This window comes from Vitis vinifera, chromosome 4 (genome assembly GCF_030704535.1).
Source record: "Vitis vinifera cultivar Pinot Noir 40024 chromosome 4, ASM3070453v1".
Taxonomy (NCBI): domain Eukaryota; kingdom Viridiplantae; phylum Streptophyta; class Magnoliopsida; order Vitales; family Vitaceae; genus Vitis; species Vitis vinifera.
Genome location: NC_081808.1, coordinates 8,904,971 through 8,966,935, shown reverse-complemented (window position 1 = coordinate 8,966,935; position 61,965 = coordinate 8,904,971). Strand labels below are relative to the sequence as shown.

At 32.0% G+C, this 61,965-nt stretch overlaps 5 protein-coding genes across 10 annotated transcripts; 3 read left to right on the top strand and 2 right to left on the bottom strand.

Moving 5' to 3' along the window:
- Positions 1 to 7,638: 7,638 nt before the first annotated feature.
- On the bottom strand, positions 7,639 to 10,726 carry LOC100253745 (trifunctional UDP-glucose 4,6-dehydratase/UDP-4-keto-6-deoxy-D-glucose 3,5-epimerase/UDP-4-keto-L-rhamnose-reductase RHM1). Of its 3 annotated transcripts, none has more exons than XM_002271934.4 (3): positions 10,495 to 10,726; positions 8,533 to 10,083; positions 7,639 to 8,371 (listed from the first exon to the last, which is right to left on the bottom strand). In XM_002271934.4, the coding sequence occupies exons 2-3, from the start codon at positions 10,060 to 10,062 to the stop codon at positions 7,928 to 7,930; spliced, it is 1,974 nt and encodes a 657-aa protein (XP_002271970.1). In that variant the 5' UTR covers positions 10,063 to 10,083; positions 10,495 to 10,726; the 3' UTR covers positions 7,639 to 7,927. The 3 variants fall into 3 exon arrangements, with proteins under 3 accessions (XP_002271970.1, XP_010648843.1, XP_019074800.1); XM_010650541.2 differs by lacking the exon at positions 10,495 to 10,726 and adding an exon at positions 10,304 to 10,480; XM_019219255.1 differs by lacking the exon at positions 10,495 to 10,726 and having other exon boundaries at positions 8,533 to 10,480.
- An 18,488-nt stretch (positions 10,727 to 29,214) lies between these two features.
- Positions 29,215 to 29,860, bottom strand: LOC100264064 (EG45-like domain containing protein). Its single transcript, XM_002271868.1, has 3 exons — positions 29,731 to 29,860; positions 29,354 to 29,640; positions 29,215 to 29,253 (listed from the first exon to the last, which is right to left on the bottom strand). The coding sequence occupies exons 1-3, from the start codon at positions 29,858 to 29,860 to the stop codon at positions 29,215 to 29,217; spliced, it is 456 nt and encodes a 151-aa protein (XP_002271904.1).
- Positions 29,861 to 36,360: 6,500 nt separating this feature from the next.
- Positions 36,361 to 37,048, top strand: LOC100241781 (EG45-like domain containing protein). Its single transcript, XM_002271834.1, has 3 exons — positions 36,361 to 36,487; positions 36,575 to 36,861; positions 36,947 to 37,048. The coding sequence occupies exons 1-3, from the start codon at positions 36,361 to 36,363 to the stop codon at positions 37,046 to 37,048; spliced, it is 516 nt and encodes a 171-aa protein (XP_002271870.1).
- A 1,128-nt stretch (positions 37,049 to 38,176) lies between these two features.
- LOC100262399 (serine/arginine-rich splicing factor RSZ22) lies at positions 38,177 to 43,673 on the top strand. 4 transcript variants are annotated; one of them, XM_010650539.3, is made up of 7 exons: positions 38,200 to 38,345; positions 38,643 to 38,716; positions 39,280 to 39,382; positions 40,928 to 41,016; positions 42,116 to 42,332; positions 42,716 to 42,829; positions 43,342 to 43,673. In XM_010650539.3, exons 3-7 carry the CDS (start codon positions 39,294 to 39,296, stop codon positions 43,376 to 43,378), a joined length of 546 nt encoding a protein of 181 aa, XP_010648841.1. In that variant the 5' UTR covers positions 38,200 to 38,345; positions 38,643 to 38,716; positions 39,280 to 39,293; the 3' UTR covers positions 43,379 to 43,673. The 4 variants fall into 4 exon arrangements, with proteins under 4 accessions (XP_002272657.2, XP_010648841.1, XP_010648839.1 ...); XM_010650537.3 differs by having other exon boundaries at positions 42,713 to 42,829; XM_002272621.5 differs by lacking the exon at positions 38,643 to 38,716 and having other exon boundaries at positions 38,177 to 38,345.
- An 8,531-nt stretch (positions 43,674 to 52,204) lies between these two features.
- LOC100267557 (probable cyclic nucleotide-gated ion channel 14) lies at positions 52,205 to 59,650 on the top strand. Its single transcript, XM_010650536.3, has 8 exons — positions 52,205 to 52,625; positions 52,737 to 52,883; positions 52,967 to 53,528; positions 53,935 to 54,147; positions 54,283 to 54,584; positions 55,394 to 55,505; positions 57,738 to 57,974; positions 58,626 to 59,650. Exons 2-8 carry the CDS (start codon positions 52,837 to 52,839, stop codon positions 59,364 to 59,366), a joined length of 2,214 nt encoding a protein of 737 aa, XP_010648838.1. The 5' UTR covers positions 52,205 to 52,625; positions 52,737 to 52,836; the 3' UTR covers positions 59,367 to 59,650.
- The last annotated feature ends 2,315 nt before the right edge of the window (positions 59,651 to 61,965 follow it).

Genomic DNA, 61,965 nt, shown 5'->3' with positions numbered 1-61,965 from the left:
AAGAAGTATTACATTTGAGACCATGGTCGCAAGATGGGTGGCCATCATTTCGGTTAGCCTTACACTTTATCACCTCTATCTATATATTATACCATTGCTAGCCCATTGAGTCTCACGTGGTACGTTAAAGCCTTTTTTCTTTCTTATAGCCTTGATTACCATTTCTACACTTGGGTTAGGGCCCTTTGATATATATGCATGCTTTGCCAGGAAAGTCTCATGAGCTTTAGACTTATAGGTCTATCTTCTCATTCTTATTACCTTTTCCTTATCAACTCATTTGTTCTACTTTACTATCATCACATTTTCATTTTTTTTCTTGCTTTTATCATTATTTACTTCATCTTATCTATTATCTTCCTTGGGTTGATGATTCTTCACATCTTGGTGCAAAGAGGGCAGTCATATCACTCCATTCATCCTATCATTTGGCATCGATTCGAAGATTTTAGTTTGAGAGGTTGTCTCATGGGATGGAGTTCATATATTCATCAGTGATTTAAGAGAGTTTGTTCATTCCTTATATTTTTCCCATTGAAGTTCGATTTATTGATGATCAAAGCATGCGCATGCAAAAACAAAAACAAAAAGACAAAATAAAGAAAAAAAAAACACAATGATATGTTTGTGTATGGTACTTTGCTCCATTGGGCACTTATGTCACCTTTTGAGGTCTATTTATTGGGTATATTTGTCATTGTAGATTCTTGTGAGATTTTTATATGAGTTTTCACTCCTTGAGCCACTCTTGTTATGCACTTGGAGTGTTGGGGCTTCATGTGAGAGGTTTGTGACCCCATTACTACAAGAATTTATGGATCCATCCGTGTGTTATGTCCCTAATGGCTATTCATCATATTATTATGGAGGTTATGATGGAACTACAAATGAATGGGAAGACTATTCCAGATATATGAATCTAGAGGGAGTTGAGATACCTGTCGGAGTTTATGGGGATAATGGATCATTCATGTACCACCATGGATATGGATATGCACCTTATGGCCCATATCCACCAATCAATTCCCCAATTCCAATTGTTGGACGTGATGGTCAGCTTTATGGGCCTTAGAACTACCAGTGTCCAATCCCATCCTTTCCAACAAAACCTACCACTTTGCACCCGCGCCCACACTTTGCATGGCCACCTTGACATGCAATCTCACTATCACATATCATCCTTTTTAATTTTTCATATTTTGATATCAAAGTTTAATTTTCCAAAATTCCAATTCTCAAATTTAATTTTCAAAACTCTCATTCTCAAATAATTTTTCAAAATTCTAATTTCCAAATTTAATTTTCGAAACTTTCATTTTCAAATAATTTTCCAAAATTCCAATTTTCAAATTTAAATTCTCAAATAATTCTTAAAAATTCCAATTTTCAAATATAATTATCAATAGTTTCATTTTCAAATAATTTTCCAAAATTTCAATCTTCAAATTTAATTTTTTTGAAAAATTCCATTCTCAAACAATTATTCAAAATTCCAATTTTCAAAACTTCCATTTTCAAATAATTTTCCAAAATCCCAATTTTAAATTTTAATTTTTAAGAAATTCAATTCTCAAATAATTTTTAAAAATTCCATTCTCAAACAATTCTTCAAAATTCCGATTTTCAAAACTTCCATTTTCATATAATTTTCCAAAATTCCTATTTTCAAATTTAATTCTTAAGAAATTCGATTCTCAAATAATTGTTTAAAAATTCCATTCTCAAACAATTCTTCAAAATTCCAATTTTCAAAACTTCCATTTTCAAATAATTTTTCAAAATTCTAATTTTCAAATTTAATTTTTAAGAAATTCAAGTCTCAAATAAATTTTTAAAAATTCCATTCTCAAATAATTCTTCAAAATTCCAATTTTCAAATAATTTTCCAAATTTCCAAATTCCAAATATAATTTTTAAGAAATTCAATTCTCAAATAATTTTTAAAAATTCCATTCTCAAACAATTCTTCAAAATTCTAATTTTCTAAACTTCCATTTTCAAATAATTTTTCAAAACTTCCATTTTCAAATACTTTTCCAAAATTCCAATTTTCAAAACTCTCGTTTTCAAATAATTTTTCAAAATTCCAATTTTTAAATTTAATTTTCAAAACTCTCATTTTCAATTTTTTTTTTCTTTTAAAATTCTTTTTTTTTTAATTTAATTTTTAAGATTCAATTTTCAAATAATTTTCAAAACTCTAGTTTTCTTTCAAATAATTTTAGATTCACTCCAATTTTCAAACACTTTTAATTCTACAACTTTTCATCCTTTAATAGGGTTTTAGGTAAAAAAAATCTCGTTTTTAATAAACTTGCTATCTTTCCCTTCAAGTAAACACGTTCACAAATTTTCTTTGATTTTCAAATAATCTTTTGTTTTTCTTGATTTTTAAATAAGCATGAATATGATTTTCATAATTCCAAACAATGGAATTTGTGGGATTAATTTATGCAAAATCAATCGGCCTTTGGTGAGGGCCCTACATATGAGATTTCTTTTTTTATTGTCAATTGTTATGCTTAATGAATATTACTTGATCTTTATCTTGCTCTTTGATATGCATATGATATATTTTGTATTCATTATTTTCCACTAACTTTGTTTCTTGATAATGCTTTATTACCTGCTACCAAGGTACTCTCTCACTTTCATTTGTTTATTTATTTGTTATCATGACTTGCTTTTGATCTATGATCATTTTGGTATCCATTGATCTCCGAGTTAATTGTCATGTTTGCTTCACCTTATTTAGTAGAAACCCATTATAGGGCTTAAAGGGGTGCTACGGCTCACCATCGTACCTTCCCAATAGGTAACTTAACCCTCAGACTTGACTCAGTTTTTCAAAAACCTGTTTTTGCAAATAAGGAGTCACACTAAGGGTTTTTTTTTTTTCTTATTTTGTTTTCCCTTAAAAAAAAAAAAAATAAGTGGTAACTCCAAGTCTTTTCTAAAATCATAGTTTCACCAAATAAATAAAAAGCAAGTTGCGTCATCAAGTGAGAACGCATCGAGTGAAAATGAAGGATCCACAAAGAGTAAATATATTAATTTGATAACTTAAAATAAATTTTAAGTTAATTTTACTAAATATCCTTAATACTTAAAATAAAAAATAAGTAATAAGTTTTAAGTTCATAACCTAAAAACAATTTAACTTAAAATTAGCTTATGTCATTAAATAATAAGTATTAAGTTTTATCAAACACTCACTTAAGAATAATTTAACTTAAATTCAACTTAAGTCATTGAGTAATAAGTATTGAGTTTTATGAAACGTCCACTAAATCTTGTACAAGTTTATACGATTACCTTCTAATATGACATAATCTAAATTGACATATTTATGACTTAATTGACCTATTTATTCAAAATAAAATTTTAAATGAATTAAATATCGGTTAGGTCATAACTATAATAAAGTTAATCAACACCATTAAATAGATTAATTCAGATCAAATTCATATTATTTAAGTTAACTTATTTATTAAACAAGATATGTAGATGAATACGAATTTAACCCAAATATGATTATACTCAATCCATATGAAAATGTATTAAATTCATGTTAAGAAAAGGCAAATACTTGTGATATTGGTTCACATTTATTTATTGTTATTATTATTTCTTTTTTTATCATATCAATACCCTTGTTAGGAATGAATTGGGTTTTAATTCTATACTTATGTTATGGGTCCCTTGATTTATTACTTAGGTATGAAATAATTAAACAGAATTATATTTATGTTATTAATTATTATTTTTACAAAACAAAAAGAGATAATAATTTTCGTATAAGCACAATTCACAGTTATTAAAAAAAAAAAAAAAAAAAATCAGTGGAAGGGAAAATATGGTTTTAATCTCTATGGATAAAGATGTATGGGGATGCTTTGCTTTGCGTTTTTTCAAATTTTATAATTTTTATTTGAAATTTGAAGAGAAAAAAAAAATTGAAATTTCAAAACTCAAAAAAGAAAGCCCCTACTTAATTTGGAATCTTGATAAAATACTAATCTTAAGTCATTCATCCCTTTTAACCAAATATTTCATCCATATCAAAATTATAAACCTAATTCATATGCTTGTAAAATTATATATATATATATATATAAATTTATAATAATATTCTTTCAAATTTTAAAATTATAGTACATATATTTTAAATAAATTTAAAAAAAAAATAGAGAAAGAACTTATTGGTTATTGTTTTTTTTATTAATTTTGAAATCTATTTGGTATATTAAATATTTTGTTATTATGCCTACAAAATAATTTGTGATTTTTTTAATAAAATATGTTTATCAGATTATCTATAATGTAATATATCATATTATTTTTAATAAAAATAAATAATTATTGAAATTGATTTGTAAATTTTTAAATTATAAGATTAATTTTAAGTCATTATCTCTCTCTTTAATCCAAAGAAAATAAATTTTAAAATTTTTTAAACTTTTTCTCTCTCTCTCTAATCTAAAAACAAATAATAAAAAATAAAAAAACTTACAAAAATAAAATAAAATAAAAAAACCAAGTGGCTATATAAGAAGCCATTATAGATATTTGTAGGATTGTTGAATTGTGATAAGTCAAACAAACTTTACTTCATTCATTTTAGGGAGAATTACCCTTTAAGGTAGGCTGGGGAAACATATGACCAAGAAGGGTGGGTATATATAATAATTCTTCTGAAGGATAAGGTGAAATTATGATAATTCTTTCAAAGACCTTATTTTGTTTAAATGCCAAGACTACCCTTAATAAGTGAAAAGCAATAGCAAAAAAAAAAAAAAAAAAAAAATCTTCTTTAACCCAATTGCAGCTTGTCCCCCACAAGGACTCATACCCATATGGGTTGTCAGAAACGTCGGAATGATGATCCCACCCAACGCTGTCGCAGTAGGCACGTTTTGGATGATCCCACCGACCACAACCCTCATCATGGGACCCTTAAACCAGCCACAACTCAACCCAGATGGCTAAAGCTCCTGTGCAGAAATTTGTAGACCGCATCTCTAAATCCTTTGTTCCTTTGGTAAACATTAAAATGCCTTCTAGTCTCATTGGTTTCCTTATGTCGGTATTGAAGAAGAAAAAGGGGAAAGAGGAAAAAACTCCAGCACTTCAAGTTATGATATGAAACCGTCTCCACAAAGCTTGTATTTTTATGTGAATCTAGCAAGAAATCCATTAAAGGTAAGATTTTTTTTCTTTAAATGACAAAAAAATAAAAATACGTCATTTATGCAAATAAATAAATAATTTAAAATTTGGATTGAAGGAACGAAATGTTAATAATTTTAACAATGTAGATCTAAAATATTAGATCTGAAATATTGAAGGAGGTTTTGAGAAAGAAATTACATTTTTTTTGTACAAAATGTTATTTGAATTTTTTTATATTATTTTGGTCATATTAAAGATGTGTTTTTATTTTTAATTTATTTTCCGGGCGGGTTGTTTGATATGATTATTATTGATTTCCATTGAAAAGGTTTGCACTTTAGTTTTGTTGTTGAGACTTGTTTGACATGGTAGAAGAAAAAAATTTCTCAATTGTTTCATGCTTGTTTGGAACCACTTTGTTTGGGTATTTAGGAACATATTTGGATTTTTATTGAAAACTGAAAATTATAATCAATTGAAACATATTTTATATAATAATGAACAATATTTGTTGTATATTAGACATGTATATGCCAAAAAACCCACAACTGCTCAGTTTTATAAGAAATTTGAAATTTTCAAAATTTTACCTTATCGTAATGTATCGTAATGTTATTATATTTATATTATAATTGTAGTGTATTTTTATTATACATTTATATTTTTATATAAAAAAAACCCACAACTACTCAATTTCATAATAAATTCGAAATTTTACCTTATCGTAATGTTATTGTATTTATATTGTAATTGTAGTGTATTTTTATTGTACATTTATATTTTTATATAAAAAAATTAATTTTATAGATTTTTTTTTTATACATCATTGGAGTACCATCAACAACTTCATGTATTGAAATTATAATAGTGTATTTTTGTTGTCTTTTTATAATTTTGGCTTTCAAGGATGCTTTATGGTAGGAATACAACATGATAGCCTAGAAATGCTAGTTCAGTAAAAAACGAATTCAATATTTTGTCATTTTGGTATATTGTAATGTATCGTAATGTTAATATTTTTTCATTATAACTATATTGCATTTGTATTGTACTTATACTTTATAATTGTCAAGAAAGAAAATGTATTTCTCAATTGGTAAATAGACTTAAGAAATTCAGAGTAAATTGGTCTAATAAAAATGTTAGGCCTTCATAAGAATTATCAAATCTACCCACCATTTTCAGTAATTTTTTTTTCCCAGCCTACCCTTAAAGGGTAATTCTCCCTTCATTTTAAAGTCATATTAAACTTTACTTCAACCTTTTCAATTTTTGGGTTTTGAGCATATCCTTTGAGTCCACTATAAGCTATTAGAAGCCCTAAAGAATCCTTCCCAAAAAAAATCATTTTTATCCAATGTTTTTTAGTGTGTGTTTTATAGTAATTTTTTAAAACATTTTTAATAATTTTAATTTGCAAAAAATATAAATATAAAGTATCTTTAATCTTTTTAATGTTTTTTACAAAATTCAAATGTTAAAAAGATTAAAAGACTAAATGTACTCTTAGTAGGCACAATCTTTTGTATATTTCTTCTTCCTTTTTTAACCTTTTTTTTTCCATTTCTTTTCTTTCATATTTCAATAATGTCAACTAAAAGCTTCATGGTTATGCTATGTTCTTATCAATGATTAAATTTTCTGATTTTTTTGGATAAATATCGTCAATATATCGAATATTGGTGATGCTTGACATTGAGCACTGGAAATTTTGGCAAAATATTAGTAATATCAACGAAATATTTCGGAGATATATCGCCAATGATATAATGAATATATCAAGGACAAATATGTCGGATATATCGGTGATTTATTGAGGAAATATCAAGGATTTTTTTGAATTTTTTTTTTAAATTTATCATTTATTTTTTATTTTAAATTTATATTATCTTTTTAATTTTAACTACTCTTTATATTTATCTCATTAATGTTATTTTAAAAAATTATTATCACTTCATTCTTAATTTTTTTATTTATCCGATTAATTTTATTTAATTTTAAATGTTTTTATTTTAAAATATTAAAAATATAATTTTACTCAAAAATTGCTACAATATAAAAAAAAATTAATGAAGTCCCAATATTTTATAAATTAAAATTAATTTGACGAAATAAATTATTAATAATTTTAATTATTTAAATAAATTAACGAAAAATTGTCACCATATATTTATAATAAATTTTCAAAAATCAAATCTCAAATACAATATTTTATATAAATCAATTTAATTTTTTTATTTAAAATGTAATAAAATATGTTTTAATAAAAGTATTTTTTATTTTTAAAATAAATGAATATAAATATATTAAAAGAATTTAAGTTAATTTTTTTATAAAAAAATAATAAATATTATCTATAATCGGATTTATATCAATTACACTTACAAAATAACTTTAATATATATTAAATGGGTCAAGACCAATACAAATTCCAGTAACAGATAAGCAATAAGATACATTTGGTCCTACAAAGAAAATGCATGCTTTCCATTAAAAATGAAAAAGGCAAGCTAAAAATATTACATGAACATTAATGGTTTCTGGGTTCCAACTACTTATGCTAAAACTTTCTGAATGAATTAGCAACACACAAGTAAAATGTAGTCGACATAAAATGAGTACAAGGGGCATAATATAAAATAATATTTAACTTAGAGAAACGTATTTTCTGATCAAACTACTCCTCCCAACAGTAGTTCCAGTTCTTTTCCTGCGCTTTTCCGAGTTAGAGCCAAGTCGAGCAAAGCATGAAGATTCAACTTTTCTTGTTGGGTTCGAAGACATACTTGATGATTGACTCTTTGATTGACAAGAGTTCAGGGAATTCTTTCTTTAGCTTGGAGGCATCCAACTCATTATTACTCCTTGGTGCAACTATAACCTTGGCTTGTTCTTCCAAGTTGAAGTTCACCCATTCGAATCCAGGGTCTATGTAATCCCTGTACATCTCTAGGATTTCATTGTGGCTCACTACCCCTGGGTTGGTGAAATTCCATATTCCTCGACAGTTCCTCTTGGCCATCTCGATCGATATAGGTAGGAGCTCATCTAGTACTGTCATGCTGTTGGGGATGTTAACCACTTTGTTGTATCGAGCGATCTTTGTTATGAAGTTCCTGGGGTTGCTGAGGTCTGATGATATTGGCATTCGGACTCTAAGAGTGCATACATTCTCATACTCTCTTAGGAGCTCTTCCACCTGCACTTTTGCCAAGTTTTGTAATGAATATTTCTGAATTTCAATTCATAATAAGTCTCATACAATGTGGGATATCAAGGACACAATATACTCTCATTTTGGGGAACTGGGCAAGGAGAAAAACGTAAACTTTGAGCAGGTTTAGATAAGTAAAATATTACCATGGCCTTGGTTTTGGAGTAGAAGGAACCTACGAAATTGGGCTTATCTTCTTCCTTGAATCCAACTCCTGACCCTTCTGGATGCTCCTCATCATACTCAAATATGCAGCCAGTTGCAAAATTCATCATCAAGAGACCCTGCTCCTTGCAGACATCTGCCAATGTTAAGGTACCCAACACATTAGTCCTTATGGTCTCAACCTTGTGAGATTCGCACCAGTCAACATTAGGCCTCCCAGTCACACCGGCAGCATTGAAAACATGGGTCGGCTGTACCCTCCTTATATCCTCCATGAGTGTTTTCCTATCTTGCAGTCTTCCTTTCCCGTACTCGAATTCGATTCCACCATCCTTGCAAAGTTTTCCCAACAGGCCCCCTATCCAACCAGTCCTCCCATATATCAAGAACTTCAAACCTGAACTTTTACTTGCAGGACTGCAGTCTTTGTCGCACCCATACTGCAAGAAACACTGGTCATCATTGGGAAAAGCTATCATAGAGATTCGAGGGTGGGGGTGAAGGGCTGCGCTAACATCACCCCACCAGCCAGGGTTTTTAGTATACCACTCCATTGTCCTCCTCAGCCCTTCCTCCCATGGAGTTCTTTCCTCCCATCCAAGCTTCTTGAGCTTTTGGTCATCCAAGAAGTATCTCTTGTCATTAAAAGGCCTGTCATGGACAAAATTTATAGCCTGTTTCGAATCCAACCGAAACAGCTTGCAAATGTCCTCAGCCACATCTAGAACACTCCTCTCCTTCTTGGTGCCGATATTGTACACATGCCCAATCACCCCTTTATGCAGCACTACTTCAAATGCCTCTGCAACATCTTCACAATACAGATAGCTTCTGACATTTGATCCATCTCCATGAATAGGCAACTGCTCCCCTTTCATGGCCAGAAGAATGAACTTGGGGATAAGTTTTTCTGGGAATTGGTTGGGGCCATAGACATTGTTCCCTCGTGTTGTGATTGTTGGGAGGCCATAAGAGCGGTGGTAGGCCATGACCAGCATTTCAGCTCCAGCCTTGGTAGCAGAATAAGGATTAGTCGGAAGGAGCTGAGAAGCCTCAGGGTTTCCAATGTCAGTATCCAAGTCAGTCTCCCCATAAACTTCATCAGTACTGACATGGATGAATCTCTTGATTCGCTTAGTGACCTTGCAGGCTTCAAGGAGCACATGGGTGCCATAGATATTATTATTAGTGAATTCAAACGAGTTCCCAAATGAATTATCCACATGGGTTTGGGCAGCAAAGTGCATTATAGTGTCAATATCCTCCGCAACCAAGAGATGGTTAACAAGATCAGCACACACAATATCGCCCTTAACAAACTTGAAGTTTGAGGATGAGCGCGAGGGTCCTAGATTCTTGACATTGGAGCAGTAATCAAGCTTGTCAAGGGCCACAATCCTGTAGTCTGGATGGTTCTTGACCAGACGATTAGTGACATGGGAAGCGATGAAACCAGCAGCGCCAGTTATAAGAATGTTTCTCGGAACATATGGAGCAGGTCCAGACGACATCCTTCTTTTTTGTCTTCCTTCCTTCAATATGGTCATGAAATTAGTGAAGGCAAACAAACAAGTATACAGTATACAAGACGATCTAAAGAAGAGGAAAAAAAAGAACAAGAGGACATCAAGGTATATCAATCTTCTACAATACATTGATTGTTTTTCATGTATACGATTACGAAATCAAATCAGACCATCACCTCATACAAATTAAACATGCAAGCAACGTCCTATCTTTAATTAATCATACCCTGAAATCCTGAAATGACAATATGGATGCAACTAAACAGATTCATATATTCCTAAGATTTTCCAAATCTCAGAAAATAACAGAAAAGATTGATTTCAAATTCTTCAAGAATTCCATGAGATGTTCGGAAAAACCCATACAGAAATTCTGAGAAAGTTAGAATACTGAGAGTGAGGGAGAAGTGATCTTACAGGATGTGGTGTTGCAGGAGTGCAAAACAGAAATTCCGAAAGGAACAGGTTGAAAACAGTAAGATGCTGAAAGTTCGTAGGTAGTTCCTAATTTGTAGGGGCTCTGACTCCTTTTTAGGCTAATGCATGCGTTAAGAATTAGTATTCCTGGGATGACGGGAACAAAAATTAAAATTAATTTGAATTAATCTTAATATTTAATTTTAAAAACGTTAGAAAATGTCTATTAAATGTTTATCTTCTTAATTTTTTTAATTATTAATTTGGAATTAAGATAATATTTTTTATGTGATAATTATGAATTATATCTTTTAAGGAAAAGTATTTGATGATGAGACAATTATATTCTAGGCTTATTCTATTGGCATAATAAGTGGAATATGAATTATATCTTTTAGGAAAAGGCAACGTATATGCATGGACAAGAATCTCTCTCTTCACGGTTAAAGTAATTGACCAAGAATATAAAATAATTCCCAAAATAATAAATAAATAAATAAAAAGAAATATTTATATTATCTCTTCACGGTTAAAGTAATTGACCAAGAATATAAAACTATTCCCAAAAAAAAAGGAAATATTTATATTAAAAAGTCTAGTTGTCGATTATTGTTGATGACATGATAAATAAAATGAGTATTTTAAAGAATAATGATATGATTAATTTAAAAAATATATGTATTTTAAATTATTTTTAAATAAATAAAGATAATATTAATTGTAAAAAATTATATTTTTTTTATATATTTATATATTAATGAGTCAAAATCCACTTTTTTTAAATGAAAAAAAAAGCATCGAAAGAAAGTTAAAAAATAAAAAATATCAATCACAAACTCAATACATACAAGGAACCACATTAAAGACATGTGATTAGATCATTGTAATTTGTTATCAATTAGAAGGGTAAATGTGTTAATGGTAGTTTTTAAGCCTACATTTGATGACAATGAACTTGAGAATTTCAGTCCCTATTTTTTTAGACAGTTTTCTGTTTTCATTCTCAAAGAGAATAAAAAATTTGGTCCAAAACATGTTTCCATGATATTTTTCCATTTTTTTTTATAAAAAAAAAAAACAATAATAAAAATTTGGGTCTAAAACATTTTATCATTATATTTTTCAATTTTTTGAAAATTAAAAATAGAAATTAGGTCCAAAACATGTTTCTATGATATTTTTCCATTTTTATTTTCTAAAAAACTTAGGATTACAAAATGAAAAAAAAAAAATAGGAAGACGTTGAACTTTCATGGGTGGTTCCTAATCAGAGGGTGTCTGACTTTTTTTAGATTAATGTATACACAACATGACATTTCTTCCCCTTTGAGTTAGTATCCTTAAAGATGACCAGGCCAAAACTCAAATTAATTTGAATTAAACTTTTCTAAAAAAACATTAGAAATGTCTATCTAGAAACTCTAGAAACTCTCTTATGTTCATTTTCTTAATTTTTTTAATTATCTCTTTTAGATAAATATAATATTTTCACTTAAAATTTTATATACTTTTTGCAACTGACTTATGGAAATTTTAAGCTAATCCAACCTATGTAATCATCCTAGAGGGGGGTGAATAGGGTGATGGTATCTTTTCGCAAATTTAAACAAGTGAATGCAAGAGACAATTATATGTAAGTATATAATAATCAATATATAAACAATTGCATATAAATTAAAGAGTATGAAAGAGAGAATGCAAACACAAGAGTTTATAGTGGTTCGACGCAACTCGGCCTACATCCACTCTCCTCTACCTTCAATCCCGAGCTTAAGGTTCCACTAATCCAAGGCTTCCAAACCAAGCCTTCAAGCAATACAATTGGATTATAATTCCAATTCACCCTCTTGGACTTTTGGTTCCAAGCACCCTTTACACTTCTTAGGAGATATCTCACTCTTGAACAACCCCTCAAATGATACCCCACACTTGAGAAACTTCCTCTCAAAGATCTACAAATGAATGATCTCTCAAAAATCCTAACTCAAGAACCTTAACCTCAAATGATATAAGAAAAACTAGAATTGAATGGTGCACTAAAGATATGCAAGTTTTGAAATAATGGTACACTCAAAAATACTCTTTCAAGGCTCAAATATAATCAAGAAAGATTTGTGAAGGTTAAGCATATGAAACAATGAAGATTGAAGCCTTTTTATAGAAGAAAAAAGTCAAACAAGCCATTGGAAGTTAGACCGGTTGACTAGCCGTTAACATTTAATGCTTGGCACGTGACCGTTGGGCCTCAACCGGTTGAGGTTCAACCTTGATCGGGAAGAGAAGGTCACTGGAAGAGAGAGAAACTTTTTGACCTCCCTCAACCGATCCTTGACCGAACGAGCACAACCGGTTGAACCAGTTGAGCCATTTTTTAGCTCAACACCCAACCTTTTTAACTTAAAATCTTTTAATACAAGTTTGAAAATCATTTAACACAAAGTTTTAGTTGAAAACATGAAATCATCCAATTCTTAAGATATTTAAAACAATATTACTCTTTGATAACTTTGGTACATAAATAAAGAATTCAATGTATGAAAATCCTAGTACACCAACAACTTTACAAAAAGATCTTATGAAGCTTTGGTATTGAAAAACTCTTCTCTTTGAAGTGGTCTTCTTCTTCATGATTTCTCCTTGGCTTGATTTGTCTTTGTGATTGCCACTTTGAAAATCGTTTTGCCTAATCACACTTGAAATATGATCATTAGTTCTAAACCTTATTTTGTTATCATCAAAATCAAGATTAACCAAACCTTGGTTTCACAGTCTATAATTAAATTCAACATTTATGTTTAATCTTCCTCCAATATCCTAATCACGAAATTAACTATACCTCTCAATTAAAATACAGTGGTTGAAATGACATATGTAAAATAGTGATATTATATTACAAGTTCATGTCAAAATTATTGTGAAATTGTTCATATAAAATGGATGAGGATTGCAACTACATTATAATTTTGAGGAATTTTTTATAAAAGTACTATGAATTTAAAGTAATTGACCAAGAATATAAAATAATTCCCAAAATAAATAAATAAAAGAAATATTTATATTATCTCTTCACGGTTAAAGTAATTGACCAAGAATAAAAAACATTTCCCAAAGAAAAAAGGAAATATTTATATTAAAGAATCTTTATTGTTGATGACATGATAAGTAAAATGAGTATTTTAAAGAATAATTATATGATTAATTAAAAAAAAATATGTATTTTAAATTATTTTTAAATAGATGAAGATAATATTAATTTTTAAAAATTATATTTTTTATATATATATTTATATATTAATGAGTCGAAATCCACTTTTTAAAAAAAATTGAAAGAAAGTTAAAAAATAAAAAATAAAAATTATTGATAACAAACTCAATACATACAAGGAACCACATCAAAGACATGTGGTTAGATTATTGTAATTTGTTATCAATTAGAAGGGCAAATGTGTTAATGGTGGTTTTTAAGCCTACATTACAATGAATTTTAGAATTTCTGTCCCTATTTCTTTGGACAGTTTTCTGTTTTCATTTTCAAAGAAAATAAAAATTTTGGTCCAAAACATGTTTCCATTATATTTTTCCTTTTTTTAAAAAAACAATAATAGAAATTAGGGTCTAAAACATTTTTTCATTATATTTTTCAATTTTTTGAAAATTTAAAATAGAAATTAGGTCCAAAACATGTTTCTATGATATTTTTCCACTTTTTTAGATTAATGTATACGCAACATGACATTTCTTCCCCTGACCAGACCAAAACTCAAATTAATTTGAATTAAATTTTCTAAAAATACATTGGAAATGTCTATCTAGAAACTCTCTGTTCATTTTCTTAATTTCTTTTAATTATCTCTTTCCATAATATTTTTAGCTTAAAATTTTACAGACTTTTTGCAAACTTATGTTTTCAAGGTGGAGCAAGAATTCAAATATTGAATTCTTTTTTTTTTCTTCTCTCCGTAAAAAGTCAATATGTTTTCAAACCGGAGTTTTAAACATTATTAATTTTTGTCTATAATTAAATTCAACATTTATGTTTAATCTTCCTCCAATATCCTAATAATGAAATTAACTCTAAATTCAACCTCTCAATTAAAATGCAATGGTTGAAATGACATATGTAAAATAGTGATATTATATTACAAGTTCATGTCAAAATTATTGTGAAATTGTTCATATAAATGGATGAGGATTGCAACTACATTATAATTTTGAGGAATTTTTTTATAAAATTACTATGAATTTAAAATTAATTTTTCAAAATATAACACGTTGAAAAATATTTTCAAATCTACAATACTTTTTCTTAGATCAAATGCGTTACCTTTCACAATTTTCATATAAATGACATGTTAAAAGATATTAAATTTATATTAAAGGTGCCTTTTTAAGAGAAATGTTTTACAATTTTAAAAAATTAAATTTATACTAAAAATATCTTTTTATGAGATGTTTTTTCAAAAAAAAAAAAATTATAATCATACACGTTAAAAAAAATGTAAACAAAAAAATATCACAATTAAAAAAAATCGAGTTTCATAATTTTCATATCAACTCCACAATGAATTTATATTATTTCATAATGTATTGCTACTATATAAAAATTAAGAACTTACTAATTAATAATTAAATAAATTTGAATTAATCTCTCATTCTTATTCCTTATTTCAGTATTTTAAATCTATGTAAGATGTTATCCCACAAAAGTTAAATTTCCGTAAAGTCTAGAAATGGGGATACCAAAAGTTTTCAAGTAATCATACCATTCAATTTCAAAATATCATTCATCATGCAAGACCTTCTTTCCATATGGATATCTTTATAAATGAAGAATAGGCCTAAAAACCCTAGAGATAATTGTGTCAAGGAGTCCTTGTGATGCTCTTATGTTTCCGTTTCCTTCGGTTAATTACTTCCCTTTATCAAGGGGAATAGAACCCCGATCTCTAGGGCTTGTTTGTCGATTATTCTCAAAAATAGTTTTCTATTTTTTAAAAACAAAAAACAATAAATTATATTTGGCAATCATAAAATAAAAAATAACTTTAAAAAAAAAATAGAAAATACAATGTGTTTTAAAAACATATTTTAATTGCTTTTATTTACATTTTAAGAATTATTTCAAAAAAAAAATAATAGAACAAATAAAAACAATAATGAAAAATAAAATGCTATATATATATATATATATAATTTTTTTTTCACAGATTCAAAACATAAAAAATAAATGAGAAAATTGGGTTTTAACTTACTAAATTGAAAAATATATATATAAAAAAAATAATTTTAATTTTTTTAAATCAATATTATTTTCATCGACTTAAAAATAATTTAAAATACATGTAATTTTTTATAAATCAAATAATTATTTTCTAAAATAAATTTTTTACTTTTCATGCCAACAATCCCAATTGACAAGTATAATCCATATCATGAGAACCTTTTTTTTTTTTTTTTTTTCAACATCCGTAGAAAAAGTTTTAACTTTCTTTTTTACTCCATTGACAAAAATCTCGTCTAGGCCATTTCCATTGCCACCATTACCAATACTATAATGATCCCCTTTATTATTAACACTGCTACATGTAGTGTATTAATCCCGTTACTGGAAGGATGGTTAGGTGTAACATTCTCCAACAAACGAAGCAATTCTAGATGACTAGAAAAGGTTTCTGTTGAGATATTAGGAATGTTTAGATATTAGGAAAGTTGAGATATTGAGAATATTGAGATATTGGGAATATTGAGACATTAGGAATATTGAGATATTAGGAAAGTTGAGATATTAGGATATTAGTTGTTATTTCCTTATATCATTCTTTCCTTGTATCATTCTTTCTCATTCTTAGAATGGTGATTACCCTCTATATATACTCTGTACACGAACGAATGAAAATATGAATAAAAAAAATATCATTTATCAATTTCAGCAGTTTCTCCTTTCTAAATTTCACTTACGCTACAATTCTGGATGACTAGAAAAGGTTCTCCATTTTAAATTTCACAGTCAGACTAACGTAAAAAAGAATATATGGATATCAAATGGAACAAGGCCTTTTTGATGATTTTGGAATTCTTTATCCTGGAGGAGCGGAGAAGACAGTAAAGATTGCTGCAAATGGAGAGCAGTTCTGTGTAGCAATAGAACAGGCCGAGTAGTCGTGCTTGATCTCAGTGTCCCTGTGTTTGGGGACAACCAACAGCATCTGAGAGGTGAGATTAGCCCTTCATTGCTTGAACTGCAACATTTGAATCATTTGGACCTCAGCGGCAATGATTTTGAAGGAAAGCGCATGCGGCCTAAATTCAATGGTTACCTCAGCAGACTGAAATACCTCAATGTCTCTTTTGCCTATTTGGGTGGACCTCTTCCCAGTGAACTAGGAAATCTTTCAAAATTGCATTCTCTTCATCTCCATTTCAATAGTGATTTGACTTCCCAAAACCTCGATTGGCTTTCTGGTCTTTCTTCTTTAAGATACCTCGACCTCTGTGAAGTTAACCTTAGTCATGGACTGGCCACAAGCCATTAACAAAAATTCATTCTCAGATTGAGTTGCGCTTGTCTTGGTGTCAGCTCCCATATGTCATTCAGGCACCCCCTTATTACATTAATCCGTCCACCTCTCTTGATGTCCATAGTATTACAAGAAGGGAATGGGAAAGAGAAAAAAACAGAGTCTCATTTCATTGTATTGAATTAATAGTCTGAAGGTACAAAAAATATATATATTGTAGAGTGCTTTGCCTTATATTACCAAACGAGGTTGTACAACTTAGCACTTACTCTAACAAGCTATATCTAGAATATCCTATACTAATATAGTTGTTAAAACAGAAAAAATAAATGCTAATATGCTAAAACTCCCCCTTAAGATGGAGAATAAAGATTATATATGAATTCCCATCTTGTCCAAAAGAACATGAAACCGTGAAGGATGGAGAGCCTTGGTAAATATGTCAGCAAGCTGATTGTGTGTTGTAACATGCAGGGTTTTTAAAAGCCTAACTTTTATCTTTTCTCGCACAATATGACAATCGATTTCGATATGCTTGGTGCACTCATGATAGATCGGGTTAGCTGCAATGTGAAGGGCAACTTGATTATCACAAAAAAAGAAGAGTTGGACCATGGTGAACAACCTGCAAATCCTTAAGCAATGAGAGAAGCTAAATGATCTCACAAGTAGTGTTGGCCATAGAAGGGTATTCAACTTCTACAGAGGAACGTGACGCAATTTGTTGCTTCTTAGACTTCCAAGAAATGGGTGAAGAACCAAAAAACACACAAAAACTAGAAATAGAGTGGCGAGTATCAAGACATGTTGCCCAATCAGAATCTGCAAATGCCTTGAGTTGAATTGTAGAATTGATGGAAAGAAAATACCTTGGCCTAGAGTTCTCTTGATGTATTGCAAGATTCAAAAAGTTGCCTAAAGATGTGGAGTACTGTGAGGAGTAGCCAAAAATTAACTAAGTCTGTTCATAGAGTAACTAAGATCAAGACGTGTAATGGTGAGATACGGTAGTTTACCAATCAGCCCCCTATAATTATGGGATCAACAACTAAATGATCATCATCTTGGGAGAGTTTCAGGTTATATTCCATTAGAATAGAGGTAGGTTTGTAGGCTAAATACCCTGTGTTAGAAAGCAATTCCAAAGCATATTTTCTTTGACAAATTGAAGAAATACTAGCAATGGATCTAGCAACCTCCAAATCGAGAAAGTACATTAGGGGCCCCAAATCTTTCATCTTGAATTGTTTACTGAGAGCAAATTTTAGAGTATCCATAGTTGTTTGATCATTTCTGGCAATGATAATATCATCAACGTACACTAAAAGAGCCATGAAAGAATTATCATGATATTTAGTGAATAATGAGTGGTCACTAGCAGATTGTGTAAACCTTTCTAATAGTAGAACACTTATGAGTTTATGAAGTCATTGGCGAGATACTTATTTCATGTCATATATAGACTTGTGCAACCTGCAAACAACATTAGAAGGCAGAGTCTCCCCCTTCCGACAAGTGTAACCAGGTGGAATAGTCATGTAAACTTCCTCAATAAGGTCACCATGAAGAAAAGCGTTACTAACATCAAGTTGAGTAAGAGACCAGCCATAAATAGCAACCAAAGAAAGCACAACTTTAACAAAAACAAGTTTTGCTATAGGAGAAAAAGTGTCCAAAAAGTCGATAACTTAGGCCCCCTGCCAATGATCTCACTTCTTCAATATTCCCATGGTTATTCAACTCTAATAGCAGCCTAGTTCATCTTGAGCTCTCCATCAATCAGCTACAAGGTTCAATCACAGATGCCTTTGGAAATATGGTTTCTCTTGCATATCTAGATCTCTCTTGGAATCACTTTCAAGGTGAGATTCCAAAATGCTTTAGTAGCAGCAGCCTGGTTTATATTGACCTCTCTCAGAATCAGCTTGAAGGGGAGATCCTAGAATCCTTGAGTAGCAGCCTTGTTCATCTCAACATCTCTTCAAATCAACTACAAGGTTCAATTACTGATGCCTTTGGAAATATGGTTTCTATTACATATCTATATCTCTCTTGGAATCACTTTCAAGGTGAGATTCCAAAATCCTTTAGCAGCATGCAGCAACCTGGTTTATATTGACCTCTCTCAGAATCAGCTTGAAGGGGAGATCCCAGAATCCTTGAGTAGCAGCCTTGTTCGTATTGACCTCTCACACGATCACTTACGAGGTTTTATTCCAGACACTTTCAGGAACATGATTTCACTTGGTTATCTCGATCACCCTGGGAATCGGCTTGAAGGTGAAACTCCAAAATCCTTCAGCAGAGGTCTTGTTCATCTTGACCTCCCTGGTAATCATTTATAGGGATTGATTCCGGACACTATTGGAAACATGACTTCCTTGGAAATTCTTGCTCTCTCTGGAAATAAGCTTGAAGGTGAGATTCCAAAATTCTTTATTAGCAATATTGTTCATCTTTACCTAAATTTTAATTGGTTACGAGATTCGATTCCAGACAGTTTTGGGAGCATGATTTCTCTTGCATAACTTGATCTCTCCGGGAATCAACTTGAAGGTGAGATTCCCAGGTTCTTCAATAGCAGCCTTGTTCATCTTGGCCTTGTAGGGAATTAAACTGAATTCCCAACCTATGAGAAACAAAAATGAGAGAAAACACATAAAAAAAAAAAAACAATCATACGCACAAGACAATATTTACGTGGTTCGGCAATTTGCCTACATCCACGGAGTTGCAGGGATATCACTATTATCAGGGAAGAATACAGAGTACAACCTCAGCAGTTACAATATTTTCTCTCCATATATAACACAGTAACCACACCACACTAAAAAACCCTAATTACAAAAGGTGGTTCCACAATGGGCTAAACGGGTCCAACAGGCCTCAATAAATCTCCCATTAAAAAGCCATGCAATATTATTCGGGTCGGATCGTCAAACCGGATCAAACAAAACTAGGCTCCACAAAGCCTAACAAATCTCCCACTTGGAGACTAGTTCAATCACCAACATCAAACCGCTATCCTCTAAGAAACAATCCCTCATCCCTACAACTCATCCTCCTGTCCTCAAGCTAGAAGACCAATTGAAGTTGTGCACAGCTTCAACTTCTCAATAGTGACACCCTTAGTCAACATGTCTGTCGGGTTCTTAGATCCACAAATCTTCTCAAGTATTACCAGTTTATCTTCAACAAGATAACGGATAAAGTGGTATTTTGTTTGAATATGCTTCGACTTTGAATGAAAAGCCAAATTTTTGGCAAGAAAAATTGCACTCTGACTGTCACTGTATAGAATGCCCATCTCCTGCTTCTTACCCAATTCATCTAAGAAACCATGTAGCCAAATCATCTCCTTTCCAGCTTCAGTTGCTGCAACATACTCAGCTTCTGTAGTAGACAAAGTAACAATCTTCTGTAGATTTGAAGCCCATAATATAGCTGTACCACCTAAAGTAAAAACAAACCCAGTAGTACTCTTTCTACTATCAATATCACCAGCAAAATCAGCATATACATAACCCTGCAATTTCAAACTTGCACCTGTGAAGCAAAGACATGTATCTAATGAACCCTTCAGATATCTTAGAATCCACTTGACTGCCTTCCAATGCTGCTTCCTAAGCCTACTCATGAATCTGCTCACAACTCCCACTGCATGTGCAATGTTTGGCCTTGTACACACCATAGCATACATCAAGCTGCCAATAGCTGAGGCATAGGGCACCTTGCTCATATGGTCCCTTTCTTCTTTTGTCTTCGGTGACTGTTCTTTACTTAGTTTGAAATGACTACCCAAGGGTGTGCTCACTGGTTTAACTTCATTCATGTTGAACCTGCTGAGAACTTTCTTCACATACTCTGACTATGAAAGCTTCAATGTACCATTAGCCTTGTCTCTAATGATTCTCATACCAAGGATTTGCTTTGCAGCTCCCAAATCCTTCATTGCAAACTATTTGGACAATTGTTTCTTCAGATTATTAATCTTCTCAATGTCAAACCTTGCAATAAGCATATCATCCACATACAACAGTAATATGATGTAAGAATTGTCAAAAGACTTAACATAACAACAGTGATCAACTTCACATCTCTTGAACCCAATTCTATGCATAAAACTGTCAAACTTCTTGTACCACTGTCTAGGAGCTTATTTAAGGTCATACAAGCTTTTTCTTAGTTTGCATACTAGATTCTCTTGTTCCTAAACAATGAACCTTTCTAGCTGAATCATGTAAAGGTCTTCCTCCAAGTCACCATGAAGGAATGCTGTCTTCACATCTAATTGCTCAAGATGTAAGTTTTCTGCAGCCACCATTCCCAGTACAAGTCTGATTGTTGACATCTTCACAACTGGAGAAAATATCTCTGTGTAGTCAATGCCCTCCTTCTTCTGGAACCCTTTAACAACTAATCTGGTCTTGTAACGTTTGCTACCATCATGCTCATTCTTTATTTTGTATACCCACTTGTTGTGCAAAGTCTTATTTCCTACTGGCAATTCAGTTAATTCCCATGTTTGATTCCCCAACAAGGAATCCATCTCATCCTTCATGGCTAACTCCCACTTGATTAAATTCTCATATTGCAAGGGTTCATCATAACACTCTGGCTCACCACTATTAGTCAACAGGAGATAATTTAAAACAGGTGAATAATGTTGCGGAGGTCTAATGTTCCTGGAAGATCTGCGAACTTCAACTACAGGTGTACTCAGATCTACCTGTGAATTTACATTCTCCTTATCTTCTTCACTCCCTTTTTGGACAATACTTTAGTTAATTCATCTAAGTTGACAAACTCAGATTTCTTTTGATCTATCTCTGTAACATCTAACACTACAGTTGACCTGTCCTTGTACATAACCTGTTCATTAAATATCACATTTCTACTTCTGATGATTTTCCTGTTTTGTTCATCCCATAGCCAAATTTCTCATCACCATAGCCAATGAAAAAACATATTTTTGACTTTGCATCAAGTTTACTACGAGCATCAGAATCAATATGAACATAAAAAACACAACCAAAAACTTTTAAATGTGAAAACTTCACCTCTTTACCGCTCCAAGCCTCCTTAGGAAGTCTGAACTCCATGGGAACTGATAGTCCTCGGTTTATCAGGTAAGCTGCAGTGCTAACAGCATCAGCCCAAAAAGTTTTTGGTAGTTCAGCATGCAACCTCATACTTCTAGCACGCTCATTGAGAGTTCTGTTCATGCGCTTAGCCACACCATTCTGTTGTATCCCAAGAATAGTCTTCTCCATCCTAATTCCCTGTGCAACACAATACTCACTGAATCTTCCATCTATGTACTCTCCTCCATTATCTGACTTCAAACATTTTACTTTCAAACGTGTTTTTATCTCAACCATGGCCTTCCACTTCTTAAAAGTTTCAAATACATCAGATTTATTTTTCAAAAAATAAACCCATACCTTTCTACTTAAGTCATCAATAAAAGTGATGTAGTACCTTGAACCACCAAGGGATGCAACCGGAGAAGGCCCCCACAAATCAGTGTATACTAGTTCCAATTTTTCAGCCTTGCTCACCTTTTTTTGCTTTCCTAAGATGCAATTTTCACACATGTCAAAATCAATGGACTTCAATTCTGGTAGTTTTCCTTTTGACAACAACATCTTCATCCCTTTCTCACTCATGTGACCAAGTCTACTATGCCATAGGCTTGTATCAGTACTTGCATCAGCAACTGCAATTGTGTCTCTTGGACATGAGGTCATATACAGAGTACCGGTCTTCTTTCCACGAGCCAATACCCTAGCTCCCTTTGTAACCTTCCAAGTACCACCAACAAATAGTATTGCATGTCCTTCATCATCAAGTTGTCCAACATAAATCAGATTTCTCCTCAGGTCAGGAATATGTCGAACCTTCTCTAATAACCAAACAGACCCATTGGGCAACGATATCCGGAAGTCTCCCAGACCCACAACATCCAAGGCTGAACCATCATCCAAATACACCTTACCAAAATCACCTGCAACATAATTCTGTATGATTTCTCAGTGTGGAGTGGTATGAAACGAAGCTCCTGAATCCAAAACCCAATCATCAAGTGGACTGTTTACTGTAAGAAGTAATGCATCTTGTACCTCTTATGTTACAACATTAGCAGAATCATCTTCATTCTTCTTCTTAGGGCTTTTGCATTGCCTTTTAAAGTGACCTATTTTCACACAGTTCCAGCATTGTACTTGTTAGCCTGATCTAAATTTGTTTCTGTTCCGATTAGAATTTCTGGATTTTAATCTACCCTAGTTTGAATTTCTGTCATTACCTCTACCTCTTGTCTTAAGGTTTAGGGCAGAACCAGATCCTAAGGTTTCGTCTGCATCTCTTCGGCGAATCTCCTTAGCCAGAATTAAATCTCGTATATCATTATACTTGAGCTTTTTCTTTCTTGTAGAATTGCTTACTGCCATCCTCATTGCCTCCCAACTGTTTGGCAAAAAAGCCAAGACGATCAAAGCACGAATCTTATCATCAAAATCAATTTCTACAGACGACAATTGATTTGTGATTGTATTAAATTCATTCAGATGTTGTGCTACAGATGCATTCTCTGCCATCTTCAAATTGAACAATTTCTTCATCAGATGCACCTTATTGTTTACGGACGGCTTTTCATACATACCGGACAAAGCCTTCATCAGATCTGTTGTGGTTTTCTCCTTTACAACATTGTGTGCAACAAACCTAGACAGAGTTAACCTAATAACTCCTAAAACCTGTCTGTCAAGAAGCACCCATTCCTCAGCCTTCATACTCTTAGGTTTTGTCCCCAAAAGAGGCAGATGCAATTTCCTCCCATAGAGATAATCTTCAATCTGCATCCTCCAATACGCAAAGTCTGTGCCATCGAACTTTTCTATTCTAGATGTCTTTCCTGCTTCCTCTGCCATTGCTCCCACTCAAACCTAACCCTAGGCTCTAATACCAGTTGTAGGGAATTAAACTGAATTCTCAACCTGTGAGAAACAAAAATGAGAGAAAACACACACCAAAGAAAAAAACAATCACACGCATAAGACAATATTTACATGGTTCGACAATTTGCCTACATCCACTGAGTTGCAGGGATATCACTATTATCAGGGAAGAATACAGAGTACAACCTCAGCAGTTACAATATTTTCTCTCTATATATAACACGGCAACCACACCACACTAAAAAACCCTAATTACAAAAGGTGGTTCCACAATGGGCTAAACGGGCCCAACAGGCCTCAATAAATCTCCCATTAAAAAGTCATGCAATATTATTCGAGTCGGGTCATCAAACCGGATCTAACAAAACTAGGCTCCACAAAGCTCAACAGGCCTCTCTAAGAATCAGCTACAAGGTTCAATTCCAGATGTTTCTGGGAACATGGTTTATCTTGAATATCTCGACCTTTCTTCAAATCAACTTGAAGGGGAGATTCCAAAATCCTTTGGCAGGGACCTTGGTATTCTTGATTTGTCTTTTAATCAATTACAAGGTTCGGTTCCAGATGCTTTTGGGAACATGACTTCTCTAGTCTATCTCTCTCTTCAAAGCACCTTGAAGGTGAGTGTCCTAAATCATTCAACAGCTTATGTAATTTAGGAGAATTAGATCTGAGCAGAAACAATCTCAATGGACTGTTTTTTGAGTTGGTTCATGACTTGACCTGCACAAATGTCACATTAGATTCCTTGGATTTATCTGAAAACCAATTTAGAGGGTCATTTCCTATTCTGACGGGATTTTGATCACTGCAAGAGTTGTTTGTAGGGAATAATCAATTACATGGAACTCTGCTATATGAAAAATAAGACTTTTGAGTTACCTTCTAAAATACCTAAGAATCTAGATTGTTTGTTTCACTATCAATTTTATAGCCTTAAGTCACGAATAGAAGTACTAATACGAGAACTATTCTTTTCTCACTATACAAGAACATTAATTTTCATTTTCATGAAGATAAAATAGGAAAAACTTCGAAAAATGATTTTTTGTTTTCTAAAAAAAATGTATTCTTTTTTATTTTAGAGAGAGGAGGAAAACATATTATCTCTCTTTCTAGTTTTCAAAGAGAGAGAGTTCTACTGAGAGAAATTAAAAAAAAAATTATTTTATTTTAATAGTGACGGTCCTAAATAGTATTAAAACTCCTAAAAATTATTCCTCTCATTTCTCCCATTTATTGAGTTGAGTTGTATGAACCCACTTGGACATCCAAACCCAGCTCCAACATAACACTCTCTGTAGTGGACAGCTAGCTCGACTTGAAGGTTGGCAAGTTGGGTCAAAAATTTCCTGCCTGGCTTCAAACTCAAAAGGATTTGTCCTTCCTTGACATCTCCAGCTCTGAAATTTCAGATTCCATCCCTGGTTGGTTTTGGAATTTCACTTCCACCTTCTATGAGCTAAATATCTCCAACAATCAGACACGGCCAAGGGGCACCTTGCCAAATCTACCATTAAACTCTGCAGAGTTCTGGAAAATAGATTTGAGTTCAAACCGATTCAAGGGTTCCATCCCGCTATTTCCTCCTAATACAACATGGTCGAATCTGTCCAACAATATGTTTTCAGGAACGGCTTCTTCATTATGTACTGCAGTCAGTGGTGGTTACTTGGCTTATCTTGATCTCTCAAACAACCTCTTATCAGGAGATCTTCCTAATTGTTTGGCATAGTGGAAGGAATATTTAGTAATTTTTAGTTTGGAAAACAATAACTTCTCCGGACATATTCCTGATTCTATTGGCTCCTTGCTGTCGATCCAAGTGTTACATCTGTGCAACTTCTTGATCTTGGAGAATTGCCTTTTACAATGAAGAATTGAACAAGTCTGAAACTTCTTGATCTGGAAAGAACCATGTTATCTGGAAAAGTACCAGAATGGCTGGGAAGTTCATCAAATTTGAAAATTCTAAATCTCCGTTCCAATATATTTGATGAAAGCATACCTCCAGAGCTATGTCAACTGAAGAAAATTCAAATATTAGACCTCTCCAACAATAATATGTCAGGTACAATACCAGGATGTCTCAACAATTTCACTGCTATGACTCAAAAGGGAAGTTTAGTTGTTGCTTATGACTATGAAATTCGTCTCTTTGGACTACATTACTGGCCCCAGCCCTATCTTGACAGTGCATTGATTCAATAGAAAGGAAGAGAAGCTGAGTACAAGAATACTCTTGGACTTGCCAAATGTATTGATCTTTCAAGCAACAAACTAACGGGGAAGATTCCAAGGGAAATAACTAATCTTTTGGAATTGGTTTCACTGATGAACTTATCAAGAAACTAATTTGAATGGTCCAATCCCTCCAACAATTGGTCAATTGAAATCATTAGATGTTCTTGATTTGTCTCAAAACCTGCTTTTTGGTGAAATTCCTACTAGTCTTTCTCAAATAAATCGTTTGAGTGCGTTGGACCCATCCAACAATAACTTGTTTGGTAAAATTCCATCAGACACTCATCTACAAAGTTTTAATGCTTCCACATACAAAAGAAATCCCAGGCTTTGTGGAGCACCCCTAGTGAAGAAGTAATCAAGAGATGAGGAGGAGATCCCACCATCACTTTCGAAGACGAAGTTCAAGAAGATGGAAATGATTTATGGTTTTATGTCAGCATTGCTCTTGGATTTATCGTAGGGTTTTGGGGAGTTTGTGGTACTTTACTGCTCAATAGATCATGCCGGTATATATGCGTTATTCCAGCTTTTGAGCAAAATAAAAGATTGGTTTTACATGACCACAACAATAAATATGGCTAGACTGCCCAGAAATCTCTGGAGCTAAATGGTAATAGTTCTTTCTCTTTTTTTAGTTTAGAGATGAGATATATTAACTTGTTTTTAGAGGTCAATGATCAAAAACTATAGCTAAGCACTTCATAATATTCTCCAAATCCGCATTTATTTGATTAACTAATATCCTTCTAGAAATTAATACAATGGCCATCTAAGAATCGCAAATGGAAAATCACATAATTAACAATATTAGATTAAATCTATTGCATAAAGTGTCATAGTAAAAGAACAGTATATTGGCTTGCATTTATTTTCCTTCATTAATGTTTAGCTTACTTTATTTCTCCCCAACTACCATACCAATATTTGAGGTCTCATTTTAAGCAACTTACTAAAGACTTCCTTGAAGAGATGTTTTCCAGTTGACAAATATTGTTTTAATTACCTTTGTATTGCAGGACTTCCGCTTGGTTTCCTTTCAATGATCAATAGCGAGTAGTTGGCATGTATTAAGCTTTGTCTAATAAGATTTTGTTCATATTATTAATATCATAGAAAGATATGATGGGGCATGTCAATAAGTGGCTTTTGAATCAGCTCATTCAAACAATTGGAAGGAATCATATATTTGAAAGACACTTGATATATTTGAGCTCACCTTTTATATGTCTAAGCGAACCATAAATTTATGCGGGCACATATGAGTAATGCAAAGTGCGAGTATACAAGGCTGTCCAAAGTGACACAAGTCCATTCAGGCAGACTTTGCAACACTTTGAGCAAACATACATAATTGAGTTGTGGACATGAATTAGCTTATTTTCTCAATTAGAGTTCATTGTAATTTGATGTTCAATTACAATAAAAATGTGTTGAAGAATCTCTTTAAGTATAAATAATTTGTTTTTTACTTATTGTTAGGTAGCAGTGATCCTAGAAAAGAGATCATTGTAAGAAAGAATCAAAACAAGAGAAGAAAGTCTTGAGCAAATGTGACGGCAATGTACTCTTATGTTTGAACATAGGGAAAGGGTGAGAAAGCCTTTTCTCTTATACAAAAAAGAGAGAGAAGAGGGGTGCATCTCATTGATTACTAGCAAAGCATTTCTGGATCCTTTTCTGGTGGATGTAACATCAAGCCCTATAAAATCTCTATGTTGTGAGTGTATTCTTTTCTTCTTGGTCATGTTTTTATGATTCTTATAGGTTTGTTTATTTGATCTTTCCGAGGTAAAATCCCCACAAAAATCCAACAAAGTTTGACATTAAAAATTTTACTAGGAAGAACGATTCTCAACGTCCAAAATGAACATATATATATATATATATATATATATATATATATATCACGCACGGCGATGCTAGCTCAACAAGGTGGTGCTTTGACGGGTGCATCAAAATCCTTGATAAAGTGCACGATGATATCACTTTAAATCTTGGTAATAAGGTATTGTGTGAAGTCCCATAGGAGACAATTGGAACTTTGATGTGGTTGAAATTGGAACATCTATACATGACAAAATCGTTGGAAAACATACTATATCTGAAGCAAAAACTTTACTCATTCAAGATATGGAGTTGTAAATCTATTGAAGACTACAATGACGACTTCAAGAAGATCATATTGCATCTTAAAAATGTTGAATTGAACATTGAAGATAAGGACTAAGAAATAATCCTCTTAAATTCACTATGTAAGTCATATAAGGACTTTGTGGATATCATGCAAGCTTACAGTACAGAGTATTATATATCTATCCATAGAAGAAGTGCAAGCAACTATAAATTCTAAGGAGTTGAAGAAGAAATAAGAGAACAGAGGAGGTGGCTTAGGTGAGGGGCTCACAAGGAGAAGGAAATTTTGTCAAAAAAATTCCAAGAAAACTTTGCTTGAGCTCGATGTCACATATCAAAAATTTTCTGGTTGACCCTTGTGAGTTTGTGCTTCCTCTAGTGCATGGGTCACCCCGTATATATATCTATTATACAAAGCTAAAATTGAAAATAGGCATCATGATTTGTTCATTGGATTTCTAGGTAAGCCGCCATTTTGAAGAACCTCTGATTCCAACACAGTTCTGAGATTTACTGTAACATGACAATTAATTTGGTTTGAAATGGGAATTCAAGCAGAATTGTTCAAATTGGACAAATTGGGTTCAGGCTACCTTTTTCAATGGCTATTTAATTAGCTAATTTTACTATTTTGTTCTTCAAATATGTATATGATGCTGATGTATTTTCGAAAAATAGGCATTCTAACAAGACGATCGCAAAATATTCTTCATTATGTTCTTGGTGACAGAACCATTGGATAAGTGAACCTTAAATTCTTATCAGGAAGAATATAAATGAATTTTTCTCTTCTGTGAGACAATTCATCTTAATAAAGAGTAGAACATCAGAGCCATTATCAATTCGGGATGCTTCCTCCAAAGCTATTTATTGTCTTCTCTTTTCCCTAATTCCTTCAGATCCTGCATATACCAATAAGAAATGTATTAACAGTAGGTAAAAGATATATAAACTAAGCCTCCAAAGGCCAAACAAATTGAGTATATATAATGACAAGAGTACACACTGTTGGTAAGAGATGTTGATAACTCCAGCATCAGTATCTGCAATAGATTCAAATGCCTCTTGTGACAAGTCAATGGTACCCCTACATGAGCCTGGGGGGCAATGGTCCACAATCTTCACCACCACTGAGCCACTTCCCAAGCATGGTTCTGGAGTTCCCTCGTTTGTTCCACTCAGGCAGGTCACTTGATACATCTGACCGCAAGCGCCACCATCGTTCCAAAACGTGTCACTGGCTGCTGCAATCATCACTCCGTCATCTTCAAACCCATAACAAGCAGAAGCTGCACATAGAGCCAAGAAAAGAATTAAGTACCTTGGAAGATAAAAAATAGGTTGTCATTTCACTTTCTTCTAGGCACAGTGAGGCTTACGTGTGTATGGAGGGGTGTAATATGTTGCAGTTCCTGAATCCTGAGCTGATGTCAGTGAATTAATGGAGCTCAAACTCAAGATGAATAATGCAGTGAGGGAGACAAAGGAGAAATGCAACTGCACTGCCATTGTTTGCAGGTTGTGTTGTTGGATGAGACGAAATAAAAGGGACCAAAAATGAAGATTATGTTTCTCTATAAGCACTTATAGCGGCTCTTTCACACGCAGTTATGCTTAAATAGCAAGAAGGGAATGGTTATTTATAGGAACTTGAGCAGCACTGCTTGGCAAATATTATATAGTACATATAGTTGAATACAATGTTAGTTGTGGCTCAATAGAGATATTCTTTGGAATATATTGACATGAATAATTCTTATATATGTATTTGCATGGGTCGGCCAAGCGACTGTATTTAGGAGGTTTACAATGTGAAGTAATTAGGAAGAGGGAGAGAGAGAGAGAGTGATCCTTCAACCAGATCTTTGAACAAATCCGGCCGGAGAGAGATATTTAATGCAGATCTTAGTTTAGCTATACGTTAAAGGTTGTACGACCTTAACAAGGTTAATTGGCCATATGCATTCGGCACATGGGATACAATATTACAATGCATGTCCTTATCAACTAAGCTAAAATCTCTCCTTTCGTGATGATTTTTAATTAATTGAGCTTCCAGGCTTACATGCAGCAGCTTATTATTGGCCAATTTTATGAGATTGATCTTTTAGGGTAAATATAATGCATTATTGATGGAGCAATAAAGAGATTAGGTGGCCGGAGAGGAGAGATATTACCCCCTAGATGTAGGGCAAAAGAGAAGGAAGAAAGCAGGAGGTGGAGTACGCAAGAAAAAAAGAACACGATTAGTGGACTTTTCATATTTGTTCTTAAAAGATAATAAGAGTTTGAAGAATAGGGTTATGGGATGACAATACTTTCAATTATTTGCATCGCCTTTAATTATCTTAAACCCCTAGAAGATTTAGTTGGAGCAAACCTAGAAAAGAATATTTAATACAAAAACATGCAATTTTCTAAAACACAGACTATGGTTTTATAGGTTTAAGCACAATTGGAAATCACAAACCGGTTAAAAAATGAGTGTCATGGTGAAAAGTAAATTAAGGAAATAAGTAAAATAAGAAAGTAATTATGGGAGAGAAAACATAAGTAATCAAGTAGTACCATCACTATAGTTGGTACCACTTGATTGTGCAGGTTGCACCAATTGAGAGACATCCCCAATTAAGAAATATCCCACTTCATATTCCTATTTCTTAGTTTGAATCAATAAATTAAGAAACACGGAATCATCTAATCCTAAACCAACATTGGGGAAGAAGTTCAATCAATGCTGATCATTATCAATTTAGTAGCATTACTCAAGGAATTGTGTAAGAAGGCTTCTTTAATATGGGTCATGTTGCATTAGTCCAATAGATCACCACTCTGGTTGTATTTGGTGCATGCATCAATGGGTATTGACATGTAAACCAACAAACACATCATATACTCTCTTTAGCTATGAAGTGTAAGCTGATTAATACCATAGGGGTTTGCTATGAAGTCTTATCGAGAGACTATAGTTAAAATATTGTAAAAGCAAATATCTAGCACTACACACCAAGGAGATTTCCCCTTGACAGTGTCAACTAGTGTAGTGCGCGGTCTAATCAATGTTGAATAGTACTATTCTCAGTATAGTTTTCCCAATTAATTCAATAAACCGATTCACATTAATCATCAAATCATATTAAAACACTACTACAAAAATAATATATGATGTCACTATTTATGGTGTCGTATTTAAAATAATGACACCATTGAACTTAAAATTTATAAAGGTGACGCATCATATAAAAAATCTTCAATTAGGATAGTTAGATGATGCTAATTTCAGATTTACGGTGTCATTTTTTGGAAGTGACACCATATGAAATAAAAAGTTTTAAATTTTATAACTTAATAGGCCCTTTTTAAAAATAGTGAGTAGGAACAATTTATGAAAAGTCCATTGTTTCCATATATACATTAACTAATATAAAAGATCTTATTGCTTAACTCTAACCATCGTTTTCTTCTCCTTCTTCTCACAACCATGGTCGGCACACCCATAATTGATATTCTTTGCTTCGTAAAATCCTTGGTAAGTCAAAATCTCTTATCTACCATCTTCATTTTTTTTATTAATGCAAAAAACTGTTAGTATAATTGTTTTATATCTCTTGATTTAATATATCTATGATGTGGGTTTTGTAAATGGTGTTTTTTATCGAGTTCCAGGGAAGTAAAAACTAGGTTTAACATTCTAACATATTTTTTTGTTTCATTGCTAATAAGCCCCAAAACAAATGAAAACAAGAAAAATGAATTATTTTTAAAAATTTTGTCTAATTGAGAATGAGAGATACACTAGTTTGTAGTAATTTTTCGCATGAAATAGTATTTTATTGAAGACTTGACTATATTTGATACTTTTTTCCACCGTGCTAGGAGCTTTTTGGTGAAGTCTAACAATAGAGATTGACATCTACTACAAGATGATACTCAATTAATCCAAAAGCACTTAAGTTATTTAGGGTTTTCTTCGGTTAACCTAAGAAAACATTCCCACTTTCTTTGTATTGAGTCACCTAAATAGAATAGAATATTGGGTATCAGAGTCGTAAAGGGTATTATAAATATGACTTTTTTTTTTTAGAGTCACCTACATGGAATGAATTATTGGTAGGTGAACAAAATATTGGGGTGATTGTAATAGTTGAATTAGTAAATGGAAGATAAGTGTATGTTGCTTTGTTTAATCTATAAAAACAATCATTTTAGTAGTTGAAATTTACATGCTTTGTTGTTTTATAAAAACAATAATTTAAGTATTTGAAATTTTAAAATGTGAATGAAATGCCTGAAAATATGTTTTGAAAAATAGGATAGTAATAAATGGAAAATAACTCATTTCCTAAAAATATTTTGATAAATTAAAATAATATGTGGTTAAAATATATTTTTGTGAAGTATTTAAAAATGAATCAAAATATTAATAATTGTTATTTTGTTTGAAAATAATTTAGGAATATAAAATAATATTGGGGATAATTTTTGAGTTTAAATTGGGTTATAAATGGTTAATTTTTTTAGGATTGTCCTTTTTGAAAATAATCCAATGATAATTTTTTTAAATAAGAATGTTGAAAATAATTTTAAAAATAAAATTTTGTTGGCAATGATTTTTCTAAAAGTATTTTAGGCATAAATGGAAATTTCTTGTATGAAAATATGAAAATAAGAGAATTTATATATATATATATATATATATATATATATATATATATCTATATATATATAATAGACATAAAAATAGACTTCTTTGATATTTAATAAACAAGTGAATTTTTCTCTAAAAAAAGAATAAAATAAGAATTTCTCTATATAATAAAATAATTTATATATGAGATAGTTTTCAATAAGAAAGTTTTGAAAATAAATTTGGGATAAAATATTTTTTAGTAAGTTTTGTTTAGATAATTCAAGAATAAAGTGGTTTATTAACTTTTCTTAAAAAATAACATTCTTCTTTCTTTTTTGAATTGATCAATTTTTTTAGAAATAAAATTGTTAGATTCTATTTTTTGTAAATGTTTAAGAAATTCTAAAAAATTCTTTAAAAATGAAATGACCTTTTTACCACATTCTTGTAATAAATAATTGTTTTTTTTTATACATATTGTAAAGTAAAAAAAAAAGTCTTTGTTTAGTTAACCTAAGAAGACATTCCTATTTTTCTTTGTGTTGAGAGTCACCTAAATGGAATAAAATATTCAATATCATAGGAGAGTAAAAAGTATTGTAGAAATGATTTTGTTGAGAGAGTTATCTAAATGGAATGAGATATTGGTAGGTGAATAAAATATTATGGTGATTGTAATAGTTGACTTAGTGAGTGGAGGAGAAGTGTATGCTTCTTTGTTTATTCTATAAAAACAATAATTTTAGTAGTTGAAAACGTGTATGAAATGACTGAAAATATTTTTTGAAAAATAAGAAAATAATAAATGGATAATAGCTCATTTCCTAAAAATCTTTTGATAAATTAAAATAACTTGTAGTTAAAATATATTCTTATGAAAGTATTTAAAAATGAACCAATATATTAATAATTGTTATTTTGTTTAAAAATAATTTAATAGTAAAAAAATAATACTGAGTTCAAATATGACTACTTTGTTATGAGATTCATTAAAGAAATAATTGTTGATTTTACAGTTATTGCATAAAAGGTTTTACTCGTTTAATGAATTGTACATAATTTCATACTTTCAATTATTGTGATATTAATGTTATTCTCATTTGATTTCAGTTTCATGACAAATAAAACATATTCTCAAGTAGAATTTGATGAAATTAGAGAAAAATAGATTACTTTTGTGTTATAACTAATCATGAATCATATTGATGTATTGTGATCATTCATGGTAAGTCCATTAGTTGTTATATGATTGAATTTTCCATTGATATTGTATAACATTACTTATTTTTTACGAACTATTTTTATACCAAAATGAGAAAAAGGAAAAAGAAAAAGAAAACATTAGTACTTAGATTTGTTTATTGTTTATAACATCACATTTTTATTTTTAATAAGAACTCTAAAACTCATTAAACTATGAAATGCAGGTATACACTCTTGGGAGGACAATATGAAGAATAAAAAGAAAGGAGAAAGAGGCAACAAGATTTAGGTTTTTAGATATGACTCTTATGTCATACATTATAGGACATAAATGTTACTTTATTTGAAATTGAGAATTTTGGGTTTTTGGATGCAACTCTTGTGTCATTTTATGGTTAGCCGGTTTTATGCATATGAAATGCAAGTATACATGAATGTTGGGAAGCTTAACATTTCTAAATCATGTTTTAATGTGTATTCACTTTTCTTTTTTAGTTTTGGTGGGTTTGATGTGTTTGATGTACTATCATTTTGTGAACATTTGATATACAAATATTATTGGATGATGTAATATGTTACAAATTAATTCATAAGCATTGTGAAAATATAAGTTAAATGTAATATGATTATTATATTTATGGACAATTTACACAGGTTAGTCTTATTTATTAATAAGCATTACAAAAATCTACAAACTAATCAACAAAAAACAACCATATCTTCCATAATAATTTACAATGATGTGACACCATAAATTAAAGGTGATACATTTAACGTGACACCATAACTCAAAGATGATGCATTTAATATGACACCTTATATATCTCATACAACTCTATATCAAATTAAGCATCACTAAAAATATATGGTGTCTCTTCTGAATGTGTCACCATTTATCTGCTTTGGTGTCGCTTCCAAATACGTCACCAATTGATACCCTCTATGGTGTCAGTGGATAAGGTGACGCTATGTTGTAGTGACACCCTATGTTTATAGTGACTTATTATAAATGTCACCATATATCTTTTTCCTTGTAGTAAAATCTCATGTTTTTCTTAATTTACTATTTGTGGATGCATGATTTTGATTAACAAAAACTTATGGTTATAGAAATTGAAATTACAATTAAGATTTGATAGAACTTCAATTCATCTCAAGCAATTTTACTAAGATGGTGTTTGTTTTTTTGGCTTTTTACTGAAAACCATTTAGTTTTAGAATTTAAGTTGTTTATTTTTTTACTTTTTCATGACTTATTATAAACTTTTTACTAAATAGAAAAAGCCAAAATATGTGACTTTTTCTAAATAGAAAAACTAACACAATGGTTTTTTTTTTACTTTTTAATACTTAATAAAAATAAAATACTACAAAAACAAACAACCTAATATTTAATACTATTAAGTATTAAGGTTCTATTTAGAATTAAGTAAAAAAACAAACGCCACCTAAGACTTGAATCATTAATGACAATAAATTCAACTTGCGTTACCAAAACAAAGTTTGTTTAGCTGGGAAAGTGTGACCTGTTCAGGAATCTGATAAAATTTGGGTCCTATAATTAACTGAAGCAATCAAATTTTCCAAAATGAAACTGAAATTTTTTGGCAATTGTTCTAATTCCTTGGAGTTAGAAATTAAAAATAAATTAGCAACTTAAGAACTATCCTTTGAATTTATCAACTCAATTAATAAATCATCACAAAGCTGAGATTTTAGCTTAACAGATAGGAGTAGGACCATTGTAATAGTGTATATATCCAATGTGCAGGACAAGAAAATGCCGGCCTCGTAAAGGTCATACAATTTATAACATATGGCTCAACAAAGATCTGCATCCAATATCTCTTTCTGGATTTATGCAAACATCTGGTTGAAGGATCTCTCTCTCCAGATTTCCTAAATACTGCTTGCTTGGCCGACCCATGCAATAATATAAGAATCGTTTATGTGAATATATTCCATGGAGATATTCTCTCTTGAGACATGACTAACATTGTATTCCACTATATTTACTATGTGATATTTTCCAAGAAGTACTGGTTCAGTCCCTATAAATAAGCATTCCCTTTGTGCTATTTAAGCACAGCAGCATAAGAAAGAGCTACCATATAGAAGTATAAGCGCTTATTGAAAAGCATACGTAGTTATCATTATTTTTGGTTCCTGTTGCTTCATGGCAATCAAGTTGCATTCCTCCTTGGTCTCTCTCACTGCATTATTAATCTTGAGTTTGAGCTCCATTTCACTGACTTCAGCTCAGGATTCAGGAACTGCAACATATTACACTCCTCCATACACCCGTAAGCATTAATGTATCTAGCTAGAAGAAGATGAAGTTGTGTATGTTCTATTAATTTTTAATTTTTTTTCTTCAATCTGATATGCAGCGTCAGCTTGTTATGGGTTCGAAGATGATGGAGTGATGATTGCAGCAGCCAGTGATGTGTTTTGGAACGATGGTGGGGCTTGTGGTCAGATGTATCAAGTGACTTGCCTGAGCGGAACAAACGAGGGAACTCCAGAACCATGCTTGGGAAGTGGCTCAGCGGTTGTGAAGATTGTGGACCATTGCCCCCCAGGCTCATGTAGGGGCACCATTGATTTGTCACAAAAGGCATTTGAATCCATTGCCGATACTAATGCCGGAGTTATCAACATCTCTTACCAACAGTCTGTTCTCTTCATCTTATATATACTCAATTCGTTTGGCCTTTGGAGGCTTTTTTTTTTTTACTTACTGTTCTCTTTGATACATGCAGAATCTGAAGAATGGGAAAGAGACAAGATTTCATGTAGCTTTGAAGAAAACATGGCGAATTAATGATTGCTCTGGTCTTCAATTCTTTATGAAGTTGAATTAATCGTCTCTTTCATTTCATTGTCTCTGAATGTAACTCTTAGCAGTATATCCATTGCAGAATAAATGGATATTTAATCCTCCCTTGGACTCTTGATATTTCTAAGTTGATCATGATTGAAAATTATCAAAGGAGATGATAAGTGATTATAAGGTGATAGATTGTCTTATATTGATCGATCAAATTTTAATCTTTTATTTTTTAATTGAAAATTAAAGCTGAAGCTTAAGAATACCAATTTTTATGATTTAAAACTTTGAATTGAAAAAAAAAAAAAATCATTCAAAATAGGTCTAATTCAATATATTTCATCCATAGTATCATATTTTATCATTTTTTTTCTGATAAAACTCAAATTTCTTTTTATATAGATTCAAGAAGTCAAGATTGAGTTTAGTGTGAACTCTAAGTATGCTTTGAAAAAGGAAAGAGAGAGGTTGAGTTTTGATCGACTCACTTTAAGTCTCTTAAGGCATAGCTAAAGTTCAAAGTTTAGTATAAGTGGTCCAAGAGGATATTGAAGGTGTTGGGTTGGTGGATATTTTTGATCGTTAGTAGGCTCGTGATTTTGGTGGTAGTATTTCCTTACCTTTATCAATTTTTTTTTTCATTTATTTATCTAAGCTCATAAAATTTTCATTGATATAATATATTAGTTAATTGAGGAAATGTGTTAAAATTGGATCATTTAATATTTGGAATACTATGAAATAATTTCTAACTTGGTCTTAATGTTAATTAATTTGAAAAAAATGTGTTTTTGAGTAGGTAAAATGTCTTGTATAACATTAAGACCAAGTTAGAAATTATTTCATAAAAAAAAAAAAATAATAATCCTAATAACCAAATAATAAAAATTCTATACCCCATTCCCATGTCTACTCTCCCTCATTTAATTTTTTAAAGTTAATTGTATAAAAGTAGATATAATTTACCAAGAAATTAATTTTTTTATATATACTTTATTTTATAGGAAGTGAACTTATCATTCTTATTTTGTGTGTTGAAGAAGGAAAAAATAAAATAAAATAAAATAAAATGTATATTTTATTAATTGGCCATCCAGGAACCCAATCTCGTCCCCACAGGTGTGATGGTTTTAGGCCTGAAATCCCATAAAAACTCCAAAATTTGGGGTACTTTTGATATAAGGCTAAATTGTAGGGCCTGAGTGGTTTTTCCTCCCTCTATATATTTCCATCTCCACAGACCTCTTGCCCTAACTACGGGCGATCCAAACAGAGGCGAGAAAGCGAGAGAACAGTGAGAAAGTTTTTAGGGTTTCAGCTAAACCCTTCAGGTTCGTCTCCTTCTCTCTAAAGCTCTTTCTGTCGCTAAACCGCTTTTTCTCTCTGCCCTATTGGGTTCAGATTCTTTTTTTATTGCTTGCGTTGATTTTTTTATTTATTTTTCCCTCTTTTATGCCTTTGTTGATTTTCAGTTTTTCTTGCCTAGTATTTTATTGATTTTGTCTTGTTATCTATTTTTTCTAGATATGATTTCGTTTAATATGTTTGAAATTATGAGAAATTTCCTATGCGGAAATTAGGGATTTGTTCAAATTCAAAATTTTCCCTTGTTCTGTTTGTTTTGACAGTAAATAGTTCCTAGGGCTCCTTTGGATCCGGAGAGGAAAGCTCTGGAAACGGGTTGAAGAAGGAAACTCTTTTGGTAATTTACCATGCTTTCATTCCTTCCCCCTTTCTTGTTGAGATCCAAATGGAGTTTCTGGGAGAGAATCTTTTCATGTCTATCTTCTTTTGGTAATTTACATGGGGTAGAATTAAAATCTTTGATCTTGTGCTATATTTTTCGGCCTCCAGAGGGTATTATCATGCTAGAGTTCAAGATCTGTTTGTTTGGATTTTATTCTTATCATATAGTTTATGATGAAAGATTTGGATAATTTATCATCTGTTCTTAGGTAGGCCTTGGAGAAAAGATTTGGATATTTAATTGCTCACCCTTTATCTCTTTTGGGTTTGCACATACTCGAGCGTTATTGTGTAAGTCAATCTATTATGGGCTACACAGGGACTATGTGCACCTCGTTTTCTTGATATCATTTGGATATTTGTTTCTTAAAGGATACACGTCATAGGTTGAACAGTGCTTTATTTCTATTAAACTTTAATTGAATTGATTCTTTAGCTTTGCGATGATTTTTGCTTACATTATGTTTTGATTTGGATTAAAAATGAACTTGTTTAATTTCTGTTGGATGTGATTGACAGGAATATTTGAAACAATGTCTCGTGTCTATGTGGGAAATTTGGATCCACGAGTTACTGAGCGAGAACTTGAAGATGAGTTTCGTGTTTTTGGAGTTATAAGGAGGTATAACAATTTTGAAATCTTCCTTTAAAATATTTGATTAACTAGCATTCAGTTACTTCTCAGATTTCTGTTTGCTGTTTAGATGCTTTTCTCAGTTACTTCTCAGATTTTTGTTTGCTGTTTAGATGCTTATCTCTTAATACATTCCATTTTGATGCTAGTTCTGGGATGGTTTTTTACTTCTATGCATGCAACATAATGACTGGAGTTTGCATCTGAGAAAGTTGAGCTTTGTTTGTTTTTCCCTTTTTTCCTCTTTAGAAGTTTTAAAAATCAGAGCACGGGGAAAATGTATTCCCCATCTTCCTGTATGTTGTGAGACTTTCTTGTTTAGTTATACCAGTAACATAATAATGGTCCAACTAATGAAAATGTTTGTTGTGCTGGAATTATCTTGACATGTTATTATTGCCTTTACAACTAGGACTTTGGTGCCTCCTTGGCAGTTCCAAACCCCTTAAAAAGTTATTAATATACATCCTTCTTTGGTAGCTTAGGATCTTTTTAAAGGTAAACACTTAATATACTGTTTTATTGCTTAGCAGGAAGAGACGGGCAGAAGCTACATTTGGCATTAGTTTTGTCTTTTTTAAAATGGAAGTCTAAAATTTCTTGTATGAAGAAGAAATAGAGGGGAAAAGACTGAAATCATAGATAAGAAGGGATAAGGTCAAACGAGAACAAGGACACAGGCATTTGCAAATTCAGAATTTCTTTGGAGTTAGCTTTCCATCTTCCACAGGGTGATTGTCACTTGAATAAGCCACTGAATTTTTTTCTATCTGCACATTTGTGCAAGAAGGCTCAAATTGACCCATGATCCCTCCTAGATCTTATATGTGCAATATTTTGACCCTTTGGATTCAAAATTGGATTCATTAGATAGAGTGTATTGCACTTCTAATGTGAAATATGATGCTGGTGCTGGTACTTAAGGTCTGAGCATAAATATGTCAGACTGGCTTGACACATGGATCCCAGAGGACAATTTTGGGAATTAGTTTTAAGTTACAAGAATAGTGATAGAACCAATAGAAGTTCTGATATTTTTTAAGAAGCATACATGAATGAGCTGGAACCAAGACATGTCATCATAGGAAGACTTTTAGGTTCCAAATTGTGCAGGATTTGACTTGTAGCATCATAATCGTATTATGAAACTATTTGTCTATGGCAGTGATATCATTTCCCACTTTCCTTACCGCCTTTGGTGCTGGGAGGGGCAATCATTGTATTCAATGATGCATATGGTTGAGATGTGTTAACATGTCCAATACATGGCTTGAATCCTTGTTTATAAAGTTTTACAGTTACATGATTTACTACTACATTTTTGCTTGGTTTCTCCACTTTACTTAACACCTCTGGTGCTACCCCTGGAAGGGGCAATCATTGTATAGAATGATGCCAGTTGTTTAAATATGTCTCACTTGTCCAATAAATGATTAAGTTTTTGTTTAAGGTTTGGAGTAACACCATTGAGTCCATTATGCAGGCAATTTTTATTTCAGAATTTCTTAATTTTCTGAAATGTTTTATGTGCAGTGTCTGGGTTGCACGCAGACCACCAGGCTATGCTTTTATCGACTTTGATGACCGTAGAGATGCACAAGATGCAATTCGTGAATTAGATGGTATGTATTAAAGATTTTCTTGTAATGGTGTTTATTGTTCTTGAATTTTCTCTATGCTTGAACCTCATGCCAACAACCATTTCATCTCCTTTCTCTAATTTCTGGACAAGTTTGTCTTCCTCTTCACCTCAATAATTATTATTAATTTTCATTGCTATTCAGGGTAAGAAAGAATATTCTGTTCTGTGTTGGGTTTTGGGGATTTTTGGGTTTCATGTTGTTGTGTTTAGATCGTGTTGATGGTTTTGTTTGTATGATGAGAGGGATGCTAGATAATGACCAGGTACACCAGGTCCAACGTAATGGGTTATATCCCATTGGTCATTGCACTGTGTGAAGAAATATCTGAGTAGAAGAAATTTATCTCTTTCTGAGTTCATCAACTAAGTTCAAACATAATTTAGTTTTTCTATTGGCATAATTATGTTGTTAATTGAACTCACTTTATGGGACATCTCGGCATCTCACACAAAAGCCCCCCAAAATACAGAAGAAAAGAGATCAGTGCAAGGGGCACGTGATTCCTTAAAACTACAAGATGCATATCTAGATTGGTAGTTATTATTATTATTAATTTTTTATAAGCAAAAGAGCAATAGATTAAAGAGCCAAAAAAAGCTACATAAAGTACACAGGAAGTATACTAGAAAACCCTCCCCTTATTGACAGCCTAACCAATCGATAAAACCAATCATAGACAAGGACTCAACCCCTAGATCCCCTTTGGTCCATTCTAAGAAGTTACATAGAAAAGAGAACTATAGCTCTTGATCTGATAGCTAGATTGGTTGTTCTTATTATGTTTGGAACTGAACATGTATTGAAGGATCATGTTGCTGGTTTAGGTGAAGCATTGCATTATATCATTGTTATTGGTGAGTGTAAGAGATGCATGGTTATATTTTTCTTTCAAAGAAATAAAATCTTCAACATGTTTTATTTCTAGCTGTATGGTGGGGCCTATTTTTTTACATGGTTTCAGGTTTTAACAATTAGTGGCTGGTATTTTTACCCTAGAGCTGTCTTACTTGTGTACCATATCTAAACCTTTCCTTTTGAATATGTTTTTTTTTTTTTTTTTTTTTAAATTTTGGAACAGGTAAAAATGGCTGGAGAGTTGAGCTTTCTCATAACTCTAGAGGTGGGGGTGGTGGTGGTCGTGGAGGAGGTCGTGGTCGATCTGGTGGTTCTGATTTGAAATGCTACGAGTGTGGTGAACCTGGTCATTTTGCCCGTGAATGCCGTTTGCGTGGTGGTTCTGGAAGACGTCGCAGTCGCAGCCCTAGGTACCGCAGGAGCCCAAGTTATGGTCGTAGGTGAGATGGTTTGAGGAACATGTTCTATTTTTATCAGTTCTATTATTGTGGTTTATTGGACTGGTTGCCAGCCTTTTTTTCCAACCCCCCACTTCCACCTTGTTGGGAGGTGGAAGGGAGATTATTTTTGTGGATAGAGGTTTTGTTCAGAGAAAAATTCACATTCACTTCCTTTCTCTGAACCTCAAGACTGAGCTGTGCAAGTGCTTAGTGATTAATGGCTTCTACTCCAGGGATTCGTGTTCACTCTTGGCAATTTTAAGTTTTGAGTCAGCTTGCTCTAAAAGTTATGGGAACTTGGCAAACATGAGGATTTCTGCAATCTTTAACTTCATTAAACTTGTGTACTTGTGATCTAATGCGTCTTGATGCTCTAAAAGCAGGAGTTACAGTCCCCGCGGGCGATCCCCAAGACGCCGCAGTTTGTCTCCTCGTGGGCGCAGCTATAGCAGGTCACCAGGATATCGTGGACGTGAGGAATTGCCATATGCCAATGGGTGAAGTTCCTAAAACTTTGGTTTTATTTTGCATCTTTTTACTAATTTTTTAGTTTATATAACAATTAGGGAAAAAGTTCTTTTTGGAAGATTATCAGGCTTTTGTTGACAAATAATCTTATTAGCAGTGAATGGGCTGTGAAATGAGATCACTTATAATTGATTTCCTTCTTCATGTTGGTGAAGGTTTGGTTTGGACCATGCTTGTCCAGCATAATTACTGAGATATTCTTTTGAATTCTTTGACATTCAAATTTCAACGTCCAGCTGTATCTGCTTTGATTTGTATGTTTTGTTAGAGGGACATGGAAGATTGACTGGCATGTAGCAGCTCTTTGCTTACACTACAAGGCACTCATCAATCGGTCATGTTTCCCTCAATTACACATTCAAGCACATGCATGTGCATACAATGATGTGTTATCCAATCTGGGACTAAAACAGTTGATTTATTACTGTCATACCCTGAACACCTCTAATATTTGCCTTTTTTTGGTGGAATTTTGTTGCAGAAATGGTCTTAGAGAGCGACGCAGAAGCAGAAGCTGAGTTTTGCAAGCTCGGTGACTTGACTATTGAGGGGAATACTGGGCATTTAAGTGTGTTAGTTTGGTTGGCTTCATTACAACTATGTTTAATTCGGGCGTCGCCCTCAGCCTCGACTCTTGGATTTGGATAAGTTTCTACCTTTCTTGATTATTAAGTTCGTTATCTTTTTCTTTAATCAACACTAGTTTCTTTTTATAAGCCTTAAGCTTTTAAGGATTTTTAAGGTCAATTTCTATAAATCTAGTGAAGTTAAAACCAAATATGAAGAACAATGCTAAAGATTTATGCTTTTCTCTGTGTTGAGGTTGTCTTCTCTCCACGGTTCTGCATCATTGGTTTTGTGCATCTACTACTACTACTACACTCTCTCCCCTATGGTTGGCGATCTTCGCTGCCCTGCTTTTGGGATCTTCAATTTTTGAATTGATTGTGGGTCCCTCTCTCTCTGCCAAAGCTACATGATCACTAGATGCTTCTTCTGTATGTGAATGAATGAGAATCTTCAGCTGTGATGCGCCCGCCCTCCTCCAAATTCTTCTTTTATATAAACCTAAAAGGGGGTGGTGGAAGAGCTGCTTCAAACACTTCAGGCAGGTATTTAATCTGTTTTCAAGGAGTTGGGTGTCGGTGGGGTCTTTAGAAACGGATATAATGGCAGGATTATACACCAACTCTTATGAAAGAAAATACGGCTACTCTTTTTCTAATTGTTATATCTGGTTACAGAGATGACAGGAAAATAAATTAAAACCCATGTGGGAGTCTTTCAACATGTTTTTTGAGGGGGCCTTACTTGACCAATGATAATTATTTTAGAGCTCCGACATCCAGTTGGCCCTCTTAGATGGAGAGAGCTTCAATGATGGGTTCAGGTTTCAGGTCCCGACAAAGCTGCGAGTGCCTTGGTTTGGTTTCGTTTGATTTATGATTGTCGTCCATGTCCTTGGTTTAAAATGATGCTGCAAAACCAGCAGCTCTTAGGTACGATTCTGGTGTTGTTCGGGTTCTCTCGCCGGAAGGTATTCTTCTCCTTGGGCAACACCATGACCATTTTTAATTGATCTCTACGTCCATTGGTCTCTCCACACTTTGCGACGCTTATTTAAACCGTCATTTTCTCTGCCAAACACAAATAGACTCCGGCATTCAAAGATTTTTAGTCGTGGCTACCCCCGTTAACGGAATGGTTTGGTAGCAGCCCCATGCAACAAGCACCTCTGCTATTATGAGTTTTTGCTAGTGTAAAATCAATTTAAGTTTCCGATTCCTGTCTGTTTGATTTCTGTGTTGAAAAAAATAATAAACGTTATTATTTTTTATTATCATACCCCAACATAATCTTATCATCTTTAATCATTTTTTTCTCTCTCAATAGGGTAGGATTCCATATTGTTAGCCTTTGCAACAGTTTTGATAGAATTAATTCGTGAGTTCAAATTCTTTTAGAAAAGAAAAATGTCTCAAAGCATGGGTTTTCTTTTCGACCTTTTTTTTTCTCTCTTCCTGCTTAAATCAGGGACGTGATATGAATCGAAGAAACGACATAAGGGAGAGTGAGCATAAAATAAGTTTTCTTTCAACTAAAAGTATTCAGTTAAATCGGAAACACAAGGCTTGAATGTTCAGTTAAATGGAGACTGTATTATTGATTTTGTATATGCGTGCGATTCTATTCAGGTGGTGATTGCCAATTATACCATCATTCATATTCTTATTAAAAGGGAAAAACCGGCATGGAAAATGGTACACATTAGAGAGAGAGAGTAACAAAATTTGGGTAGATTAATAGGAATTGTATTTTGGATATGGTGGGTGGTGGTGGTGGTGGGGGTGGTGGTGGTAGTCAAGCTTAAAATCATGTGTTTCACCAAAGCGTTGGTGATGATATTAATAAGTGGAAATGAAGTGGGGGAAGCATGAATAATAAAGTAGAGCAACAAATGGGATGGTCGGGGCATCTGACTCAGCTTCCACATTTTTTCTCTCTGAATCCACAACAACTTGTTTAATAACTCACGTATAACATGTTTTTTTACATGCGTAGTTTTATTTTTGAAAAATAAAGGGAAATTATTTTTTTCATCAATCATGCACAAACATTTTTAATATATAGTGTGAATGAAAATTTTTATATCGGAAGACAAAGTTTCATGGTATTTTGTAATATGTTGTTTTTGGGTGTGAGGCCCAACTTCAAATTTTGATAACTTAGCTAACAGTCTCATTTTTATAAAAGGTAATGACACTTGTAGATATCAATCTAAGAATCGCTTTCAACCCTTTGAAAATCAGTCTTAAAATTAATTCAAAATATAAAATAAAATAAAATAATAATTTATTTTAGTAGTTTGGAAAAGCATCACTAAATTCATCCCAACATAGACCCACTTCATTCAAGAGTTGCCAAGAGAATGGTAGTGCCCAATCCCCATTGTCTCATCTGTTTGGTGTGGATAGACTTTAACATAGTAGTTTGGGACTTGGGATTCATTGAATATGCTCTCCTATTTTACAATGCCACACATTTCTTTAAATATTCACCTTATCCATACTTCACTAATATTTTTTAATACCTTAATTTTTTTTAAATAAAAAAAATAAAAATATATCCAAACGATGCTTTAGTATTTGAATATAAACTAAAAACAAATGCTTTAAGAGTATTTACTTTTAAACACTTCTACCTTTTCTTAAGGCTCTAAATATGCTTTCTTTAAGAGAACTTTTGTTGCTTTTAATACTTGCAGACTTGTTTTACCATGAACAAAAGCCATACGCCATATGCTTCCCCATTTAACTTTAATTTAAAAATAAATAAATAAAAATTGTGACAATAATTGAAAGGGAAATATTTTAATTTTTGACCCACTTGGTTGGTTCACTTCTTTTGTAATTTGATTGAAAAATAAAAAGTGAAAATAGTGAATAAATTTGTGAAGCATGAGTGTAGACCACATGATACATGCCCTAGTTGGAATATTTTGGGCATGGGGAGGTGTCTCATTCATGGAGTAAAAAAGTGGTAGATGTGATCCACCCACACACCTTCATGCCATTAACTCGCTCCTTATATCATATGCTTTAAGTAAGAGGTGTCACTTTTCATGCACCTCACTCTGCCCCATTACCAGTGTCACAGGTGGCCAACTTATTATTATTATTATTTCAATTATTCATTTTTAATTGTTAATGAAAATGCGATATCTTGTTTTTTGTGGAAGTACTTTTTAGTTTTATACGACACCTTTTCACAAGATATTTAGAGTCGGGATATTTTAAATAATTTTTTCGTATTTTTTAATCTACAAAATAATTTGAATAACAGTTTTCTATTTTTTAGAGTAAAAAATTAGTAAAAATATGCCTAATAATAAAAAAATTATTTTTTGTTTTTTTTTAAGAATAAAAAATATAATGTTTTTAGATAATATTTTTTAATTATTTTTTATTATTTTCACTTATTTTTCTAAGAATTATTTTAAAAAATAATTATATAAAATGATTAAAAATAAAACATTAAACATAAAAATTATTTTTAAAAACATTTAAAAATTTGAAACAGACTTATAATTATTTTATAGAACATCAAATAACCGTTTTCAAAAACTATTTTCAAAAACATTTTTCAAATACACTCTTAAATTTTTATTTTCAGTTTCTTTTTATGTTTTTGAGATTACTCAATGAGCCTAGGGACGACAACATTCGGGGTGAGTTACCATATTTGAATCATGTTCTAATCATACGGACAATAATATCCGAAATCTCATTTATTCCTAATCTGCTTAAATTTTAGATTTACTCCTAATTTGTTTAAATTTTTTCAAATCAATCTTATTAGAGATGGTACGACCAGACGAGATGGAATGGATAGTTAGAAAAATTTTAATGAAAAATATGCTAAAATTTTTTAATAAACTTAAATTTATTTTTTATTTTCTTCTATTTTTTTTCCCTTCTTTTCCTTTTTCCCACTTCAGTTTCTTTCTATCCAAACAGGCTCAAGTGGATTAAGAAGAATATTCTGACTCCTGAGTGAAGATTTTGTTTGATTTAGTAGATATTTGTGGGCTGGCATTATATCAATGTGCACTTTGTTGCCTGACTTTGTTGGAAATAGAATTTTTCAAATATATATATAGAAGTATTTCTCAACTATATATATATAGAGAGAGACGTGATGTTTGCAGAGAGAAATGACAAATACTTCTAGTTTTAAAAAATATATATAAAAAAATGTAATGGAAAATTATTCCACTTCATGTTTAAAAACTGCCTTTTTGGAAACATTTTAATTTTTTTTTCAGAAAAAATTTTCAAAAAAATTCATTTATTTTTGGAAACAAAATTTTATTTAGAAATTTAATTATAAAAATATTTTTCTCAACTTATTTTCAAAGAAGGAGATATCTATGTATATTGTAAAAAATTCTAAAATCTTCTCCATATTTTAATTATTGTTTGAAACACCCAATAAAAAAAATGAAAATACTTAAAATTTGTTTTAAAAAATAATTTATATTCAAAATCTATTTTAAAAAAAAATTACTTTCTCTTTTGATTATTAAAAGATTGTATAATGTGTTTTCTAAATTTAAAATATGGTCTAAAGAGTTGAAGCATATGTCTGGTTCTCAAAAAATTTAAGAAAAAATATAAGAGAAAAAATATAAATAAATAAATAAAAAATACAAAATAGATTTAAACTAGTCATTCTACTTTTTTTTTTTCCGTAAAAGTAAATAATTTTAAAATATATAAATTTTTAACCAATTTTAATGATTATTATTATTATTAATATTTTCTTTTACATTTTTAATAGAAAAATTAAATATAAGAAAACCATTTTTTTAGTAATTTTTTTTCTTTAATACTTTCGCAAGAATCAAACATGGTAGCAAAGGTGTTTGTATAGAGTGAAGGCAATCATCCCATCCATGACCAAAAATTTGTACATCCTATACTCCCTAGGGTAGAATCCCAATATAGAAGTTTAAATTATGTCATGTGGAGATTATTCATATTATTCCAATTTGTTGACACATGCATATGGTTCCAATTTAATTATTTTGTTGTGGCCTATAACTTGGTTGGACCACAAAAAGCAAAATTTTTAAATTTGCAAACCCTATAGACAATAATTGTGAAATTTTCTCTTTGGGCAGGAGGTTATCACATCACTTGGAACAACTTCTAATTTTTGGCTTTCATTAGAAGTTAAAAATTGAAGTCAAATTCATAATTTCAGTAAGACAAATTTGATATTATTAAAGTATTTCAACTATGAAATTAGTTTTCTGTTTAAATTAAAAAGCTTTCATCAGAAGTAACATTATTCCAACTTCTATATTAAGTTTAAGTTATAATTTCATTTTAATACAAGTTTTTCTTAAATTTGGAAAAAAAAACATCTGAATCTATACTTCATAATGTTTGTTTCTCTTTATTCCCTCTCAAATTTTTTTTTCCCTTTCAATTGTAACAACAATATGAAGTAAGGGTTCAGTTACCATATTGAATTGATAAAGACCAAAAAGACACCACCAATCAAGTACAGTCATATACATTTTTTCATCTCAATATTTATACTCGATCTTATTCATTTATATCCTTGTACATTAATCTTATTTGTTTGTAACTTTATTCAATAGTATAATTTCATCATACATATTTGATGGCTCACAATTGAAGTTGGGTAAGTATCATTTGAATTTGAAGTTCGGTAGGTATCACTTCAAGACCATAATATTTTCCATAAAATTTAAGCCCGGCTTAATCAAGGTCTAAAAGTTTATTTTATTTGTTTTAGTGTATTCTTTCCTCTCATTGTCCTTCAATCCAATGCTTTAATAATAGAGAAAAACTTAATATTAGCAAACTTCTTGCATCAAGATTTTAAGCAGATTCTTTAATGAGAGATACAATATTCAGATTGCCTTGGTTTTGAAAGGCCCAACCAACCTAATGTGTCAACATGTTGGACTTTTGTAAAAAAGAAGCCCATTCTTATTTTGAAACAACAAAAAAGACAATAAATAAATAAAATAAATAAATGCAAAGGGAACGAGATTTAAAAATACATCTATCAGTGATTTTATAAAATATTTCTAATACTTAAAATATAAAAAAGTTTAGTTAAAAATATTTCCTAGAATCATTGTCAAATGTGTTCTAAATATACAAATCAATTTTTAGTTCTATTAACTCTCGGTGTTCCTCATGCTATCTAAATTTAAAATTATGTATTATTATGCTGATATTAGAAAATGTGATCTTTGTATGTAAATCCAAATTTTCATTTTTATTTTACCAACAAATTTGGATAATTTTATATATATATATATATAAAATGGTTTGGTACAAAAAAATAGAGAAATTAGAAATCTTGTCTATTAAACATTTTCAAAACTATTCTTAAAAAAATAATTTTAAAAAAGGGTTGATATATTTAAAAATAAAAATTGTATTTAGAAATTTAAATATAATTTTTTTCCAATTTATTCTCAATGAAGTATTACACATTTGTATACAATATAGTTTTTTTTCAAAAATATTTTCCGTATTTTTAATTATTGTTTGAAACATTTTAAAAAGGTAATTTAGAGGAATGTGATTAAAAATAGTTTTCTACTTTAAAAATAGAAAAAATATTTTTAAAAATTCATACACTATTTTGCCATTGTTCTATATTTCGTGTTTTTAAAAAATAAAATAAAATAAAGAACAATTTTTAGAGATCAAGTAAAAATTATTTTTATTAACATTTAAGACAAAAAATAAAACATAGAGAAATTAAAAAACCATAAAAAAATAAATAAAAACTAATATGATATCATTTTTTCCCCTCTATTGATATCAAAGATCTTCAAATTTGATATTCCATGTATTTTTTTTTTCATTTAACTTCTCTAAAAAAGTTTATTAATTTTTAAAAATAATTTAAAACCGATTTAATTAATACCAAAAAGTCATGAAACTCAATAACATTAAAACGATATAGACCAAAATTCATTTTAAATGATTTGACTAATTTTTTTTCATGCATATAATCCTATTTTTGAAAAAAATTTCACTAAACAAATAAGCTTCAAATCAAGCAAAATTTAATGTATTGGATTCATTAACAAGTCTATTAATTTTATTAAGAAACTATTTATTTTTAAATTTATTATAATTAAAAATACATTTTCACTTTAATAAAGCTTGAATTAAATTAAATTAATATTATATAAAATAAAATTTACAATGTTTTTATAAAATCAAAATATAAAAAATATTTGTAAAAATAATTTATCAAAACAAATTATTTATTTTATATTTTTTAAAAATAACTTGACAAATGTTTTTATTTTTATAGAATGCTAAAAACTATTTTTTGTTTTTTAATTAAATTCAAAACCAGTTTTTTAAAACAAACACCAGAAAAAATGACCAAAAGAATTTTTAAATACTTCAAATTTGTTCTCCCAACTTTCTTATCCTTTTACCTAACAAATAAAAACTCACCCTGACCAAAATTTTGTACATTGTGCACTCCCCCATATATATATATATATATATATATATATATATATATATATATATTATATATTACCATAATTTAAAAAAATATTTTTAAAATGTGACACTTTAAATTTTCGAATCTATGATATTTTTATAACATCAATTGAAGATTGTATTTTGAACAGACAAATTTAGTTTTAAAATTGCTATATATATATATATATATTTTTTTTTTTTCTCAAAAATCCCCTAAGGTAGAATCCCAATATAAAAATTTTGACTAGGCCATGTGGAGATCATACAAATTCTTCCAATCCACAGACAGACGCATATGGTTCCAATTTAATTATTTTGTGGTGGCCTATAACTTGGTTGGACCAAAAAAGGCAAAAATTAAAAATTTGCAAACCCTATATAAAATAATTGAGAAATTTCCTCTTTGTGCGGGAGCTTATCACATCACTTGGAACAACTTCTAATTTTTGGCTTCCATTTGAAGCTAAAATTGAAGTCAAATTCATAATTTCAAGAAGAAAATTTTGAAAGTATTAAAATTTTTCTATCATTAGCTTTCTACATAAACTAAAAAAAAGCTCTCATAAAAAGCAACATTATTCCGACTTATATATTAAGCTTTTATTTTTTAAGTTATAAGTTTATTTTAATACAAGCTTTTCTTAAACTTGTATATAGATTTTTTTTTTTTCAATAGATACCGAAAAAACATCATCATATTTTCATACCCCATTATTTATATCATAATCCCATTTATTTATTATCTTGTATCTTAATTTTATTTATTTGTATCTTTATTCAATGATTTATATTTCAACATATATACATTCAACGGTTCGGATTTGAAGCTCGATAAGTCCAACTTCGATATATTAGCATTTTCCATGAAATAATCAACAATGTAGCTTAATCATTTACCTAAAGTTTTTATTTTTTATTTTATTTATTTTAGTGTCATGCAAAGTTGTATTCTTTCCCATCATTGTCCTCCATTCTAATTCTTTAAGGTATAAGAAAGAAAAAGTTAATATGAACAAACTTGTTTAATCAATATTTTAAGCAGATTCTTTGATGAGAGATACAATATTCAAATTGCCTTAATTTTGAAAAGACCAATCTAAAGTGTCATGGTTGGTCAACAATTTTGTGAAAAAGAAACCAAAGCTTATTTTCTGAACAAAAAAGACAAGAAAAAATATATATATTTTTTTGAAAAAAAATAAAATTAAGAAGTTGGTCCATTTTGAATGGATATTAAATGAAAAAAAATAAATTGATGCAAAGGGGGCCACTGGGTACAATTATACAAATCAGTTTTTAGTTCCATTAATTGATGGTGTTCCCCACACTATCCACCATCACCATCAGACATGGAAACTCATTGTAGCTCTGAAATCCCAATAAATCTGTTATTCAATTCCTTTTCTCTTTTGCCCTTTTCTTGAATCTGTTTGTTTATGAGACCCATGTATGTATATATATTATTATAGTTATAGAATACTTACATTGTATAGATTCTAGATGGATGTATTCAGCATCGTGGTCTTCACGTCTAATCTCAATCAATTCCCACACCCTTGCATAAACAACTGAATGTCTGAGCTGTGTTCGTCTATTTTACTGCAAGTTTTTTGTTTTTTTCTTTGGGGAATATATATAATAGAAGTCAAACCCCATCAGACAACAGCACAGTTACAGCTCAGTAGAAGTCTCCCCATCTCTCTTGGAGGTCGTGAGTCCATTTCCCATCTATTTTCTGCTTCATTTCTGGATAATTTTTCCTGGGTCTTGAATTTTTTATGCTTTTGGATGTGATTTTGTTTTTGTTTTGTACCAAAAGGTGGAGAATCACGGGCTGGTTGTAAGAGCAGAAGGGGTGTTATTATTTGGATCTCTGTTGGGGTTGTGGTGGTTTTTTTGTTTGTTCTTGGTCTCAATGCATGCATATGATGAACCAAATGGAGTTCAAGAAGGAGAAGCTAGTGAGGTAACTCTATGCTATTTCCTGTGTTTTTCATTTCCCATTTCCACTTTCTGGCAATTTGATTAACGGTGTATGCAAATTCATAGGTTTTGTAGTGATGAAAAACAAAATCTTGAAGTTTCCTGGGAAAAGGGTGAATCCCAACCGGTAGAAAGGCCAGTGAGTTACAAGGTTTTGCCCTCCTTATTGAACCCTGAAGGCAGGGCTGGTGAGAAGAATAGAACATATGGAACTCTCAGCTTTGGGAGGTTTAAGGTTTTCCCAGAAAGTCATGAACCATGGAGGAAACGAATTCTGGATCCTGGCAGTGATATTTTCTTGCAATGGAACAGAGTTTTCCTCTTCTCCTGTCTAGTAGCACTTTTTGTTGATCCATTGTTTTTCTACCTCCCTACTGTGGTTGGTGATGGCAATTCATCATGTGTGAAAACAGACTTGAATTTGGGAATTGTGGTTACCTGTTTTCGGACTATTGCAGATGTTTTCTATCTGTTGCACATGGCTATAAAGTTCCGAACTGCTTATGTATCCCCAAGCTCAAGGGTGTTTGGAAGGGGTGAACTTGTTATGGATCCAAAGGAGATTGCCAGGCGGTATTTGAAATCAGACTTCTTCATAGACCTGGTTGCAACATTGCCTCTTCCTCAGGTACTTTCTTGAATTTGCTTTCAATATTGGCCCAGTGGGGATGTGATTAGATCTATGATATTGCATGTTTATGGTAGAGATTATAGTTTTTCTCTTTATACTGACCATGGATTAGACAGGCTTTTGGTGCATAAGAACCTTCTTTTTTTATTTTTGATTTGATAAAATATAAGTTTCCGACTGCAAATTGGTTAAATAAGTTATATATTCGTGCTCGGTTTGAAAAACTGAGGATCAGTTCTGCTTTATGGTTTGTGAAGAAACAAAAACCACAGATTAGTCAATTAATTGGAAAAATTTTAGTTCTGATATTTTAAATATTTTATTGAATACTGTCAGTTTATAGAGTTGAGTTGAAGTTCAAATTCTTAACTGATTTTTTCTGCCCTTTTTTTTCCCTCCACAGATTGTCATATGGTTCGTAATTCCAGCAATTAGAAGCTCCCATGCTGATCATACCAACAATGCCCTTGTGCTAATTGTTTTGCTCCAATATGTTCCCAGATTATATCTGATTTTCCCGTTAAGTTCTCAGATTATTAAAGCCACAGGAGTTGTCACAAAAACTGCTTGGGCAGGGGCTGCATATAATCTCCTATTGTATATGTTAGCTAGTCATGTATGAAACTTCTCTTTCCTCCATTTGGCCTTTCATTGTTCAACATTAGAATCCTGTCAAGATATATGAGCTTCAAGGGCTTTGCCCTTGGTTGAATTTCCCGATTTTGCAATGATTCACCTTCTGTTCTCGTAGGTCTTAGGGGCATCATGGTATTTGTTGTCAATAGAACGGCATGCAACATGCTGGAAATCAGTTTGCAGAAAGGAGCTTGGCCCTATTAGATGCTTTCTTCGTTTCTTGGATTGTGGTACTTTGGACGATGATGATCGCAGGAAGTGGAATAATAGTACTTTTGTGTTTAGTCACTGTGATCCCAGCAAAGACATCAGTTTCAATTATGGAATATTTGGAGATGCGATAAAAAAGAATGTTGTATATTCAAAGTTTCTCGAGAAGTACTTCTATTGCTTATGGTGGGGCTTGCAGAACCTAAGGTATGATTTATCAATAAGCTATGTTATTTATTTGATTCTCATTATTAATGTTAATGATCATAAAAAAAATTGTTACTCATAGCATCTGTATTTCAGTCTCTTTAACATATACGGTTTTTTATTCTACCCTCAAGATTTCGGTAATTTTTGGTTGACATACAAGAGCCTTGTGCAAATGTATCAAGGTTCCAACTATGTATTAAAGGTGGATATTCAATAAATTAGTTAAGGTCCATTGACAGAATACCATGTTACCGTGCAAATATATCAAGGTTCTAACTTTGTATTAATAGGTGGGATGTTCGATAGATTAGTTACGTTGCATTGACAGAATATCATGTTACCAAAAAAAAATCTCAATGAACCAACCTCTTACCCTTTTCTCATAATAAGTAATTTTCCATCTCTCGATTGGAAAGTTGTGATAACTTTTTAGAACATTACCTGAATTATTTGAATCTTTGGAGTGGACCACTATTGCCGGAATCTTATGATACTCATTTGAATCTCTGGATTACTGTTTGAATTACTTATTCTTATGAAATCTCATAACTTGAACAAAATTAAATAACTGTTTCAATAAGTGGTATAAGTTCCTTTCTTACAAACATATAGGCTTTTTGTGAGATGGAAAAATGGGAGCAAAGTACCCACCATTAGGAATGAGTGCATGACCATTTCCTTTTTCCTTTCTTCAGAAAAATGTGGAACTGGATTAAAGATATTCAAAAAGAATGATTGTAATATACATGATTTCTAAGGACATTGAAGCCATTTTGACGGGCTCTTTTGCTTGTAAAATTTTGCAGTTCATATGGCCAGAGTTTGTCTACAAGCACATTTATTGGGGAAACTGCATTTGCCATACTTATCGCCATCTTGGGCCTGGTTCTGTTTGCTCATTTAATCGGAAACATGCAGGTATTTGGGAAGTCTTGTTCCCTTTTGACTTCTTTTAAATTGTCAGGGACTATTTTCTTTTCAGAATTCCATGATTGTATTTCTGTTTTCTTTATTCTAGTTATTTGGAACTTGGAAATGATTCAGAGATGCTTGAGAGCCCTTGGTTTGACTTGTTTGTTGTGAATATAGCAGTTTCCCAACCAGGGTGAAAGTGTAAAACTTTGACACTTGTCTTGACCTTTCTTAGGATTTAGGAAGTTGTTATGGTTGCCATGGTCTCTTCTTCCCCTCCCTTCCTATCTCCTGTTAACCTCAGGTCAGAGCTACCTTTGTTTAAGTAGCAAAGAACTCAATCCTCTCCATAGAAGTTGACACTAAGCTTTTGCCATATAAGTTAATAGTGATGTTCTTTACCAGAAAAAGATTCAAATAAACCAAGATTTGAACAAACTGATGTAACCATGAATTCTGTCAATTGATGTTCCCTGTTACTTCTATGGATAGAGGTGGTGGAAACACAGGAGTGTATGCAATGCAGGATGGGAGTGAGATACATGAAGTATTACAGTTCAAAACTAGTAGTTTTTAAAGACTTACTTGAAGATCATCTGGCATCTTATCACTTTGCAGCATTTGTTTCTGCTGTGGAAATCCTGTGTCCCAACACTGACACCTTTGTCCTTGGTCCATTTTTTTTATCGCTTCTTAATACAGGAAACAATGTCCAATTGTATCAATCAGGAAGACAAATCTTAGTTTCATTTTGTTAACCAAATGCTTTGGAGATCTATTCTAATATGGTTATCTGTCCTTGTCTGATAGATGTGAGAAGAAAATGGAAATGGCTGCAACAATTAGAAGATAGAACAATAACAGTATTTGTGATTGGCTCACCAAACATTTATTTGAAATCAGAAATTTGGATTTTGAAACGTGTTACCAACTTTAGATTCAATTATTATTACCCTCGCATTTGTTGTGAGGTTGTAACAGCTGGGCTCAGTGCACACTCATCTTTCAATATCCAATTTGCAAGCAAAATGGCCTTCATATAAGACAGGGTTTAGGCACTGACAATCCTAATATTTCCTTTAGGATTCAAAACAGAAATCAGACTTTGAACTTATTTCTTATGTAGGTTAATCAAAATAATAGATTGAGTTTTTCACACACAACCCAACAATTAAATAGTGCCATTTGTTTCTTTTGGAGTTCCCTTTCCTTTGTTCAGCCGAACCTTCAGGCTTCATGTTCTTTTCTTCTGTTGGCCGGGGAAATATTATTTTTCTCTCAGTTTAAGGATTCTTATAAGGTGCTTATGCTTAACCACATTCAGCACCCTGAATTAGGACACAACCCTGATCATCATGTAATAAAATCTAATAATAATTGTAAATAAGTTACATCTGACTTCGACATCAGTTGGTGGGCAACCATGATTACATGGTTCTGCATCCACTGAACTTGCACATCCAGTTGATAGGACTACGGGTTAATTCTCTGTAGAATAGTTACTATCCATTTATAGTGTAGCAGTATAAAAATCAAGTGACTTGTTAAAAGCAGCATGATTATCTCCTTAAAATTTTCCATCTCCAATCTATGCTTCTTATAGCTTCATAAACCCTCCTCGTAGAACAGCATCTCTCAATAAATACATAGAGCAACCATGATATATTAAGTTCTTGGTGGTGCTCAAGCTGGGAGAGCTAAGGGATATAAACTATGAAGAAGTGTTGTTTCTGCTCTCTTTAGTTTTATATCAAAGGGAACAGGCCTTCACATTGTTTTTTTCAGGTGTTAAGATCTGTATTGCGGTTTTTTATGGCTCTATTGTTTGGTTACTCTCTTGTTGGTGCTTGTCTAAATGAATTCTTCACAATCATTTACTTGGATATTCAAAGATCTTGTAACTCATAATGCACAAAGAGTTGGTTCTTGGAATTTACTGTTTGTGCATGTATCTTTAGTTCTCTCTTTTATGTTATATATCTCCTTTCTTAGTTAATTTTACTTATTGAAAAATGGTTTGCTGGGTCTCTGTCTTTGTATAATGTTGCATCCTTCTTACTTTTTTATATTGTGATAAAGAATTACCACTATCCAACTTGTCTAGCTGCACTTATCATTCGACTTTCTTCTGTTATATGTAAACTAGATCTTCTATTGCAACCTATTCATTCTTTCTTCTCTTGATTTCATTTTTGGTAGTTTTTACCCCATTCCTTACTTATGTTCTATTTATTGCAGACCTACTTGCAATCTATCACTGTGAGGCTTGAGGAGTGGAGGCTCAAGCGAAGAGACACAGAGGAATGGATGAGACACCGTCAACTACCTCAAGATCTGCGAGAGCGTGTTAGGCGGTTTGTCCAATACAAGTGGCTTGCTACTCGTGGAGTTGATGAAGAGTCAATTTTACGTGCCTTACCTACAGATTTACGTCGAGATATCCAGCGCCATCTATGCTTGGACCTTGTTCGACGTGTAAGTTCCCTAGCATTATTAACAAGGGCCATAACACAATCTGTTCACTGTTTCAATTTTAAAAATGTCAATACATCTGCAGACAGTATAAAAGTATACAGTATGATTGCATTTTCTTTTCTCAAATTTAGTGAAAACTTTGTAAAGGGAGGACAAGAAGCTCTCCTTCTGTTCCTTCTATTAGATATTAAGAAACACATTGTCCAAACTGTATGATCATTTCTAGATCGTTTGCTATTGAAAAAGGGAGGGGGAAAAAAGAAGAAGAAAAAGAAATAAAAATTGATGGGGTCATTAGTTTGTCCATTTGGGCAGTTCATGTAGATATGCTCTCTTCCTGTGAGACATGGTTAATATAGCTCTTAGGAAAATGCATTTGCCCACTAGAAGCACACATTTCAGATGCATTACATCTTAGTTTGTGTGGCTCTAATCTTATTGGGCCAATCATAAAGGGCCGCTTTAGAAGTTGCTGTCATCCGTGTATGATCTCTATTTACTTATTGAAGCAGGATGCACTACAAAGATTGCTTTTCATATGACCTAACAAATCAAAAATGGAATCCTTTCACTTCACCTGGTAGAGCAAATGTGGAGTAAAATGTAAATTATCTTGACATCAGCTTACATTGGAACTTGCCCCAAATGCAGGTTCCCTTTTTCTCACAGATGGATGATCAGCTACTTGATGCAATATGTGAGCGCCTAGTATCATCCTTGAGTACTCAAGGTACCTACATAGTTCGCGAGGGTGACCCAGTTACAGAGATGCTCTTTATTATCAGAGGGAGACTAGAGAGCTCAACTACGAATGGAGGCAGAACAGGTTTCTTCAATTCAATTACTTTACGGCCAGGCGATTTTTGCGGGGAGGAGTTGCTTGCATGGGCATTACTTCCCAAAATTACTCAGAACTTGCCCTCTTCAACAAGAACAGTAAGAGCCCTTGTTGAGGTGGAAGCCTTTGCACTGCGAGCAGAGGATCTCAAGTTTGTTGCAAATCAGTTTAGACGTCTCCATAGTAAGAAGCTGCAGCACACTTTCCGCTTCTACTCTCACCACTGGAGGACCTGGGCAGCCTGCTTCATTCAGGCTGCTTGGCGCCGGTACAAGAAGCGGATAATGGCAAAGAACCTCAGCATGCGAGAGTCATTCTCCTTTGCTGATGACGATGACCATGCAGATGATGAAGATGAAACCGAACAAGAGGATGAAGGGAGCTCCACAAAATCAAATTCTTCTCAGGCAAAGCAGCATCTAGGGGTCACCATACTGGCTTCAAGGTTTGCCAAAAACACAAGGCGAGGAGCTCAAAAGGTCAAGGATGTTGAAATGCCCAAGCTGCAGAAGCCTGAAGAGCCAGACTTCTCGATTGAGCCAGATGATTACTAGTTGAACACTGCTAGATTATATATACCACAGCCACAACTATGACCCTTGCAATTGAAAACTCTCACAGAAGTCCATCAAAAGATCCCCAGAAGGTTACAAAAAATAACCCATATGACAAGATCAAGCATAAACAGCAAGGTATGATCTCAATAGATGTATTATTGATATTCCTGTTGGGTCACTTCACAGATACTACACTAGAGGATCTCTTTGTAAAGTGATATTTCTTTTACATATTAGTCAGAGTTTATGAGCCTGCAAAATGGCTTGGTCTTTATATTTTATCAACCTTTCCACTTGCCTACAAACTAATACAACACAATTTACAAGCCAAGAAAACTTGAAATGGGTCTGGTTTTACCAATGAAAATACTGGATGATGCTGTATGATTATATTATACAATGAGAAATTTCAAATAATGAGAATTATCTGGAGTGATTTGTACATCTTAGATCCAATTTCCTTTGTTAATAGGATCTCTTCTAGCCAACAAATGATTGCATTCTTTTGAATTCATAATCTCATAAATTCAAGTACTTATTAATCTCAAGAACCATTTCAAAGAGCTTTCACATTTTTTGTCAAATTTCCCATGAATCAAATGTAGTTTGTAAGCATTCATTGAGCTAAATTGAGCATCAAATCTGGCTTTTTATGAAGGATTAGCAGAGAATTTATCTAATCAAGAATAGGGACATAAGTTACACCATGTAGATGCCTTCTTTGTAGATGCCTTCTTCGATTGGGATCTTACTTTTGATGCACTTTCTTTCGGAATAAAGGATGATTTAGGGGCTTATACTAGAGAATTTGGTCGTTAACTCTCATGCTTAGCAGCTAAGAAAATGAGAGAAAATGATAATGGAAATGGAGGGGAAAATGATAAACTACAATTCACAAATGTCAGAAGTTCCAAAAGTGTAAAGATGTAGAAGTCCTAGGACTTTCTCCCAAACTCCTATATATACTTGTCAAAATGCTACATAGCATTCTCCTAAGCATCAACAAGTACACCAATATGATATGATAGTTCCAACTTCCGATATGAGCAAGTAGAAACCGATTTAATTTTCACATTATCCTTGAACCCATGTTACAATTACTTTCATTAAAGGCTCAAGTGTTTCTACCTACAACCAAACAACATTCCTTTAGTTGGGAACCAAGATCATACAACTAATATGCTTCAATAGACTTTGAAAATACATTGTGAGGTAGAGCTCACTTCTAGTATACGAAAACCATTTTAATTTATCATTTCTACAATTTTTGTTCTTTCCCTTTTTTTTTTTTTTTTTTCACTTTTTAATTCATGAATTTCCTCCTACAACTTCCACCTCCTTTTTCACTTTCCTCCTACAAATTCGACCTTTCCACCCTCTCTTTCATAGGTTGATGCCCTCTTCAACCACTATAATCTGATTTTTAAACACCAAACCATAAGTGAAAAGCCTCCACACAAATATTAAACTTTTAAATCAATTTTTAATCACCATACCGTAGCCCTAGACACAAATAATTTTTTTTTTTAATGAATTATTACTAAATTGTTATTTTTTAAACATGCCATTAAACTTATCATAAGAGTACGAATTAGGGATCTATTGGCCAAAGAAAAAAAGGAATCCTTCCCATAGTATCCACCATTTACCCCACTTCTCTCCATATTTCATCAATTGGTCAAGTTAAACTTCGGAAATCTTAATGCAATAATTCCTTTCAATTCCTGTTGGAATACCTTAGCTAAATTCCGTTCAAGCCCTTGATCAAGAGGGTGTATGGATTTAATCTTCCTAGGGATCTAGATTTAAGCCCAACCAAAGCTTTCATATGAAAAAACTTAGATCTAGGGGTTTAAAAACAATACCTTATTATGAATGTCTTTAGATTAATTCCAATTGGTGAAGTAGATCTCGAAAACCAAAGATCTTCCACTAATGACTCTCTCCTGAAAGTTGGCACTAGAGAAGGGTGAACTTCTCTCTATAAGAATGAAGGCTAGGGTTGTGTTTCTAGATGATGGAAGAGCATAAAATGTGATAGCATTAAAACCCTTAAGAGGTTTATATTAGACTTCTTTATGGACTTAAGTGACTTAAACTCTTAGGTTATTTAATATAACTTATTAGGTCCCAATTAATTAATTAATCTTGTTAGACTCCAATTAATTAATTATCCCAATCTAAAAAGACCATTCATACTCTCCTATGCAACCGTATATTTTCACTAAACACCCTTATGCATGTATATGAATAAAAACCCTTTAATCCTTAAAAATAACATACCACTAGGGAGTGTAAGTTTGAGTGAAGACTACTAGACCCATAGGAAAATGTTGGCTCTCTCATAATCTAATTTTAAAGTTAACTCAACATTCCACTATAAAAAGTCAACTGCACTCTACTATCCTATAAAATCATATTAACAAATAAATTGATTAAATCCAATTTAATTAATTTCTTAGGTTCCTGTTTTACGTTGCATATAAGCTCTCATGAATTGATGTCTACAACCTAATGAGGTAGAAGTTATCTGAGAAAATAAGGCTAATCTAATTAAAAAAAAACACCCAAAAGGGGGGGGGGAGGGTAAATTGGG

Coding starts and splice junctions, on each gene's coding strand:
- LOC100253745 (XM_019219255.1), bottom strand. CDS start 10,206: ATGTATTGTAGAAGATTGATATACCTTGATGTCCTCTTGTTCTTTTTT. Junction 8,372..8,532: donor ACTCCAAAACCAAGGCCATG/GTAATATTTTAC, acceptor GCAAAAGTGCAG/GTGGAAGAGCTCCTAAGAGA.
- LOC100264064 (XM_002271868.1), bottom strand. CDS start 29,860: ATGGCAGTGCAGTTGCATTTCTCCTTTGTCTCCCTCACTGCATTATTC. Junction 29,641..29,730: donor TTACACCCCTCCATACACAC/GTAAGCCTCACT, acceptor CTCTATGTGCAG/CTTCTGCTTGTTATGGGTTT. Junction 29,254..29,353: donor ACATCTCTTACCAACAGTGT/GTACTCTTGTCA, acceptor TGGTATATGCAG/GATCTGAAGGAATTAGGGAA.
- LOC100241781 (XM_002271834.1), top strand. CDS start 36,361: ATGGCAATCAAGTTGCATTCCTCCTTGGTCTCTCTCACTGCATTATTA. Junction 36,488..36,574: donor TTACACTCCTCCATACACCC/GTAAGCATTAAT, acceptor TCTGATATGCAG/CGTCAGCTTGTTATGGGTTC. Junction 36,862..36,946: donor ACATCTCTTACCAACAGTCT/GTTCTCTTCATC, acceptor TGATACATGCAG/AATCTGAAGAATGGGAAAGA.
- LOC100262399 (XM_010650538.3), top strand. CDS start 39,294: ATGTCTCGTGTCTATGTGGGAAATTTGGATCCACGAGTTACTGAGCGA. Junction 41,017..42,115: donor TGCAATTCGTGAATTAGATG/GTATGTATTAAA, acceptor ATTTTGGAACAG/GTAAAAATGGCTGGAGAGTT. Junction 42,333..42,712: donor AGCCCAAGTTATGGTCGTAG/GTGAGATGGTTT, acceptor ATGCTCTAAAAG/CAGGAGTTACAGTCCCCGCG.
- LOC100267557 (XM_010650536.3), top strand. CDS start 52,837: ATGCATATGATGAACCAAATGGAGTTCAAGAAGGAGAAGCTAGTGAG. Junction 53,529..53,934: donor CAACATTGCCTCTTCCTCAG/GTACTTTCTTGA, acceptor TTCCCTCCACAG/ATTGTCATATGGTTCGTAAT. Junction 57,975..58,625: donor GCTTGGACCTTGTTCGACGT/GTAAGTTCCCTA, acceptor CCCCAAATGCAG/GTTCCCTTTTTCTCACAGAT.